The following is a 72,089-nucleotide window of genomic DNA, read 5'->3' on the forward strand; positions in this document are numbered from 1 at the left end:
CAAAACTACTGACCTGAAGGAAGAATGTGATGTGGCTCCCCAAATATCAGGGAGCTTCCTGTGAACATATGCTCACAAAGAGAAAACAAGGAGAAAGAATAGGGAGATTGCAGATGACAAGCTTGCTTAAAACATTCTACAAACGATGGGGTGATACAATGAAGAGAGGGTATATCAAGGCTGATTTCATTAACAGGCTTCAAAGAGAAGGAAACAGATCCTACAAAACAGACTGATTTGTCAGAGGTGAAATCACAAGTTGGCTGGACAGGTCTAAGAGAGATGCTTGTATGTGAGCACAAAGTGACATGTCCAAAAATGTCCATTTCTTTACTCATCATAGGTCCAAACTGGACAAATTAGCATCAACGATATAATGAATAAGTAAATTGGAGTATACAACCACACCAAGGAATGCTACATAATTGCTTTTAAAAAAGGACAGCTATATGCAACATCAATAAACCTCACAAATGTTGAATGAAAGAAGTCAGACACAAAAGAGTACATTCTGTTTAAATCTACTTATACCAACTTCAAAGAGAGGCAAAACAATTATAGCTTGGAGGTCACAAGAGTTACTTTTGGGTAATAAGGGAAGGAAAGTAATTGCAGGAGGGATCCCAGGGAGTTTCTGGTGCTGTGGATATTCTACTTCTTGGACTAGGTGGGGGTTACAAAGTATGCCCAGTTGGATATTTTTGCATTTTTCTGCATGCATATAATGCTTGGAAATGTAAGGTGCTTTTTTGTTTTTTTTTTTATTTTTAAGTGGTTGAAAGGAAGGAAATATTTAGAAGTGGCACTAAATCTGTGAGTCAAGCCCCTATCCTGGGAGTTGACACAGAATCCCCCACAAGAGAAACAAGGAAGGTGGTAGTGAGCTTTCCAAGGAGGCAGAAAGGAGCAGGGTCACTGGAGAATGCTTATTCCAGGCCGACTGAACAGGCCAAATCAGGTAACCTCAAAAGAACAATACTTTAATCTTTTACATAAGAATTACAGAGATGGAACATACCCAGGAGATCACTAAAGTTCAGAAGAAGACTTTATAGGAAAATTTTTTAGTCTTTCACATAAACTGGCTCAGTATTTATCTCAGCTGGGAGGTTGGTGAGGTGGGCCACAGCAACTGTCTTTCTTGGCTAGACTTCCTCCCCTTAAAAAAGGTTTTCTCGCTGGATCCTGTAACTTTTTCCCACCATTCAGGAAGACTTAGGCCTCAGCTCAGAAGTTATCAAATTCTTTCTCTTGGTTCTGATAGTTCTGCACAAACTCTGAAGGAATCTGAGCAATCTGAAAGTGCTGGTACCAGATCCTTTCTTGGGAGGTGAGACTGTGCTTGTCCTGAACAGTTCGGTAAACCAAGCAGCCGGCCAGCTCTGCAGGCCATTGTAAACATCTGGCCAGTTCAGAAATACAGCCTCCTAACTGATCTATTACAGTAAATGGTCTAGACAGTGGGACTAGAACTCTTCGCTTTTTTACACTTCATAAACCTGTATCTAAGTGCAGGTGAAGGCAGTCGTAAATATAAAAGCCACTAGAGCAGAATGGCCTTTGATTCTTTGTTTATCACAGGCTAATTAAAACACAAGCTGAACATAACTCAGTTCTTTAATGGAGGTTACCAGATGTGTTATTACTTGACCCTGCTGGGTATGAAGTCCGTGTATAATAACTATAATTTTTTATTTAGTACAGCAGCCCTGCTATAGTGAAGGGTGTGTCTTTCTTTTGATTACAAGGCCCACATTTTAAGGAGGGGGGAAGAGAATGGTTAACTACTGAGAACATGTTCTCTGGGCATTGAAACTATGATTAATATAAGCCTTTCCCAGGAGTGAATTCTTGGGTGCCCGGCATGCTACAGTTACATACCGTGCCAAAGACACATTTTCACTGGGAAGTATAATTACTGACTTCTAAAAGTCACCTTTCATCCCAGCAAACTCCAGCTCTCTCGAAAGCTTTAGAGAGCCATTACAAATTACAGTTAGAGTAATAGCTTCGACCATTCAGCCAGCACTTATGAAGCACTTCAGCTGCCTGCAGCAGGAAAGGTCAACCTTGCAGGGCCACCCACCCCTCCTTAGTCGAGAAGCCATGTAGATCATTTTCCAGTGGGGTGGCCCTGGTGAATGGTCCAGGAACTCTGAGCATCTGGAATTGGCCACATACTCTTGCGCACAGTGCCCAGCAAGTGCCACAAACACTCACTCGAGCATTGAAGATGCACACTTCCTCCGTGTTACTAGAGGGACTCAGAGGAGAATTCTTGCAACTGCCTGCCATAGCACAGCCATCCCCCAATTTAGGATCCTTGCAAGACTTACCCGCACCCTAGACTCAGTCCCACTGGATATCTACTTGGATGTCCCCCTTAAACACAGCATTTCCAAAATGGAACGGGATTCCATGTTCTCTGGAAAACTACTCATATGTCCCACACTCAGAAATCACGGCACCTACCACTTGTGTATGTGCCAAATCCCCAAATCTGAGCTTCATCTTTCAGCCCTCCCTCCCTCTCCACACATAGTCAACTTGTGCCCAAGATCTGCTCATTCTGCCTGTAACCTTCTGACCCACCCACACTTCTACCATTACCTACCTTTCATCTGTTCAGGCCGTCATGTGATGTCATCCTCTAAAACAACCGGGTGCAGTTTCACATCCCACCACCTCCACCACCACTATGTGCTTATGTGTGCGCATGCGCGCACGCACACACACACACACACACACACACACACACACACACACCAGGGGACACTTGATGTCTGGAGACACTTTTAGTTGTCACAGCTGGAGGCAGAGGATGGTGCTACTGACAGCTAATGGGTAGAGACCAGGCATGCTGCTAAATATCTCGCAATGCAGAGGACAGCCCCCAAAGCAGGAAATCATAAATCAAAAATGTCAGTAGCACTGACATTGAGAAACTTTGCCCTAAAACATCTCCAAAGGTGCTGTGGGAGCTCCATAAAACACAAATCTTAACATGTAACTCTGCTGCTCAAAACTCTTCAAATATCATTGCTCCTAGAACAAAATCCCCCAGGTCCTTCTCCCTCTGTTTGCCTCCAGCCTGCCTCATCTGTAAGGCTCTCACCTACCTTCCCTGAAGCCTCCATACTTCAAATGTCTACCCCTAGATTGTTAAGTTCCTTGAACTTCTGGGCTTCTGGCTGAAATCTTCTATCTGTGACCACCACGGAGTTCACCTGCACTAAGCAAACTCTTATTCAACCTTCAGATCTCAGTCTAATGCAACCTTCTAGCCTGGGTGTGGCCTGTGTTCCCCATGGCACACGTTTGTTTTTTTGTTTTTTTGTTTTTTGTTTTTTTTACTATCCTTTGCCTTGACTCTGTGCCTTGATGCTTTCCCTTGTTTATCCATTGAGCCTTATGAATGCTCCCTCTGGGAAGGACCTATCTGTCGGTTCTATCACCTGTGCCTTGCCGTAAGAAACTTACCCACTCAATATATGTCACTGAAATAATGAACATAATATCACAGTAAAGTTGGTCTCTGAGGGTATTTAGACTTGGACAATTCAAACAAATATTTGTATCTTAAGCAAATGATAATTTCCCATACTTTATCTCATTCATTAAATCTGTGTCTCAGACACTTAAAGGGCTTTAAAGTCATCTACTATAGCACCTCATCTGATACCCACACCCCCTCTACACAACTGCCCTGTGCACGTGTGTGTACACATATATATACAAACATACCCATGCATACACATATGTGAGCATACAAACACACATACATGCAAATGTGCGTGCACATATAAACATACACACAAATATGCATACACATATGCATATACAAACATAAATACATACGTAAACACAAACATACAACCTGCCTTGACTTGGACACATGTAGTAATGGCAATCTCACTTCCTTTGAGACAACCAGATCCACATTTGCCAAGTACTTTTAGAAAGTATTTCTTTACACTGAGCCTTAATGTGTCTCATCTGCTTGCCAATTCCTGTGCTGTTGGGTCCTACAGGACAAGTCAACCACCCCCCACCCCTTCTACCTGAAAGACAGACCTCTGGACTTCCTTCTATAGTCTCTTACCTAGAGTTTTTCTCTTTTGTGTCTGAACAAACTACATTTGGTCAAGTTCTGGTTCAAGATGTCTTTGGATAGCTAGTTAGGCTCCCAAATCACTGCCAAGCCTTTGGAGAGTAATGTGGCAATACCCACTAAAATTTAAAATTCACATGCCCTTTGATCCAATAATGTACCCTTCCAGTAATTTATCCTCACATGTGCTCAAAGGCACATGCACAAGGATGTTCACAGAGTAGCACTATTTTCAAAGGCATAAGATTGCAATCTTCTGGAATGTCAATCTTTGGAAGATAGGTTCATAAGCCATGGTCCAGGCACACAACAGAATGCCAGGTCTCCGCTAGAAAGAATGAGGCAATCCTCAAAATGCCAAAGTAGAATAGGCTACTGAAACCAAAGTGCAGAGCCATGCACTTTGCTCTGCTACTTACAGTAAGAAGAGAGAAAGAAGGGAGGAGAAAATGAGAAGGGAGGAAGGATGTGTGTCCTAGGGAAGAGAAAAGGCGCAACTCTGCTTTTTCTAGTTCTCCTTTTGGTCTCATTTGTAGCAAAATAACACAAGGGAAGACAAGCAAGTAACGTTGAGTGTTACCTTGACCATTGGGGAAGAATTGTCATATCAGAGAGCAGCTTGGTTCTCCTTTGAAAATTGTGACTTTCCTGGGCTCAATAAGGAGTCATTATTCTTTTTTGTTATTTAATTGTGATATAATTAGCTGAGTTAATGATAAACTCACTTGAGGAATGGAGTTTGGGCAGGTTGAATAAAGCAGATGTGAATTTATTCAAGTACTACACAGTGCTTCTCTAGGAAAAGCATGACTTCTTTGAATTATAGTGACCCCTCTATGAATTAACTTCCCAAACAGAACCAGCCCCTGACTGATGTACTAACAGCCAACTACCAATGCACAGCAAACCCAAACATACTCCATTGACTGCTCACAAATCTCCTAGATGGTTCAAAAAAGCCACTCTGCTAATCCAGTTTCTTTTTGTAAGGTATTTTAAAGATTTTTTTTAATTTATTTATTCACAAGAAACACACAGAGAGAGAAGTATAGACATAGGCAGAGGGAGAATCAGACCTCCCGCAGGGAGCCTGATGTGGGACTCAATCCCAGGAACCCAGGATCACAACATGAGCCAAAGGCAGATGCTCAACGGCTAAGCCACCCAGATGCCCCTCTTTTTGTAATGTTCTTTAGAATTAAGAGCATATACTTCATAGTATTATTTATGTCCATATAACATTGACTAGAGAAGTAAGTTTCCTGACTTAGCCCATTAGTTGGAGAATTTGGGAGGACAAAAATTGTGATGTGGCTAAAAGGACTTTGGCCAAGGTAAGTAAGTGTTGAGATGACATTCCACGAGATGGCATTTTCTTCTGCATAAGAATTGTTTTAGAAGAGGGGTGCCTGGGTGGCTCAGTTGGTGAAGCAGCCAACTCTTGGCTTTGGGTCAGGTCTGATTTCAGTGTCATGAGATCTAGCCTCGTGTAGGGCTCTGCACTCAGCATGGAGTCTGCTTGAGTTTCTCTCTCCCTCTTCCCCTGTCCCTCCTCTCTCTCTCTCTCTCTCTCTCTCTCTCTCTCTCTCATAAATAAATAAATCTCTCCAAAAAAGAATTGTTTTAGTAGAGCCCTGTTCTTTCTCATTTTGTGTATTACTACCACATACCAAAAAAAAAAAAATTACCACCTTTTGTTGATGGGGTGATTTGATTCAGTCTACAGTCTAACACATCCTTGTTCTATCTTCTCTAGACTTCAGTTTCCTGGTGCACATGTAACTAATACTCCCACTTAAGTAGCTTGGAGTATAAACGAAGGGATTCTTTGAATATTCAAATTAAATGATCCCCAGATCAAACCTCACATAGCTCAAGAGAATACTGTCTTTCTCCTCTCCTCAGAATCCTCCCTTCTGTGATAAATCTCAGCAATCCAGAAGTGTTCTCCAGGTTTACAAGGTCATTCCTAGCTACATTCCTGCCCAAAAAAGAGCTCTGACTATCAACGAGTCCTATTCTCTTTGTCCAGTTCTAGTCCATCCTAAAGGCTCTGTGATGACCTGCCATGTGCTGCCTGCAAACTCTCTAGATGCCTGCCCCCTATGACATGGACAGATCATGTGGGAGACAGCTGCCAAAATATCATCCCTCACTGGCAAGGAGTGGAATCTGAAGAGGATCTCTCTCTTCCCCAGGGGTAGGCTTGGTTCTAACATTCCCTACCTTCGCACAGTTCTAGAATTAGACTACTCTGTTGGTACACACACACACACACACACACACACACACAAACACACAGAGCAGTTTCCCTTGTGGCATGTCCTCAATGCTGGATAAATGAGCCCTAAGGAGATTTTTGGTCTCAGCCGCTTTCTACCTCTATCTTTGTGTCGTTGCCCTGAGCCACATCCCTCCGGATTAGGACTCCATACCCCACTCTCTTACATGTAAAACTAAGGGACTCAATATTGAACTCCCAATGAAGCCTACAATCTTCAACTCCATGGTCCCTGATTCTCTGATGGAGGGCTGGTCACATTGTGTCTTCTTCTGGAACAAGAAGAAACAAAGCATATCTGTATGTAACTCACCACAGCTTACATGATAGAATTCAGTTATTCAAAATCACTTTTGGGAAGTTAAAAAGGGATCTCCTTCGTCAGGCAATAGGAGTTTCTAAAACCTAAACTTGAGTTAAACTGTTCTTGGAGGAAAATTATTCATTCCTGCACCAAAGCTCTCAGACCCAGTTGTTTCTTCATATGAACCCCTCTCTCTGTGCTGGGACAGTGGGAATGGAGAGAAAATAAAGGCGTGGCTCTTGACTTTCTCAAGCTCACGTTCCGACAATGAAAACAAACTTCTCTCAGAAATAACACCCTTATTACAGGAATGTGGGCCAACCCCCAACACGTCTTCTGACTCCAACAGGAAATCAGACCAATGTTTAAATGCCTGTCTAATGATGTCTCATCTCCCATACCCAGCACACAAAGTTTCTCATGTCAGTGAAGGAACACATGATGTCTATAGCACAGAAGCACCAGCACAGCCTTGTCACTTCACATTTGTCATGAAAACACCTTCATCAGTGGAATCAGCCACTTGTTCACCAGCATGAATGCAGTGACAATAAAATACAGACACCAGAATCTTCTATTTTCATTCCCTCACATTAATGTGAGGGACCCGGAATTGAGAGATCACATGTTTCATCTACAGAATGTCTCATAATGATAAAAATTAGCTTTGCTTTTGAGCTTAAGCTTCAAGTTGAGCTGGAACCCAGCCCACTCCCAGGTGCTTCAGCTGGTGTGGATGTTAAGAATGAATTTTTCCCAGGTATAATTAACACTTCTTTAATATTTCTTCAGAGTCTGTTTGGGTCATCCAATGAACCTAGCACCTGGAAAGAAATGATTGAGCTCACAGGCTTTGAAAACCAGCCAGCCACATCATCTTATGCATTTATTTGTCTCTTTGAGGGGAAAAAAAACCTGCCAGCAGTCTGAGAGTTAAACAGTATTCCTGTCATGTTTGCCCTGAACTTGCCCAGTTAAATTGCAACAGCATGGGTCTCCATAATTATCTAATTGTTAGTGTTGTGCCTTTACGTAATTTATGATGTAGCACTAAAGTCTGACCCTGGGTTTGAAATGAAGTGCAGTACTGCTGACATCCAAGCTCAAATTAGTAGGTAAGCACCCAATTAACGATTATGCTTCTGAGCTTTCATTTCCATCTGACCACACTGCTACGCTAATCAGTTTTCTGAGCCTTTCACCTTCCCCATAACTAACAAGCATTTCTTCTGCTTTTTATGTCTATGGATGCCCTGCATCCTCATAAAAAAGCTCTCCATGACTGCTGTCTTTAAGTCTTCTGCCAAAAAAATGGCTGCCCACAAGTAGACTGGCCAGCTCCGATGCCTTTTGTTGGCAAAACCAAACATGAGGTTGATGGGTTCCCACTGCCCTCCTCTGAAAAAAAGTGATCTCTGCAGAATGCCTAGGTCCCATAGATGGCTTTAATTGCCTATTAGAATCTGTCAATTAAAGGATGGAGCCACTTGGATGTCTACATCATGGAGTCAGCCAATACTCTGAAGAAATGGACCTCCCCTCAAATTCCACCATCTGACTACTGAGGAAAGACAAAAGCAAAAATAGGAAGAAAATCAGGCAACGCTCCTTTTCTCTCCCTTCTCATGCCTCCTGCACTCAACTCCCTGCACACCCTGGACCACTCTTCCCATTCCTTCCACCCACCTTTACTCCCCCTAAATAGCAGCACTGAGCATAAAATATTAGCATATTTTTAGAGGCTCAAGATATCATTACTTTGGCCTCAGTACCTGTACAAAGTAAGTTTATTGTGAATGTGCAAATGAGCATCTTCATGGGGAAGTGACTTGCTAACTACCAGATGTGAGTGCAATTGCTATACTAGATCCATATCTTCTATCTTCCCAACCACTGTTATTTCTAGGCCTTATATCACTTGGCATTTTGATTCCCAGTTATCTGAGCCACTCCTTGTCCCACCTCCTACAGTCAGAGAAGAGGAACACATTCACTTACAACTCCTGACAAACAACAAAATCAGAACTAAATTTGGAATCTCCATTATTGCTTTCCTAATACATATCCTAATTCTATACTTAGACTGGCCTTCTACTCCAGATTCATCTTTTGTACATGACATAAACATCTTCCTATCTACGTAATGTTTGTTCTAAGCATAAAGTCATCAAGAACCTTATCTAGTGGCTTCAGACTTAAGGTACCAACCAGAAGCCTGTTCTTTCTTATTTCTAGTCAAACTTATTCAGTACTCCAACATAAAAATCTCATTATAAAGAGGAGACAGAGGGATGAACGTGCAGAGCACAGAGGATATTGGGGACAGTGAAACTATTCTATATGATAATATAATGGTAGATGCATGTCCAAGCCCATAGAATGAGCACCACCAAGAGTGAACCCTAATGACAACTATGGATTTGGGGTGATTATGACATGTTCAGGTAGGTTCATCAGTTGTAACAAATGTTATCACTCTGGTGAAGGATGGTAATAGTGCCAGAAGCTACATGAGGAGGAGGTCAAGGATGTATGAGAAATCCTTATAGCTTCCCATCAATTTCACTGTGAATCTTTAACTGTTCTTTAAAAAGTCTTAATTTAAAAATCTCATGATGGGGTACCTGGGTGGCTCAGTCAGGTAAGTATCTGTCTTCTGCTCAGGTCATGACCTCAGGGTCCTGGGATTGAGCCCCATCTCAGGGCTGCTGTGGAGAGTCTGCCTCCCCCTCTCCCTTAGCCTCTCCCCCTGCTTGTGTTCTCTCTCTCTCTCATAAATAAATAAAATCTCAAAAAATAAATAAATAAAAATCTCATGATGAAAAAAAGATAAAAATAGGGTTTTTCTGATGAGAATGGTTGAATCCCCACCACCACCACCACTGGGGTACCATCAGAGGACATGCTGGCACACATAGTTTGAAAACCACCATCCTAAAATAAACTATAGAAGAATGTAAAAGTAAAGGGACCCAATACATTTTATTTGACTAGCATTTCCTTTCTTTTTCTGTTGCCTAAAGTGGCTTAACATTCATTGGGTACAAAGGTGGGTTTTTTTTTGGTTATGTCTTGTGTTGTTTTTGAGGGAGAGAGAGCATATGCAAGAGGAAGAGGGAGAGAGAGAGAGAGAATCTTAAGCAGGCTCCATGCCCAACCAGGAGCCCGATGCTTGGCTCAATCTCAAGACCCTGAGATAACAACCTGAGCTGAAATCAAGAGTCAGACCCTTAACCAACTGAGCTGCCCAGGCTCCCCAAGTACAAAGCTTATTTTTATTAATCTTTTGAGATTAAAAAAAAAGAAGAAAGAAGGCATCCTTGTTCCCATTTTATGGGTCCCCCAGGACACAGAGCTGTCTAAACTGGAAAGGTGGAAGAAAAATTTGATCCCCTGCCTCAGCCAGTTCTCTTCCCACTGCAATACGGTGTCTCCCCACAAAAGTTCATATCACATAGATGTGTGTTGTGATCACACACAGACACTCAAGAAGTACTTTTGGTGCTAGTGGTGAGGATGATGATGGTAAAAGCAAAGGAAATTGAGTTGAATGTTGACTGAAAAGAATACCTTATTAACACAATATTTAAGAAGCATATTATATAACTAACTTTTTGTAGAGTAAGTCTTGATTTTGTGGACGCTTCATCCAACCTCAACTACTCACTATATAAATTCATAAGAAGCAGGTACCATCAAGCCCAACTAGATAAGAGCGATGAAATGAGAGTAACCTATCTTCCGCTTTGATCAGAATTATTTACAGCATGCACTTATTTAAAAGCATAAAATAAATAAACCAAGTTCCTTCCTAAATTAGTGCTAAGTGGATGTAGGTAACACACAATCCTGGAAACATTGCATAGCAGTGGCCCTCATCCCTGGATATTAGGGCAATTTTACTAGAATCTTTCCATTTTGGCAGCCTTCATCACTGTACAGAGGATAAAGATAGCCCATCACAGTTTAACATTGATTGTCCTAGAGCCTGTAGCTAAAGGAAAACTAGCACTTATAAGGACAGAGACCCCAATTACTAAGTAATAATACTTTGTAATATTGCCCCCAGAAGTCAATCTAAATATCTGCATATCACCTGTAGAGTCAGGGTATCAGTGGGGATTTGATCCAAGAAGCAAAACTACTGAGGCATTTAGAATAAGGGATGTGTTGCCAAATGAGACCTGGAGGATGGAGAAGAATCTATGCAAGCTGTTGCCTCTCCATCTGGTGGTGTGCCTGAAGTCACCATTATTAAGTCAGCTAGGTGGGCAGCCTTGTGGAAAAGTTGTATACAAAGTGGGGGAGAACAATTAAGGACTGGACCACACACACATAAACTATAACCCACAAATATAATCTGGATGCCCCACAGCTGTCTCTCACCACCTCTAACCTAAAAGTCATGGTGGCATGAAGAAAAAGCTGACATCCTCTACCACAGAGCTGCACATAGGAGGAAACTTATGGGAGACAGAGGAGCTGTAGATCCAGGTGCCCATGCCAGCAAAGTGAGATAGCACATCAGTGACGATATAAATTGGCTGCCGCAGTGCTTAGAGCTCCATCTACCTCAACCCTTGGAGCATAAAATTTGCTTCTGCTTTACTTCCCATCTTCCAAATCTCACACATACTTCTCCTGTGACCAACCCCAACAAGGAACCAACCAAGGGTGGGAATTCTAGGAACTGTAGTTCCAGCTCAGCTAATTTTACACAGTACATAACCAGCACGGAGAGCAAACAACAATCCGATGACGAAAACACACTTCACTGGTATGCTAGCCAACTGACACCTGGCAGGCTCCTTCATTTCTTTCCATCCAAGCACCTCATGATTTCCAGAAGCTGCTTATCCAAAAGCCCAGCATTCTTTGCTCCTGCCTCCCATTGACCCATTTTGGTTAACCTGCCAGTATATAAAATCTAAATGAGTCTTTTTTTTTAAAGATTTATTTATTTATTTATTCATGAGAAACACAGAGAGAGAGAGAGAGAGGCAGAGACACAGGTAGAGGGAGAAGCAGGCTCCATGCAAGGAGCCCGACGTGGGACTTGATCCCCGGTCTCCAGGATCACATCCTGGGCTGCAAGCGGTGCTAAACCGCCGCGCCACCGGGGCTGCCCCTAAATGAGTCTTTTATTTCTATGGTCACAAATGATAGGTTCCATGAATAACCTCTGGTGATCATGGCATCTCTTTGCTCCTCTCCCCCAGCACACTATTTACCAAGGAAAAGATGTCTTAATAAAGAGGGTAATTTAATCTGAACTGCTCCTTAATTCCTAGGCATCTCTTAACTGCCTAGCTGTCAAAAGAAAGTGTGTTTTTTCAGCTGCATGGTCTATCGGGCTCTCATTAATCTACCATGTTTTAATATCCATTAGAGAGCATTAATCTAAAAGGATGGATTGGGGGCAGAGATCCCATTCCTCTTGTCTTTTCTAAATTTCTGTCATCAGAGGAAGGTTTTTTTTTTTCTCTATAAAGCTCCAAAGACAATCAAATAAACTAAAGAGTGTTTGTCAATCTGTTTACATTGACAGATTGCTATTTGTGCCACCGTAGCTGGATTTAGAGTTTCTTCTCAGGTTCTTCCTGCAAAGTGCCCAGCACAAGTTCAAGCTCATCTCATATTAGGTCATGAATCCCATCCTTCACACTGACCACCAACATGCTCCTTGTTTGAGATAACTTGTCCTTCTTCATTTGTTCTTTCTGGTTCCTATATTTTGTTCAGCACCACAGCTCTGGCCCCCAAATATACGGTGCAATCTAGCTCTTGGAAGCAGAGTGTCTAAATCCGAAATCATCCTGGAGTTGTTGAAAGTCAGGGTAATTACAATAATTTTTTTCAAGTGATTCCAAGAGGGCAAAGATTCAAAGGGATTCCCTAGTGTGTCTAATAATTTTTACAGCAAAATTATTTTGCATTTCACCTATATCTTTCCCAGGACAATCTGAAGCCTTGCCATCTCTGCAAAAATTGTATTCTTGAGCCATTCCTTTATGTTAAGTTTTACCTTCAGAGCAGAAAACACATTCGGAAAATATGGCCTCTGCAATGATTTGGATGAGGAAGTCTTCCATCCAATATGCATAAATTCACTGAGCCAAAGAAATGTAATGCCATTGATTGGAGATTTCATCTAAGAATTCAAGACATGTTTTTTTTTTGTTTGTTTGTTTTTGTTTTTTACTATGACTAGAGTTCCCCATACTCAAATTCCCATCACAGAAGGTTTCATTTGGTCTTAAAGAGACGCAAGCACAGGGGCTTCTGAACCTCCCATCTAATCACTTATCTGATGCGAATTGCAAATATATAAATTACCTCAATTCACTTTCTAGATCACCATAGGATGTACCTCTGGATGATGCTAGTGATGTGAATTGCAAATATATAAATTACCTCAATTCACTTTCTAGATCACCGTAGGATGTACCTCTGGATGATGCTAGCATGCAGATGTGCTAGTTCCTCATTCTGAACCTCAAGAACCAGCAAGACAATGTTGGTGACCCAATCAAAATGGGAAATCATGGCAAGCTAAAAAGCACAGTCTCACTGGCATCAGGAATGCTATCCACCTCTGGCTGATGGTACCAAATGAAGTAACAGAAGTCAGAGCCTAAATTTACAGGGTTTCTAATTTTTCAAGAGAAGCCAGAAATCCACAGTTTTATATAAAATCTTCCAAATCTAAAGATAAGCTTAAAATATGTTAAACCCTGTGTTAAGTCAGTACTAAAGGTGGAAACCAGCCCAAAGACTCCTAATTTTATAATCTCATTCCCAATGCCTTTATAGTAAGGCTGGGCCCCTAGAAATGACTAGTCACCTCTGGTATTTTTAATCCACATTCATTTCTTTTTTTTTTCTTTCTTTCTTTTTTTTTTAAGAGAGAGAACTCAAGTGTGAGGCGGTGGGGAGGGATAGAGGAAGAGGGAGAGAGAATCCCAAGCAGGCCCCATACCCAGTATGGAGTCTGATGAGGGGCTCAATCCCATGACCCTAAGACCATAATCCAAGCTGAAATCAAGTGTTGGAAGCTCAACCGACAGAGCCACCCAGGCACCCCTTAATCCACATTCATTTCTATTTGAATGTGGTCACTAGAGAGAGGGAAAAGCAGGTGGAAACTAGAGCCACACTGAGTGATATGCATTTATATACAGAATTACTCCTCAAGAAGTGCCAAAGGAAGTTCTTCAGGACAGAGTGGAATGATGCTAGGATGGAAACTTAGATCTACAGAGAAGAATGAAGAATGAAAAGCACTGGAATGGTGAATGAGGGCAAAAACAAAAGACTATCTTTTTTTCCTCTGAGTATCTTTAAAAGGCAGGTTACTATTTTTAAAAAATTATATATATAATGCATATATATGTTATATATATACATATATACAGATACACATATACATACATACATATACATACAAATTTCAGAATATTTCAGAGTTTATAATACAGTTAATCCTTGAACAATGCCAATATTAGGGGTACCAAGCTCCGATGCAGTCAAAAATCCAAGTGCAACTTTTGACTCCCTGAAAACTTAATAGCCTAATGTTGACAAGAAGCCTTACTGATAACATCAACAGTCAATTAACACATATTTTGTCTGTTATATATATTATATACTGTATTCTTATAATAAAGTAAGCTGGAGAAAAGAAAACGTTATTAAGAAAATCCTAAAGAAGAGAAAATACATTTACGGTAGTGTATTTATTGAAAAACAATCCACATATAAGTGGATCCAGGCAGTTCAAACCCATGTTGTTCAAGGGTCAACAGTATACATATGTATATAAACATGAAGTAACAATACCCCAAAGGATGAAGGAGAAGAATAACTAAAATCATTGTCTCAAGGGTCTTATATTTTACATGAAATGATGCAATAATAATACTAAATAGACAGTGATAAGCTAGTAACTGAGATATATATTATACTTCCTAGAGCAACAATTATTTTTTTAAAGTTTCCTAAGAGAATAGATAAGATCCAGTAGAGGAATTGAAGTGAAATAATAAAAATAAATGTAATAACCTAAAGAAGGCAAAAAAGAAAGAACAGAGGAACAAAAGACAGATGTACAAGTAGAAAGAAAACAAACAGCAAAATCCCAGACTAAACCCAACTATACCAAAACATCCATTAAATGTAAATAGACAAGTAATTCCTATTAAAATGTAGAGATTGTCAGCCTGGGTTTAAAAAAAAAAAAACAAGACACATAAATGTCATCTTATCTAAGAGGGAGACTTCAAATGCAAAGATACAGATCAATCAGTTAAATTAAAGGGTGGGGAAAGACAGCCCATGCAAACTCAATAAAACAAAGTGAGTATGGCTATATCTATATCAGATAAAATAAACTTCATAGACATTCTTTAGTAATAAATGAGCCCATTCATAAAGAAGATATAACAATTCTTAATAAGTATGCACCTAAAAACAGAGTTTCAAAAACATGAGGCAAAATCGACAGAATTTTTTTAAAAAAGGTAGAAACTGATCCACATTCCTAGTTAGAGACTGTAACTGTAAGGGTATAGATCATCTGAATATAATAGGCATAGCATCTCTGCCACATTCACAAAAGACATTCCACACATTTAACAAATGAGGCATGGGTTCTGAGCCATCAGAACAGGCACTAGCAATAGGGCTGGAGGAAGGACTTAGAATCCCCTGCCTTACTAGGCATTATTGCTTTAGTCACCAGACCAAAGGAGAGGGACCAGGTAGGCCAGGTGTAGGAGGCTTGGGATAATGCATATTCACAAACAAGCATGGAAAGTATCACAATATTTTAACAATCAATATGGCTCCAAAGGTAAGCAGCAGATTAGTGGACTTCTTTTGTAAGAGGAATGCCACCACTAGCTTCTTCCAGAAGGTATTTTATTAGACTGAAGTTTTCTTGAAAACAAGATCTGGGATTGATTAATCCATGTAGCTCTCACCAATCTTCATACAGAGATCTTCTCATAATAGAAACATCATAAAAATTAACTCAATGAAAGAAATAATAAATAATTCCCTTCTTTCTTCTTGGAGCATGAGTTACCCTTTGGCAACACTCCTCCCTACTTTCAAAAAGATGACACTGTTGCACTTGAATTCTTTCATCACAATGGTTAAAGCCAAAGCTTAGCAAAACATATTGGGATGCTGGCACCTTCTGTTGAACAAGTTGTATATAAAATGCTGCTGAAAAGCAGCATATGTTTTTGATAACTGTAAAACATATTATATTTGTGAACCAGGAAGGAATTTAAATGCTGAATATTAATGCACTTGAAGTCTTATTTAAATTAAAAGTTGATCTTTGATGTGATTTGATTCTTTCCAAAACATGACAGTCCCTTTCAGGGTCTCTTCTGTGTAGGCTGTATAGATGGGAAGTTAGCTTTGTGCTTAATGCCACTGTAGCCCTGTCTCAGGTCTAGACATAAGGATTAAGGTACCACACTTTGTTTTAAAAATGAGGTGGGTTAAAAGAGAAGGGAGGCCAAGCAGTAAGGTGATGTTGTGCATGTGTTCCTGAACAGCCACTGACTCACTGTGAGCCCCAGAGACTCAGCCCATAGCTCAGTACACACGTTCACTTAGCATATGGGACTTGTCTTCAAGAGAAGCAAGGAGGTGCCACACCTCCAAGGTGGCCACAGGACTGGGAAGGGAGAGGGTCTGTATCAGCTTGTCTCCTTCCCATCTCCTATTTTCCATGGGTCAATGCTCAGCCTCTGTGGAGCTGGCCACTCTGGGATCCAGACCTCATAACCTGCAGGTGGTGTTCATCCAAAGCTGAGACCGGAAGGGTGATTCATATGGGTGAAAGCCTGGGAGAGCAAGAGGGAAGTGGTCAAAGCAATCTGGGAACATGCCCAGGCTTTAGCTCCATTACACCTAGAGCTACTCCCCATGCTGGGCTAGTCCCATGGACCAGTGGAGACACAGCCCTACCAATAGTGCAGTGATGCAGCTCTGCAACCCTGCCAAGATATTGTAGCTTCTCAGTCTGCAGGTTAGGAAGGCAAGGGTCATAGGCCAGGACAGAATGTGAACGGGGGAAGAAGGAGCAGTTACTTAAGAAAAATGACTGGATACTAGAAAGAGCTGAAACCTTATCATCAACTCAACCTTGGTTCAGATCCCATCTCCATGCTTACTGCTTGTGCAACTTTGTGCAAGTCACTTAACTCTCTGAGCTAACTTTTCCCACCTCAAATAAGGATAAAAACAATAGTCTAAAGAGATGTTACGCCAGTAACATCTGGCACAGCACAGGGCTCTAGTCACTCATCAAACGTGAGTTCCTGCATGCATCAGAGATCGCATATCAATATCCAGTAGGGCCTCACATTGCTTAATAAATAATATTTGTTAGCAGGTCATTGCCTGATAAGCTAAGAGCAGGAAAGCCAAGTCACCATAGTCAAAAGAACACAGCACTGCCTATAAATAGCACGGAGACGCCGGTATGAGCATGCACAGATATTCACAAATGCTCTAGGTACACGGTAGTCTCTGTGACTTTCCCCTACAACACATCAGCCACTAAAGAGCTCAGAAAGTCAGCTCCAGGACAAGGTGCCTTCCTTTTTTTCTGTTTTGCAAGGACAAATCTGACAGAAATGTAGAACCCGCGTAGGCATTTACGCAGCCCATGCAGCAGGGAAAGCCTTCAGCCCTGCCATGAAGGATAGACTTGACGACAACATCCACTATACAGATGAGCCCTCAAATTAGTGCAGGAGCCTCGAGGCCTCAGGCTCGGAGGAGAGAGGCGTCCACCGCTCTGCCTCTGCCACCGGCCACGCCGCCAGGGGCATCCATCACAGTAAGTACCAGAGGAACAACACCTCTGATACCTCTTCATTGGGCCGCCGGCAAATGAGGTACTAGATTAGGCCTGACACCGGGCAGAGCGCGAGCCGAGGTTTGCCGGGTGTAATTAATTGGAACTTCGCCAGCTTGACAAATTGGGATGATGAATCTATCGTGTATGAATAGGGAAAAAAAATGCATAATCAGTCAAAGATTTAGTTAAGACAGCTTTACTCTGACTCCCTGCCATAGCTAAATCCATTAAGGTAAGGAGACATCACTTTAAAGAAGGCAATGTCCTTCATCTGTTCAATTTATAACTTTTTGTTCTTGAATTTATGAGAGAAGTCAACTCAGATTTGCTTGACTTTAAGAGAAGACGAGGTTTCTCTTGTGAGTTTAAAAAATAATTTGTCTCCTGTGTCTTTTAGTGCAGTGGAAATACAGATAAATAGACTTGGGGGTGGGGGGTTGTTCTCAATTCTATAAGGCATTTTATTAGTACTTGAGCCAAACAGGCCACTTTGCCTCTGTGGAGTTGGCTTTATGCTAAATATAAAACGAGAAACTTTTTTCATCGGGTTCCTCCCACACACCCCTGTTTTCTGGATCCCTGTTTACAGACTGTGATAGATTCAGCAGTAGGTGGGTGAGGACTGCTTTCTGTTCTAATTGGCAGGAGAAATCATTTTTTAGTTTCTTCTACATTCAGGTTGGGTCTACTTAAGAAAAGTACCAATTAGGTGATTATCTAGCTAATTTGACAAATGTTTTAAAAAAATCAAACTAGAAATCAGCCTTCCCATTAAAAAAAAACAAACAAGCAAAAACAAAAACAAAACAAAAAACAACTTTAAATTGTTGACCAGATTAACCAGATGGTTATGCCCTAGGCAAAAAAGACACTGCTTCCAAGAAGAAAGAGAGGAAGGTTCACACATCTCTAATTCCTCAATGCATGACTTTGCAGGTATTAATTAGCTCATGGCCCTCAAATCTATGGGATTTTTAGAAATGTTATCTGTGTGTCAATACTACTGCTTACCCTTTCTGCTAAATAACGAAGTGATTCTGCTGGTTTGTTTGTTCTTATCCTTTGGAAAATGGAAGCTCTCTCTGGCTTTCATGACCAAAGTCTTGCAAGCATTAATGACAGTGGAGAGAGACAAACAGAAAAGAAAGACAGAGTCTAGATTTCAACCTGGACATGATTCATTTTCACCCAATGCAGAGCAAAATGCTAAGACAGCAGTATAATTAAAATGCCAAGACCTCACAGGCAACCCCATAGACAGTTGAACACAAACATTGTATGTGCCCACTGAGACAGGCCCTCTGTGTGCCTCCGGATGCTAGTCACCTGTATACACGGGCAGAGGCGGGGTGGGGCAGAGAGGAGCTTCTGGAAGCAAGTGGACTGCAGCCCATTCATGCATGAAAAAGCATCTCGTTGTTGTTTAGTAAGGCATGAAGGAAAGGGATTGAGGGAAAGAACCCGCCAGGCTACACTGTGATCACACCTGGGCTGCAAGGGCAAGTTACCAGAGAGCTGCTGTCGCTTTTTCCACCCCTCTGCACCAGTGCAAATGTCCTGTAAAAAAGATATGTGTGAAACTCACTAAATACCACTTTGGAAATGGAGTCTCCTGTAATTTGGATCACACCTTAGCTTCAAGTGGCAAAATGCCTTTCCTCGCTACCCATAAAAACTTTTAATGTTCAATGAAACTTAAGAATTAGAAAGTGAGAAAAAAGTTGAAAGGTACTCGGTTTTCCTTTTGTGGGTCTTTTTTACAGTCTTTTTCAAAGGATGTAGAGACAGACGCAGGCAGACACACTGATTTACAGGAGTGCAGGAGAGGAGAGGCCCCTCAGGAGACCACTCAAGTTACAATTAACAAAGGGTATGATGTTTTGCTGGAGGCACTAGAATTTACACTGATGAAGATAATCGCTAAGCGGATTGGGGCTGCAGTTAGCCAAAACTTTGCTTCTCCTCCTTTTCGAAATCTGTCTTTCTTTTAAGTTAACAGTATTGCTGAAGGGTGGCAATCTTCTCTATTCAATTTTTGTCTAAGCCAGTCCTACCTTCCTAGCTATCAGAGGACAGGAAAAGTTACTCTAGAATAGTACTTTTTATTTTTAATTAATGGGTCATCACCCATTATCTCATTTAATCCTTCCCATCTCCATGAAGCAAAAAGTGATTTTTTTAAATGGGGTTCAGGGACATTAAGAGGTACACCCAAACCATAGCCGTAGGTGTGTAGCTGGGATCCAAAACCAAGGCTCTCAGATTCCAAATGCCAAGGCCTTTCTAATATCCTGTAACACACTGTCTCCCCTTAATAATTAATCTCACTATCTTTATAGTTTTTAAATTTAGTAATTAAAAAAAGCCGTCTGGGGTATTATACTGTATGTTGACAAATTTAATTTAAATAAAATATTTTTTAAAAATAACTGTCTGTGTGCCAGGCACTGTGCCCAGCATTTACCTTAGTTAATCCTCACAACATCTCAAGCAAGTATGATGCCCCGCTCTGCACCCCCCTACCCTCTACCGATGAAGACATTAGTGCTGATAGAGGGAAAACACCATGACAGAGTTCAGACTGTGCCTACCAGGGCCCAAGTCTAGCTTCTTAACCACCAGGTTCAGGTCACAGGTCACAATCCATTTCCACATCATGTCTGCTCTCATCTTGATGGGCCATGTGGAAGCAGTTAAGTAAGATGTACAGCAGGAAGCAAAGATAGAGAAATTGCTCTTTCTTGCCTCAGTCTCATAGGGCTGTAATTGGATTCTAAGGGCTTTGTATATCTTACAATCAATTTTCTTTCTATATGAACCTCTTTGAGCAAGTTTCTAGGGCTTGCAAGCATTTTGCCCTGATTGAGATCTTCAACAAACAGTAATAATGATGATGATTCCAACAAGGACAGTGACAATGGCCTTACCTTTCATGACATCATACACTCTTGAAGAAGATTAGCCCTGCCCCCAAGTACAGCTACTTATAATTCACTGACCTCATAATGAGAGCCCTACAGCAATAGGATAAATGGACATTGTAGGGCCTTGTCCCTCTAGACCCTTGGACCAGCAATGTCAGCACCACCTGGAAACTTGTAAGAAGAGAAGAAATTCAGGCCACACCTCAGATTTAGTCAAAATCTGGTGAATGGCCAGGTGAATTATATGGACATGAAATTAAGGAAGCACTACCCTGGTAATAATGCCTGCCTAGTGAAAAAAGTGCCCATTGGCCACCCTCCTGGTCACTAGAACGAGTTCAGGTGATGTGGTTGGCTGAGCACATCTTCCATTTCTCCCTCCTGGCTCCCCACACACACCCCCAAATTTGAACACTAATTTAAGAGGACAATTTCCCTGCTGAAAGTGGACCATTCTTCGGTCAAGGAGAAAAGACTCAGCCTTTCAAGCATTGGCCATTTGATCCTGGACCAGTTTGCATGGCCCCATTAGTTTACAGGATGTAATATCCAATTCTCAGATTATAAACCCTCAAAGGGTTCTGTCCAGCTCCTGACACACCAAATAAACAAGTCTATTAAATTTCTGCTACAGATTTTTTCAGCTTCCACCATCCGAAAAGCTAGTGGAGGCAATTTGCAAAGCACAAGGAAAACTAAATTGCAACCATGCAGCTTTCATCTTCCAGCAACCTGATGTTCAGTAAAAGGGGAATAACCACCCATCCCAGGGTTTTAATGAGACAATAAAGAGTTGAAATTATGGATTTCATAGAGTCAGAATGAGAATATGTATGCTATATACATATTACTCATTTGTTCATTTGTTCATTCCCTCTTTCATTTACTTTTTCCAATTACCCTCTTCTGACAGGACAAAAAGAGACAGGAGGTTTCATGCTACAAGTCTGGATAAGGAGACGAGACAGGAATTGCCAAAGGCACAACATAATGGATCCACGCTGACTTTCAGGAACAAATGACAAGGTTTCTTTTCAAGCTCTTTAATTGATTTGAAGGTGGATGAGAAAGTGTGATGTGTGAATTAAAGCAAAGAGGGCAGATATTACAGTCAGTCCAAGTGTCTCACACACTGGCTGTGCCTTAGTATCGTGTGAGTTTTTTTTGAGCTACACATCTATCAAACCTGAATTCCACTACCTGTAAGATGGGGGCAGCACCCTCCTTGTGGGATGGTCCTAAGGATCAAGGAAAATGTCATTTCAAATCATTATTTCTCCATAAAGAAGACATCTCAGGATGCCTGGGTGGCTCAGTGGTTGAGTGTCTGCCTTTGGCTCAGGGCATGACCCCAGAGTCCCATATTGGTCTCCCCACAGGGAGCCTGCTTCTCCCTCTGCTTCTCTGCCTCTCTGTCTTGTGTCTCTCATGAATAAATAAATAAAATCTTTAATAAAAAAAAAAGGACTTCTCATGACTGTTAGTACCTACCAAGGGCCTCCTGAAGATGGAGCACCCCAGGCCTGGCACCCCCAGGTTGTGATGATATTTAGGCCTCAGGGCCATAAAGATTAAATGAGTTAAAGATTGTGACTGCCTTAGCATGGTGCCTGAATACTATCTGCATACTCGGTGTTCAATACTGTTATCTTTGTGGTGACACAGACAAGTTCACATCCCAGTGACACTCTAGATCTGTGACCTTGGGCAAGTTTATGGATGGATAAACTGCCTTACCTCAGAAAAGATTTGATGCACCTGGCCAAAGTACTCAGTCTCCTTAACCACTCCATGAAATTGTTTCAAATACTATATGAGAAGACCCATTGACAAAAAAGTTGCCAAGATTTTTCCTTTTATTCCCCCAATCCATTCTCTGTTCTGCTCTGTGCCCCTAGAGATTAACCCTGATGAACCACACTCCCCGCTCTTTTGGTGGCTGACTTCCCTTTGAGTTTGGCCAATGCCAGAAAAGGAGGATGGTGAGAGAGAGAGAGACAGAGAGACAGAGATATAGGAGTACTTCTTCTTCATGCCCTCCCTGAATCAGTGCAGCATCTCTGGACACTATTAGCATCCTCCATGGCTGTGGCTTTGTCAAGTGATCTTTCTTCCAGGGCACCATTTTTGACCAGGTTATATAACATTATTTCCTTCATTTTCCACTTTGCCCTCTAGTGGCAGCAGCTCCCCGCTGTTGCCAAACTCGGTGTATCAACATTTCTGGTCTGGTCCCCTTAATGCTGTCCATTCCTTTGAAGGTAGCCCTCTCTTGAAAGTTTCTTCATGGAAACACCTCACTGAATTTTTTCCTTCCCATGACCTTCTATCTATCAAAATACTGAACCCCAAAATGATGCTCAGTTTTAAGACTACCTGTCCAGACAGCTGCCCATTCTGCTCTGCAGCCCCTTTGGAAGAAACCAAGATAGAAACCTAATCTATTTTCACTCAGCATAATACCCTCCAGTTCCATCCACGTTGAAGTAAATGGTGGGTATTTGTCATTTCTAATGGCTGAGTAGTATGTTCTCATTCATTTGGGGAATATAAATAATAGTGAAAGGGAATAGAAGGGAAGGGAGAATAAATGGGTAGGAAATATCAGAAAGAGAGACAGAACATAAAGACTCCTAACTCTGAGAAATGAACTAGGGGTGGTAGAAGGGGAGGAGGGCAGGGGGTGGGGGTGAATGGGTGGCGGGCACTGAGGGGGGCACTTGACGGGATGAGCACTGGGTGTTATTCTGTATGTTGGCAAATTGAACACCAATAAAAAATTTATAAAGAAAAGAAAGAAAGAAGAAGAAAAAAGAAAGAAAGAAAGAAAGAAAGAAAGAAAGAAAGAAAGAAAGAAAGAAAGAAAGAAAGAAAAGAAACCTAATCTAAAGAGAATGAAATCATAAGCTAGATGGAGCCCAACAACAAATGTTCTCTGGAGAATCTGTGCTAAGAGAAACAGAGATTATATTTGTAAATGGTGGTGGAGGTCCCAGCCTGACAGAACAGAGAATGAGAATTTGGGGCAGGAAAAAGAATTTACCGTTGCTCAATATTAGTAGACCAATGGCCATGGCACTACTTGGAATGGGGAACTCCCCTAGTTGGTTCCCAAGACAGAGATGTGGCTAACACAGAAGGAAGAGGGACTGGAATGGAGGCATGCCACCAGGATGAATGTTATTATCAGTGACATGGTAATAAAATGAAGTAACAGTGCACAGAATTCCATAGAGCTAAAGAGTAGCCTTAGTGTTGGAATAATCTAGCCATCTGACTTTGGGCAAGCCATGGTATCTTTGATTCTTCATTTACAAGATGAAAGGGTTATTCTACAGGTGAATCTCAAGATACTGTGTATCTCCAGAGTTATCTATTTTAGGAGTTAGATTTTTCCCTCATCAGCCCTAGCTACTGTGATCTGCCACATTTCTTCCTTTCATTTGCTTCCTGTTTTTAGGTCTACCCAGAAAACTCTTCTTCTGAAAGGCAGCTTGGACTTTAAAGCTGTTGACCTAATGCTGTGGCTGATGAAAGTATTTCCATGAAGGGATGCAGCCAGAATCAGATTTGCTTTTAAGACTTTGACCTCTCAATGGTCACGCTTGAGCTTTCTATCTCCGTCTTATTTATCTATGTTGAGAATGAGTTTAATGTTTTGAAATGTTGGTGTTGGGGGAATGTTGATAGAATTCTTTTACAGAGAGACAATGGCCCACATGTAAGAAATATTTGCTTTATCACTAGTTCGGTTATTAACTAGATTTGGGAAAATGGAGCCTTTTGGGGTGGGAGGTCCTTTTTTTGTCTCTACTGTTTGTTTTAAAATAGTCTTAAAAGCTCCAGTGAAAATAAAGCACAGAAATGTGAAATATGTCTTTGGATTTTCATTTGCATATATTTAATTCCTGAAGAGTAGAGGGGATACTGGGATTGTTGCATACGCCCACAGTTGAAACAGAAGATTTTAGTTCTCTCTTGGAGTCATGACATTAATATTGTTACCTTTAAAAATAAGTATTTTGACATCAGATATCTGCCACGTATGTTAGAGTTCCAATTTAAATTTGCAACTTAGATGACTATTTGGTTATCATGAGAATATATATTCTTATAAAGAAACCATAAAATATTATTGCTCCTCCAGTTTGCAAAATTAACTGGAGAGGAAAAAAAGTAGTTAGTGCAACCATAAGGCTCTACTGCAAGTGAGAGGTAAAAATATAATTGAGGCTCAATTTTAAAACTGAACAATATCATAAATAAATCAAATTTTAAAGACGATTATTTCCCCCACTCCTACTTAAATCTGAAATGTGGTAGCTTATGTGTAAAGTTTTTTTTTGTTCAAATTCTTTTGTTTTCATTATAAATTCTAAGTGCTGTTAAAAATTATATGGCAATGCAAATTATATATTAAGAAGTATAACAAGGGACTTTGGCTCAGAAATCAGACTTCTGGGAGCATAATTTAAAGAAATAACTGGAGAAACAAAATCTATGGGGATGAACATATTCATTTTCACATTATTATATGGAAAATTGGAGACAATTTATAAGTCTAACAATAAGAGATTTAATAAGTAAAACACGGAACGTAAAACTCAATGGAATGGCCTAGAGCCATTGACATGTAACAACATGGAAAACCATTGGTATACGAATAAAAAGAATTTTAAAAAACCAGAATACAAAATTATATGTTCATTATCACTGTAACCATGTAAAACTGTGATTAGATCTTTTAAGGGAAGATGTAAAAAAGAAAACTATTGTATTTGATTGATGAGATTACAAGTAATATATTTTAAAAGGAAATCCTTATTATTGTTAAAAAATTGCTCTTTAAAACTTGAAATAGAAGATTGAATCTAGAAGACAAGATTCTCTGACAGGGCTCCATGAAGGGAAAGAAGTGAGTATTTATTTCTATATTAGGGATTCCTGGTTGCCAGAAACAAAACTTCACTCAACCCAGCTTAAGCCAAAAAAAAAATTTATTGCAAAGAAATGATATGAATTCAGAAAGAGAATCATAGCTGGACTGCAGAAGAAGGCTGGGACAGAACTAAAAGCAAAGGCACTGGCCCATCACATAGCCTCATAAGCCCCACTCCTTATGAACAAAATTTTGAAATTTTAAATACCAGATTCAATCATTCACTTGCATAACCCTGAGAGTCAGTGCTCCACTGACTCACCTTAATTCAGCCCATGTGTTCTGTATTTAAAATTGTGCCATTTTGTTCATCATGGACTTCTTGCATTATTTTTTATTTATAAAAAATACTATAATAAAGTATTCTTTGTCTTAACCAATAGGGGGGGTTGTTTGTTTTAACCACTCCCATTTTGTGCCCTCTGAGAGTGCCTCACACACCTCATGCTAATTCCTGCCCTGCCCACACAGTGTTTGCAATTCCTCCATCCAAGCCCATCCTTGCATCAGGGTGCTGTTTCCCAACAGGCTCTGTTGAGATCATAGCCCATTATGTGATAGTATCAGATGAACCAATTAATTGGTGTTTTCATGCCAGACTGGTTGTGTCCATCAGATAAGCTGAGAGCAAGCAACAAGGCATAAAACTTTTTGTTTAGGGAAAGGATGGAGATAGGAAAAGCCTATCAGGGAAGCTCTAGGCCTTGCAGGGAAAGAATGAGCCAGAGCAAATGTACATTTTTATAGCCTTTCAGGGCATAACTCAAACCCTGTTCTTGCCTTCCTTTCTACCACCTCCCTGTTAGGGTGACAGTGAGCTGTCAGGGATGGCATACCCATGACAGAGATGGATTTCTACTGTAAGAAGCAGTCTACCACGGAGACCCTTGATGGTACATCGCAGCCTTGGCTTCCTTCTGACCTCACCACCCCTGGGCACCCAGCTCTGTGTTCCTGGAGCCCAGAAAAGCCTCATCTCCCAACTACAGCTCTAGCCCACAAGCCCTGCATAAGTCCCAGATGCCCTCACACATACTGATTGTTAAGGCACATCAGGAGGAGAGATGATGGATGATGCTTGCTTGGTTTTATTCAAAGTGTGCTTCCCATTAAAGAGAAATGTCATTTGTGCCTCAAGCCATCTGAAGCCCATTTGTTTTCATATTTATGGGAGTATGTGTGCCATGCTCTCCCCTTTTCTCTCTTTGCTTTCAAGTCTGCTCCTCACACGTCTCCCTCCTGCCCCCACTCACCTCCCTCTCCTCACCCTCTTCTCAATATTTCTTGCTAAAATATGGCAGGGAAGACAAGAGAGCTGTCATCTTTGGAATGCTCTTGTCACAGTGGACGTTTGAAGAATCCCTGCAACATGAGAAACCCAATTCTTTCCTGCATGGCCAACCCTTCCACCCTGACCCCATGAAGAGTCATTCGCCTTTTCTCCGTGCACATTTCTGAGACTTCCCCTTGGGTTATCAGGTTAATCACATCTCCTTCTTCCACAAGGAAGGAATTGAGGCTGCTCCATTTCACTACCACTGATGGGAGATGGGAACAGCAAGTCACTGTTAGGTCAGTCTTTCTAAGCACCTGGGTTTAATTACCACGCACACGGAGAGTTCTGGGAATGTCCAGTCTCAGTGGCATTTTCAGATTGTCTCCTTTACTTGGTGATTTGATTACCATATCTATCAAATACATGTATTAAACCAGTCATCACCACGCTGGATGTTCTTGGCTATTCTTTAAACGACTAAACTATTCACCTTCCAATTTTCATTCTTTATTTCATCTGCAAATCATCTGCCTTTGAAGAAAGCAACCAAGTAGTTCAAACTTTCTGATTCATCTGTTATTAGCAGACCTCCAAGAGAATAATTTTACAAATCTTCCCTCCCCCTGGCTTTATGAATGCACATGCACATGCGCACAGTCATGACTCAACACTGCCAATTTTACTAGGTAAAGCCAGAACCTGACAAAGAACTAGAGGAACCAAGTGAAAGATTTCAACTACCAGAAGGTTTCCAACCTTAGTTTCTCTCCTTTGAATGGAGCAAAATCTGACACATTCAAGTGTTAAAAGAAAACAAGTTAACCACTGTATCTAGCAACTTTTTCCAGGTTCAAGCCAACTAATTCATGCTTACATTTACAGTAATTTCTTTACTGATATAAAACCTATAAATATGTTTATCTTTGAACAAACTCTAGAGGTGTGACATTTTGGCTCAGCAATGCATCAGGCCCATTCTTAAGGAATAATACCTGGAGTGGAAACAAATGCCCCTCCTCTTCTGACTCCTCTCGGTGTCATTCCCATCTACCTTTATGCAACTTCCAAAGCCAGAGACAGATAATCTCGGCACTTACTCCACCTTGCACTATACCAGAGACACGATTTCTCTAGAGCACAATGTGTGTTTTATGCAATGCATCAACCTGGCTTCTACCACCTCCAAATATCTCAAATCGAGGTCAGAACCAACCATGAACATTTTACCTTCATGTTGTGGTCGTGCCTTCAGACCGAACTCCATGAAACCAGAAATAAGAAATGCATAACTCAATAGTGGAATCACTTGAGAGTGGGGTCAGACAGACCCAAGCTTGAAAGCTGGCCCATGCCACTTAATAGCCGTGATCTTGGGCAATTCACCCACACGTTCTTTTTTCTTTAAGATTTTATTTATTTAAAAAAAAGATTTTATTTATTTTATTTGACAGAGAGATTGAGCAACACAAGCAGGGGAAGTGGCAAGCAGAGGGAGAAGGAGAAGCAGACTTCCGCTGAGCAGGGAGCCCAGTGCAGGGCTTGATCCCAGGACCCTGAGCCGAAGGCAGATGCTTCACTGGCTGAGCCACTCAAGTGCCCCTCACCCACACTTTCTAAGCCTGTTTTCATGTCCTTAAACTTGGGTTGACACTATACAATTTAGTGGCCTCTAGTGAATATAAATCTCAAAGCACTGCTCCAGGAACATTTTAAGGGATCAGTAAATGTTAATTTGCACCATGGCTACACTTCTCCCTTCCTTTTTGAATCCTCCATTATGAGCAAGGATGACCAAGTATGTGCCATACTGCCATGGTCTTGCTCTTGCTGTAGAAGAAACTGCTTAACATTACTAGGGCCAAAGGCAAACGTGAGTGTTTGCTGCTACACTGGGGTCCTAAGAGCTAAACATGTTCTTTGAATTTGGAGGAGGGGATGCTGTCTAACTTCCTTCTTTTGGGTGGAAGAGGACCCAAAAGCGTCATGTAGGACTGGCACACACAAAAAAAAAAACAGAGATTTCAGTGGTATCCCATCCCTGGGGAAGACCAGCCAACTTAAGGTAACCTGCTGTGTAGTCCTTTCTACATGATTTAACATCTGACAGTTTGCAGTGTCTAGCCAGCCATCGCACTGTGTTTTATGACTGGCCATTGAAAATAATTAGTTGGTGACCCAGAAAACTGATATATAAAATCCTTTTAATCACCAATATGGCTTTCAATTATACAGCATAAACTTATTAACCTTTTTACTGCTGAGACTTGATTTATGGAATTTATCTACATGACCATTATGAGCAGAGATAAAAAGTATATTATCTGAGGTGTTGGCATTAACAATAAAGAACTGCTTTTTCCTATCGTGGAGTCTCAAGTGGCAATGGCAGCCTCCCACTAAGTCTCTAGGGGTTCATCTGTTTCCTGCAACCATTCAGTAATGGTTGACTGAGGACCTACTCTATGTCCACTTGGCTTTGTAACTTGACAGGGTCAACTCCAAACACCTAGTATGGCCCCGACCCTAAATGGGGTTCATTTGACCCCAACTCAGTTTTTTTCCAGCTTCCTCTCTTAAAGATTCACCATCCTTCAATGAGCTGGGCTTTCCACTGTTCTATTTTCTGGCCATATGTGTCTTTTATCTTAAGTGTATCTACCCATGCCTGCCAACAGCCACCCACATACAGCCACAGCTCCCCTCCACACACACTTTCCACCACACACTCTCTCATATAGCTCCCTTGCACACAAACCCCCCAAAAGACCCACACACAACCCCATATATGTATACACAACCGCTACACACACATAGCTGTCTCACATACCCAACAATACTACATCCACACAACCCACCATACATATATTGATTCTCCCCCAACACCCATAATCCCCCATATGAACCACAATCCCTATACACATACACACAACCCCATAGCACACATATAACCTTCTGACAAATCATGAAAATATACAACAATATACACACACAAAACCTTCCCGCACTCACACAATACTCCCCACAACACACACACACATACACATAATCCTATGCATGCACACCAAAACCCTGCCTTCCACAACACTTACACACAAACTCCTTCTCTGCCCGAAGAACTCCTTCTCATTCAGGGTCCCACAAATGTTCTCCAGTTTCCAGGGAAGAGTGTGTCACTGCCTCCTTTTTTTTTTTAATTTTTATTTATTTATGACAGTCACACAGATAGAGAGAGAGAGGCAGAGACACAAGCAGAGGGAGAAGCAGGCTCCATGCACCGGGAGCCCGAGGTGGGATTCGATCCCGGGTCTCCAGGATCGTGCCCTGGGCCAAAGGCGGGTGCTAAACTGCTGCGCCACCCAGGGATCCCCTCCTTTTAGCTATTTCACCTAAGATCAGAGTACATGTCACCCTAAGAGAGTAGTACATACATGTTTCATTAATCATCTATGCCTAGTACCTAGCAGAGTGCACTGCATTGCAATGAACCAAGGGTGAAAGTGGGGCAACATGGTTCTGCCCAAGAGTCTTTGCCTCTTTAAGATGAACATGTATGCATGTGTACGCACTTGAAGCAACTTCAAAACAACAACTAGAAAACATCTTAAAGAAAATTATATAAGAGATGGAAAGAGAGGGATCCCAAGAGTTACCAAAACACAATTTTTCTACTTCAGTATTATGTGTGGTGATGGCCCAGAGCAGAGAAATGGCCCAAGAAACAAGCTGGCCAGAAGAGCACCTGAGTGGTGTTCTGGGGATATAACAATACCACTAGCTCACGTAGGGTCTACTGTGTGGATGACAAGCCAGGAGGTCACAGGGTGAGCAAGCACCCACAGGTGATAAAAAGACTCCAGAGTTCCCAGCGTGCTCTGAACTCACGCCCACCATGGTTAGTGCCATGCACTCATACCCATGCTCCGTGTTGAGTACCCATAGGCACATCCAGTGTAAGTGTAAGTCACCAAGAAAACAGGGGCCTGCAAAGATATTTAAGAACAGCATTCCAGAATAGTATCAGAGTAGTCATCACAAGAAAAGTCAGAATTGTGTTAGCCTTCCTTACATATTTTACAGTTTAGTATTGATTTCATTCAGAATTCCTGTGAGAAGGGAAAGTGAAGGTGAAATCACAATCTTTCAGAGCTTAAGGACATGAAGATCTTAATATTGCTCTGATTAAAGTATGTATTATACAACATCAAGTTTATTTATTACTATTTTTTCTCCCTAGTCTGATTTTGTAAATACTCGAATGATAAGAACATTGCCACATTTTCCCCCATGTCCCTATATCTAGCCCAGGGCTAGCATAAATGAATAAATTAGTCATTTATTAGTCATAAATAAATTACTCATAAAATGAATAAATAAATAAGCAACTAATTGGTATTCATTATTAGTCATTCCATTCTCCATTTCTTCCACTGGACTTCAGCAGAATCCCAGTTAAACTGAGTCAAATTTTTGGATTCATCATGTTATATTATAATCATCAATTTATGTGTCTCTCCTCTATAGGATTATGTATTCCACCAGGAAAATAAATTGTATAAAAATAGGAATCTAAAAATTGTGGAGGTTTACCTATATACCAGGCACTACACTAAGTATATATGTTTTCTCATTATTTCTTATACAAACCCTATGAAATAGATACTATTATCAGTCCTGCTTTCCAGAGGAGGAAACTGAGCCATAAAAGATTTCAGTGACTTCCAAGAATACACAATAAGTAACTGGTTGATCCTGGATTTGAATGAAGTAACTGGGTTCCAGAGCTTCACTTTTTTTTTTAATTTTTAGTTATTTATGATAGTCACACAGAGAGAGAGAGAGGTAGAGACACAGGCAGAGGGAGAAGCAGGCTCCATGCACCGGGAGCCCGACGTGGGATTCGATCCCGGGTCTCCAGGATCGTGCCCTGGGCTAAAGGCAGGTGCTAAACCGCTGCGCCACCCAGGGATCCCCAGAGCTTCACTTTTAATGAATGGCTACCTGGTTAGACTACACTCAAATAAAAAGGATTTCAACATTAATTCATTCTAGAACTATATGTTGCATATCTTCCCCATGTCAGGAAATGGGTTAGGTACTTAGTATAAGATGATGAGCACTATGGGTATGCTCCTTGCCCTTGGAGAGCTTGCAGCCCAGAGTCAGCTCCATGCTGAAGCAAAGGTCACAAAGGTTGATAATCATAAGCAGTGCTAACTGTGGTAAAGGCAGGGTACAGGTGTGACAAGGGTGACAACAAGGGTGGTTGATGTGACAATGAGCAAGTGACAGTTGACCTCCAGGATGCAAAATTTGTAGATGTTAATAAGACATTTTGGGCACAGAATCAGAAAAGATTGGGAGAGGGGGGTGCCTGGGTGTCACAGTCAGTTAAGCATCCAACTCCTGGTTTGGGCTCAGGTCATAATCTCAGGGTGGTGAGATCAAAGCTCCACATAGGGCCTGTGCTCAGTGCAGAGTCTATTGGAGATTCTTTTCCCCTGTGTCTCCTACTCATGCCCCCCCCAATAAATAAATAAATAAATAAATAAATAAATAAATAAATAATTTTTTTAAAAAGATATTTAGTTTTATGTATTGACTGGCTCATTTCCTAACCCACCTTACTCAAAAAAAGAGAGTTAAGGTGGTTTTCAGAATTGTGTCAAATGCCCAGTTACATGCCTCAGAAGTAGAGGGGAAAAAATGAATGATGGGAACATAAAATGTGGTTAATCCAAAATGCATGCCTTAGTGTCCCATACCCTTGACCTAAGTACACCAGTAGTTTGAGAGCCACCATGGCAAAAGAAAATTTACCAGTGACTCAGTTCCCAAGGCTCACAAATTAAAGCAGACCAATTACTCTGGGTGAGCTCCATATCCAGATAAAGCAGATTTGGAAGTGTCAGTTAGCAGGATCTTTGGGAAGCAACTGGTCCAGAAATTTTCTAGGCTTATCCCAAGATAGCTGGTAGAGTCTCAAGGGCTCTGGGCCCCAGGATGGGGAGGCCCAAGAAGTTCCAACCTAGAATAGGGAAGGAGTAGTGCTCACTTCAATCAGAGATGTTTCACTTTCATCTGTTGACACAGATTTCTGCATACTATTTCTTTGGAAAAAAGGCTTGTAATGCCAAAATCTAAATACATTTGAAAGTCTAGGGAAGCCTGGGTGGTTCAGTCGGTTAAGCATCTGCCTTCAACTCAGTTCATGATCCTGAGTCCAGGGATCAAGCCTCACACTGGGGGGTCCCTGCTCAGTGGGGAGTGTGCTTTTCCCTCTGCCCCTCCCCTTCTGCTTGTGCTCTCTCTCACTGTCTCTTGTACACACTCTCTCCCTCAAATAAATAAATAAAATCTTTAAAAAGTTAATTAATTAATTTGAAAGTCTTGAATTCAACCCAATCCCTTCATTTTTCAGATGAGAGAAGTCACAATGCTTCCCCAAGACCATTGGCTGGGTAGGGTCAGAGCCGGGATGGGACAGCTGAGTCAGCATGAACAGCATGAGGATTCTGAACCATACAGAGCTTTTAGCCTCAGCCATAACAACCACATGCTCTAACCCTGAGATGAACTAGCCACTATTTTATGTCTGCTCAAGCTGCTTCTATGCAAACAAATGCAATACTACAATTTGGTGTACTGGTTATTCACTTCATGTTATCACTGTGTTTCTAGTTATCAGAATATCTATTCCCCCAAAACATAAGCTCCCAACCATCCCTGAGAGTAAGGGGGGGAGAAAAACTATATCTTAATCATAGAGATAGTTTTCAAGTTATCGTAGTTATGTATAGCTACTTATGACAAAAAAAAAAAAAACACAGGAATTTCTTACGGGTCCAGGAATCTCATGGTTTGCTCCATCTACTTACAGGGGTTCTATTCCACAAACCATCTGGTATGGTGGCTAACAGCACAGATTTTGAGGCCTGAAGAGAGGTAGATACGAATTCAATCTCCACTCTGCTCCTTTCTAGCTGTATGATCTCACAGAAAGTCCTTATCTTCTCCTGCCCACTTGACTAAAATACAAATGTTAATCAGACCTACAGGATAGTTGTGGGGTTCCAATGAGATAAGGAATGTAAAACATTTACCTTTACAGGCTGTCTAGCACATAGTGAGCACTCAATAAATTTTTGCTATCATTGTTACTCTACCAGTCGCTCCCCTAATGAGCTCCCCCTCAGCCATTAATAATGACACTAACAGAGATGATTCAAATGATTTTAAAAGATATTTTCCAAATGAGCAATTAAAAAAAATCAATGGTACCACATACCCCAGTCCGTGTCTTACTTTGCTCACAAATCACCATTTGTTCAGTAGAGGAAATTATGAACTGTCTGGAAATAATACAGTAAAGACAGTCAATGACAATTAGAGCATAAAAAGTCTAATATAGACTCAGCAAAGAATCTGGGATTCTACTAAAATCCATTTATTACAAAAAATTCTGGAACCACTTTACCATAAGTGGACATCATTTAGTGCTCAATTATAATGAAATTCCAATGGAAGTATATATTAAATGCAGAGCATCTACATTAATATCAAGAGAATTTGGTAAGATTGATGTTATTGCAATGAATACCAGATGAATAGTAAGTACCTCACTTAAACCTTCCAGGTTCTTGGGCTCAGGCACTGCTCCTTGCTCCCATCATCTGCATTTCACTGGATTTTTATAGAGGTGGGAATTAGGCACAAAGTCTATTTTTATTTACTTGTAGTCTAGCTTTGAGCTAGAAAGTTCTAATACTGATGAATCAAGATCCATTGCATAATGATATTAAAAGCACAGACATTCCTCCACCACCAAGAAAAGCAATTCATTTTTCAAAGGGCTATAGATCTACGTAACGGGAAAATTTGTAAAAGGAGGTAATTTCAAGCTAAGCACTAGGAAGACATTTTAATAGCTCCAACATGGATTGAACTTAGTGGAGCAAAGAAATCTCTGTTGAAGAATTAAGACCTGCCCTGTTGAAACTCGAGGCTGTTAATGACTGAGGAGCGGGCAATGCAGGGTAAAGGTTTCTGTTAACATCCTATTTCAACACAGATTACTTGGGCTGGGAATGAACCTCTCTTGGGGTCCTTTTTTATGCCAATCAAGAGAATAAAGCTCTTCGTATGTGGGTATAGATGCAAATATGAGGTCAAATTCCCATTATAAAATTTGGGGTCCTAAAAATTAGGTGGAAGCCATAGATTTCATGCCATTTGCCATGCTTTATTCCTGGGCAAAGAGGCAAGGGTGCCTCACCCTGAGTTCTGGGGGGGAAGGGCATGGACCACTTGCCTTACTATCAAATGATCCTGATTCAGGCCCCAGCTCAACCACTTACTGACTGCAAAAATTCTCAGACCTTCAACTTCATCTTTGGCAAAATAGCAATAACCACCTTATCAGGTTGCTGTGTGGCTCAATGAGATGCAGCATAGGAAAAGTTCCTAGGACAAGAATCGGACAAGAATCTTCCAGCCAAGCTGCCTGAGCCTTGCTACTTTTCTGAGGTGGGCTACAGGTCCCTGCTCTATCATGGCCCCAACAGAGACACAGAAATTGTTCCAGACCCAACCATCACCAGGAGCTAGAATCCTTCCCTCTAATCAAATAGAGTCAGATTCATCCCATGTCATTGGTATGTGGACACTTCTAGTTCCCACTAGGGTTCTGACCCAGCCTGTTCCTAGCTGGCCAGCCCTCCACCGTGGGCTTTTACCACATGGACAGGGAGTCCGGAACCAAGTCCTCCACTGGACTAGGATGGGCAAGTGGCAAAATCTTAGGAAACCCTAAAGAAAGTCTATGCATGATGTAATGCACCTATCTACCCTCTAGGAGAAAAAAAAAAAGTGGGTAGATTTATTTAGTCCGCTGCAAGCTGACAGGTGAAAGCCAGCTGTAGTTGTCATCCAGAAGGTGGTGGTTTCATTTGTATAGTGCCTCCATTTTTAAATAGGGGAAGTTCACATCTAAAGGGGCGCCTGGCAGGGGTGGGGGCTGTGAGTCATCTGCCTTCAGCTCAGGTAATGATCCCAGGGTCCTAGAATCAAGCCCCAAATCAGGCTTCCTGCTCAGCAAGGGGTCTGCTTCTCTCTCTCTCTGTCCCTCCCCTCTGCTCATGCATTCTCTCTCTCTCTCTCTCTCTCTCTCCCTCTCTCTCTCTCTCTCTCTCTCTCATATAAATAAATAAAGTCCTACAAAAAACGTTCTGGTTTCTACATATCACAGTCGGCTGGAGCTCAGTTGAGGCTGCTGCCTTTAAATGGGTCCCACCACCCATGACTTCCTCTGCCACCTCCAGAATATCCATGAGGCCTCAGAGGTTGGCCCAATAATCCCACTGTGCATCAGTTTGGTTCCTGCCATTATTAATATAAGCTTGGTTACTTGGCAAATATTAATCCCTACATAATCCCCCTGGCACAATGAAGCAAAATGAAGCCACATGCACAGAAATGTGACAAGGGAAAACCAACAGTGCTAAAAAATGAAATATGTGTTAAGTCCCCAAAGAAGTTCATTACCTGAAGGACACATTATCCCCTTCTCTTCCCATGAGTCAGCACAGTCAGTAGTCATTCCTAATTGGTTTAAAGCTTAGTATGAAATATTAGGATGCCACGGTATGCGATGACACAGCTGTATTCCTGAGGGGACAGCTGAGACTAATCTGTGTGCAGCAGAGACAGGTGGAGACAAAGGGAGCAGGTGGAAATGGGTTGTAAATATACTATAACTTAAAAAATAATGGGGTGTGTTTTCCCTACAGGTTTCTGGTGCTTCATCACTAATTAAATATTGAAACTACAAAAGGAGAAATAAAGTTTTGTGGCTTTTTGGATTTGGGGCATAAATGTAAATATTTTCCACCATTACATTAACTGCAATTTCATTTGAAAAACACACGTCTGATCTGGGAGCATTGAGTTGTAGGCATGAGAGCTGAGAAGAGGATAGATTTAAGGAAAATGTTAACAGCTAATGGTGTTATCCACTTTTTTTCCTTAGGCCAGAAAGGGGTCTGGGATTGTGTGTTCCAGGGCAGTATTTTCCAATTTTATGAATTCATGAGTCTTTTAAACAAAATAGTAGATTCCCTGTGATAAGGTTTGAAGTTAAAATCACATCCCACAGAGCAGACAGGTTGTTGCCAAATGCAGAGAATCAATAGGCAAATCACTTGGAATCCTTGGGTGATTCACACCAGAGAGCAGTAATTGAATCATTTATGGTCTCCATCCTCCAAGCTTGCAATGGTGAGGCACTTGGAACTTGGAGGCATGATTCTAGATCTTGGCTTTAGTGTAGGATAAGCCACGATTCCATGAAGAGAAGCAAGATGCTCTGGAACTGCAAGAGTCACAGTCACTTAGAGCTGGTTGGCCAACTTTCCATCATGAGTGGCCAGGCCCAGTTTCTCCACTTACCTCCTCAATGTAGCTCACCAGGTGGTGGCAGACCCTATGGATAACTATTAGGAATTCATTCTTCCGGTTTGTTCACCCAGAAATCTGGCCCTCTACAACTCCCCTCACGATTCTATGGTGTTTCTAGAGTAACACAGGCAAGTGTCTTCCTCCTTTCCCTCCATGTGACACTCAGTGGCTGGACTTGTAATCAAAAGACTCAGTGTCCTGGCCCTGTTCTCCCACTCGCAGCCAAAGAGCACCCACTTCCTCATCTGTAAATGCTTTCCATGACTCTCTCCTGATGACACCCAAGTAGGGTAATCTGTGTTTTCCATCAAACAGGAGACAATGCAAGTCATCGGGCTGACCCTGTGTCTTATAGTCAGGTGTCTTTGAAGGGGAATGCAGAACTTCCGTGTATGATCTGGTGGAAACCACTTGGGAACTTAAAATAAGCCAACTCCTATAAGCAGAGTGGAATGGTGGTTGCCAGGCGTTATTAAGGGAGGTATGAATAAAAAGGTACAAAGATTGAGTATGTCCTAGAGATCTACTGTACCATGTAGAGCCTGTAGTTAGCAATACTATATTTTGTACTTAAAAATGTGCTAGAGTAGATCTTACATTGAGTGTTCTCATCACAGAATATAATAGCAATAATAATAATTAATAAAGAGGGCAGGATACCTGTAGATGTGATGGATATGTCCACGGCACAGATTGTAGCAACAGTTTCACGGATGCCTATTTACCTCCAAAGTCATCAAATTGTATACATTAAATATGCACAGTCTTTTGTATGTCAATTGTGCCTCATAAAGTGGGTTTTTAAAAATTAAGGATGTAATAATTTGCATGAAGAGTTTCTGTTGTAAATAAAGGAGGTAACACATAAAACCCCCGGCATGCATTAGTGCTCGACAAAGTTGCATATTTTCCCTTTGTCGCTTGGTATTATTAGAGATGTGAACTGAGTCCAGCTGTGTGAGTGGTCTGCAAATGAGACCATGAGAGTCACAACAGCCTCTAACACCTGTGGCTGTCACTCATACTCTGTGACCTGCATACCCCCCTCCCAGCTCCACTCCAACCACTGTCTCCCCTCTCCAGACTCAACTCACAAGGAGGGGCCAATAGCAAAGGACAGCATAGGGCAGAGGCATCCAGGATGGATCTAATCCCACCTTCCATCTCTTCGGGGAAGACAGCACAGATCTGATGGTGGAAGATCCTTGTAGGAATAGTGAAGGGGTTGCAAAGGCAGCCATTTGGAGTCTTCAGAGGGAAGTAGCATTTGTGCTACCAAGACTCTCAGACTATTTTCTGCATAGAAAGACCCTTGTCCTTGGAAGCAAAAGATACCAGGGCAGAGCCTCAAGAGAAAAGAATTTGTGTGGTTGGGACTTATGTCCCATTGATGTCCCTTAAAGAAGAAACTAAAAGAGAACCTTAGGATTTCTTTTTGTGCTTTCTAGTCTGGGGCTGGAGAAAAGGCAGGGAGTATGGGCAGCAGCCCCATTCAGGATAAACATGAATACACGAATGAGTGGTGGCCCTTCATGGAACAAAATAAACAGCCTACTCGAGAGGACATCCCTAGAGTGGAGAGGAACAAGGATCTCTGTCATTGCACAGAATTACTGATTAATTGTGCTGATACTAGTCCCACTCAGGACAAGCTATCATCATGACATGCCCAGGTGACAAAAGCTTATTAATAGTGATGACTGTAATTGCCAAGAAGAAAGCTCAGGCCCTTCCATTTGAGTCCCGTTGGGCTGGGAAGTAATAGCGAGTGGGCAACATTACAGGGGTTTATCATAATGGGCGTGCAGTCTATCAGATTTGGATCCCATTTCAAGTGAAGAAGGCCAAATGCAATGATCAAGTGTATAGAAGGACATTAAAAGTCAGGGCACCTGGGTGGCTCAGTGGTTGAGCATCTGCCTTTGGCTCAGGTAGTGATCCCAGGGTCCTGGGATCAAGTCCTGCATGGGGCTCCCTGAGAGGAGCCTGCTTCTCCCTCTGCTTATGTTTCTGTCTTTCTCTCTGTATCTCTCATGAATAAATAAAATATTTTTAAAAATAATAACATCAAAAGTCAAGATTAAAAAGCAAAGATCAGGGGTGCCTGGGTGTTTCAGTTGGTTAAGCATCTGACTTCAGCCCAGGTCATGATCTTGGGGTTCTGAGATCAAGCCCTGAGTCAGGCCCTCACTCAGCAGGGAGTCTGCTTGTCCCTCTCCTTCCCATTCTGCCCCTCTCCCTGCATCTGCTCTCTCTGTCTCTCTCTCAAATAAATAAATAAAATCTTTAATTTAAAAAAAAAATAAAAGATCAGGAGGCAGCCAACAGAAAGTGTGGTGTTATTCCACTTTTCAGAGAGGTAAAGTAATATGTCTAAGGTTACACAGCTATAAATGAAGGAACCAGGACTTGACTTAACACGTGCCTGGCTCCGGAGCTGATGTTCCTTCTTCCATCACCACAGCTTCCCAAAACAGACACGAGTACCAGGAGATGGTGCCCAACTCCAATCATCCCCTGTCTGAGACCAATCCCTTATATAATTAACCCACCCCTAACAATGGGATCCCACTATCTCACCTTCCTTTTAAGTCACCAGCTAGGCATTGTTTAATGTTGGGAAAGAACAACCAAACATGGTAGACAGCACAGTACAGATACATTGATTAAAACATTCCATCTGCATGCCAGACGCACCACCTGCATTAAACAGACAGGGATGGTCCATAGCTCAACGACAGGGCTGGCACCAGGCAAAAAATAATAATAATAAAGTCCCACTCCTTCTAAAACCGTCTCTTAAGTTGTTCATTCATGCTAGTCATTCACCTCATAGTAAGCACATTCTCCCATAATATATATTATGAACATACAGATTATTAAGAACAGAGCTCATCCTTCCCACATCTCTCCGTTGATCCTTCCTGGGTCAGATGGCATGTGCCTGCAGAGTACATGATTCCAACAACACAGGGATGTGGGCACTGGTGTCCCTCTTTGTAGAACATGCCCACTGAATATCAGAGAGGGTGATCCACTTGTCCACGACCCTTAGCACTGTGTGGCAAAGGCAGATTTCAGCCTCAGTAGGAACCTCTCACCCAGATCCTCCTCACTCCACCACACCATCCTCCCACTCTTTCCCTCCCTCCACCACATTCTTTCCCCATGCTTTTCTATTCTTCTATCATCTTCGTTCATTAGAGATACTTCATAATCCATAACTCCTCCAGGAAAATGCCAGGTTGTATAAAAATATAGTTCTAGGGCATGTGGGTGGCTCAGAGGTTGAGTGTCTGCCTTTGGCTCAGGTCATGATCCTGGGGTCCTGGGATCCAGTCCCATACCAGGCTCCCCACAGGGAGCCTGCTTCTCCCTCTACCTATTTCTCTGCCTCTCTCTCTCTGTGTGTCTCTCATGAATAGATAAATAAAATCTTTTTTAAAAAATCTATTTCTAAAATCCTAACAGGAATACAAATTCAAACTATTCCCATATGAGTCAAAATTTTCCATATGAGTTAAAAATCACGTCATTACCTAATGCTGATTTTAAGTTTCCAGGAACTGGTGCAACCAAACAGCCATTGAGGCCATAAGTAAATCTTTTCAAACCCTCCTCAGTCCCTGGCCCAGGGTAACTATTCCATTCCATGGTCTGATGGCTCTGAGGTGGGAATGTTGCTCTAAATATTCAAAATGAATTCAGTAAACGAGTACCCCCATTATTTCTACTTAATCCAATGTTCCATGTGGTCAGGCTAGAAAAGGCAGAGTCCTCTTTATGGGTCTCCTTGTATCTTTCAAAGTTTGCTAACTTATCAAATGTTCCATTAGTTACTTCACCAAGTTAAACTTTTAGTATGTCCTAAGACTTAACAGGTCCTACAAATGATACTTTGACTCCTAACATTCTTTAATTACCTGCAGATTAATGTCTACTGAAATGAACATTTCTTATCTAGTTTTTAGGTAATACATATTTTTCCATGCTTCTATTACTTAATATTTTGGAATATAAAAGCATATGTATAACATACAAACACACACATATATACATGTGTGTGTTTTATAAAGTGTAATAAACAAATACCTGCAAACCTATCTTCATGTTAAAGGGAGAAAAAAAAAAAAACCTCACCAAAAATACCATTACTATACAAAGCAGGAAACACTATCCACTGGAAAAAGGGCAGTATCTTCAATAAATGGTGCTGGGAAAATTGGACAGCCACATGCAGAAGAATGAAACGAGACCATTCTCTTACACCATACACAAAGATAAACTCAAAATGGATGAAAGATCTAAATGTGAGACAAGATTCCATCAAAATCCTAGAGGAGAACACAGGCAACACCCTTTTTGAACTTGGCCACAGCAACTTCTTGCAAGATACATCTATGAAGGCAAAAGAAACAAAAGCAAAAATGAACTATTGATAAAAAGCTGCACAGCAAATGAAATAGTCAAGATAAAAAGCTGCACAGCAAATGAAATAGTCAACAAAACTAAAAGACAACCTACAGAATGGGAGAAGATATTTGCAAATGACATATCAGATAAAGGGCTAGTATCCAAGATCTATAAAAACTGAGCACTGGGTGTTATTCTGTATGTTGGCAAATTGAACACCAATAAAAAAATAAATTTATTATAAAAAAGAAAAAAGAACTGATCAAACTCAACAGCAAAGAAACAAACAATCCAATCATGAAATGGGTAAAAGACATGAACAGAAATCTCACAGAGGAAGACATAGACATGGCCAACGTGCACATGAGAAAATGCTCTCCATCACTTGCCATCAGGGAAATACAAATCAAAACCACAATGAGATACCACCTCACACCAGTGAGAATGGGAAAAATTAACAAGGCAGGAAACAACAAATGTTGGAGAGGATGCGGAGAAAAGGGAACCCTCTTACACTGTTGGTGGGAATGTGAACTGGTGCAGCCACTCTGGAAAACTGTGTGGAGGTTCCTCAAAGAATTAAAAATAGACCTGCCCTACGACCCAGCAATTGCACTGTTAGGGATTTACCCCAAAGATTCAGATGCAATGAAACGCCGGGACACCTGCACCCCGATGTTTCTAGCAGCCATGTCCACAATAGCCAAACTGTGGAAGGAGCCTCGGTGCCCATCGAAAGATGAATGGATAAAGAAGATGTGGTCTATGTATACAATTGAATATTACTCAGCCATTAGAAATAATGAATACCCACCATTTGCTTCAACGTGGATAGAACTGGAGGGTATTATGCTGAGTGAAGTAAGTCAATCGGAGAAGGACAAACATTATATGGTCTCATTCATTCATATTCAGGGAATATAAGAAATAGTGAAAGGGGAAAGGAGAGAAAATGAGTGGCAAATATCAGAGGGTGACAAAACATGAGAGACTCTTAACTCTGGAAAACAAACAAGGGGTAGTGGAAGGGGAGGTAGGAGGGGGAACAGAGTGACTGGGTGATGGGCACTGAGGGGGACATTTGATGGGATGAGCACTGGATGTTATACTATATGTTGGCAAATTGAACTCCAATAAAAAAATATACAAAAAAAATACCGTTACTACTCCTGCACTAGGGATAGTAACAACCCCAGAGGTAACCACCAGTGCTTTTAATTCTGTGTTTATGATTCTCTTGCTTTTGTTATTTAACAAAACATTATTGAGGTTTTCTTGCTTTTGAGCTTTATAGAAATATAACCAAAATATATATTTGTATATTTGTAACTTGCTTTCTTACTTAATACTATGTTTATAAGCTTCACTGATGTGGATTCATTAGCTGATGTTTCTTTATTCCATTCATGACTACACTACAGTTCATTGATTCATTCTCCTGCCAATGGGTATATAAGTTGTTTACAACTTTTTGCTACTAAGAATAAGCAGGTTACAATCATTCTTGCACATGTCCTTATTTCTAGGTATAACTTAAGGGTGGAATTTCTAGGCCCTGGTATATATGAAGGTTCAGACTTCATAATAATAGCATTTTCTTTTATGATTCAGTTATAACAGATTTTCCTGAAGCCAGTTTAGTAAAAAGATCATGGTTCTTCATGCTCTCCAAATTTATTTATATTTTAATTTTATTAATTTATATTATGTTTTTAATTTTTCCCATCTAGTTGGTATGAAATGGTGTCTCATAGGGCTTTTTAATTTCCCTGGCTGGTAATGAAATTGCGTATGCTTTCAAGTGATGACACTCTTTGTGTTTCCTCTTCTGTGAAGTGCCTGATACCACCTCTTATAAAAGGCATGTGGAGTTCACTTCTGCTGAGCAAGACCTCTTTTGGAGAATCACCATCTCCCACTCCTGTGGTCTAACTAGCTAGTCAGCCACAGGAACCTGCTCTCTCATCTCTGCCACCCAGGTGCTCCCTCTTATTCAACTGTAACAGGGAAGAGGATTCTGACACCTGCTACAACATAGAAGACATTAGTCTAAGTGAGGAAAGATAGTTACAAAAGGATAAATACCATATGATTCCACTTATAAGAGGTGGCTAGAGTAATCAAATTCATAGAGACAGAGAGTGGAATGGTGGCTGCCAGGCTCGGGGTGGCAGGGGATAGAGAGTTAGGAAGTTAGTGTTTAATGAGTACAGACCCTCCAATGGAGATGATGAAAAATAATTCTGGAGATGAATGGTGATAATGGTTGCAATACAGTGTGAATATACTTAATGCCACAGAACTGTATAGTTAGAAATGGTGAAAATGGTAAATTTTATGTTGCACTTTACTACAATTTTAAGAAAGAACAAATTTGTAGTAAACTTCGTAATAACCCCTTCCCCAAAATGTCCATGTCCTAATTCCTGGAACTTGTGAACATGTTACTTTTGCCAAGGTAAATGAGACTTTGCAGATGTGATCATGGTAAAATGTAGAGACTGTCCTAAGTTATGTTGGCAGACCTCATGTAACCATAAGGGTCCTTACTGAAAGGAGGCAGGAGAACCAAAGTCAGCAGTAGAAGATACAACAAAGATACAAGGTTTTATCGATGCAAAGAAGGGCCCATGAGCCAAGGAATACAGGACTAGTGGCCTCTAGAATCTGAAAAAAGCAAGGAACAGATTCTACCTGAAGCTTTCAGAAGGAACACAGTTCCCCCACACACCTTGATTTTAGACTTATGGCTTCCAAAACTGTAAGAGAATAAATGTGTGTTTTAAGCCACTAGGTTCATGGTAATTTATTACAGCAAATTACTAATACAAAAATTAAATAGTCCCTGCCCTCAAACACTCATCACTTGGTTTTAGTTATCTCTCATTAACAGAAACTAAACTATCAAAGCTCTGATTTTATCAAGAGCCAAGCAGAACTTACAGAAAAAGCTATTGGTATTCAGTTCTGCCATCCCTCTCAATTTCCAGGATTATATCTTGATCAAAGAGATCTGCTTTCCTCCCCTCTTAGATCTTCCCCATCCGTTGCTGACCTAAAACACACAATTATATGTTCAAAGACCACTACAGGATGTGCTGAAAGGACTGGCCTCTACCTCTGGGTGCCACATCCTGGCAAATGGTCTGCACCAGATCATCCAGCCAGCCAGACAACTGGGGTAGAATATGGCAATACTGACATGTAGTGACCCTGGCACCACCTTGTGCAGATATTACCAGCAATCCTATTTTCCAGATGAGAGAAATTGAGGCCCAAGTGTACACAAACAGCAGTTGGCAGAGGTGCCATTTGGATTTAATAAATCAGACTCAAATTCCACCTCCCCATACTCATATTTATCCACAGAGAGTGACTCCAAAGAAAGTACATCTGCCCTACCCAGCTCTTGGCCGTTTATTATGTCTACTTGTCTATAGCTCTACATCCTGACCATCACATACTTGGATACACTAGGGGATGAAGTCCCATGCCAAAATCCTGTTATGTTACCACTTGGAATTCTCCACAGAGAGCCAGAGGTGTACTCAGTCACTGTCTGAGCATCACATGTGAAGATGAGAATGAGGGGGAATAGGGTTATTCAAGAGACTGTCTTGTGGGAAAGATGTGCTTTCATCTCAGCCAACCAGAAGGTCTATGAGGTACCTGAAGAAAGAAGAAAGCAACCATGGAGATGAGACAAAGTCTTTGGGAAGTTGAAGGTGGATGAATTGGCAGCTTTGCATTACTACTTTTGACTTAAGTATTTATTGAGTCAGTTCACTCATCTCCATCTCTACCCTCATTATCCTAACCCAGATTACAGGCACCTTATACAAGACATTGTAAGACAGTAAAAGCCTGTGAATTGTTCTTCTCATATCCTCTCTAACCACCTCTGGCCCTCAAAATCCATTCTCCTTACTGAAAACCATAGTAATCTTCTTAGTCCTTGGAAGATGTCATTCTGTTGTCTTCTGCCTCCCATTGTTCCTGTTGACAAGTCAGGTATAACCTTATTGCGTCTTTGAAGGTAATGTATATTATTTTTCTTTTAGTGTTTGGGTTTTAGCAGTCTAATTATTATATTTATTTATAATACAATATTATGACATTGTATTTTATACTCCTTGATATCACAGAGCTTCAGAAACCTGTAGATTAATACCATCCATCAGTTTTAGAAAATATTCAGCCATTATCTCTTTAAATATTGCTTCTACTCTACTCACTATCATTTCCTTCTGGAATGCCATTTATAGGTTAGATCCATTGACTAAACCCTATGTGTCCACATAATGCTCTTTTCTGTATTTTCTTTTTTTTTTTTAAATTTTTTATTTATTTATGATAGGCACACAGTGAGAGAGAAGCAGAGACACAGGCAGAGGAAGAAGCAGGCTCCATGCACCGGGAGCCCGACGTGGGATTCGATCCCGGATCTCCAGGATCGCGCCCTGGGCCAAAGGCAGGCGCCAAACCGCTGCGCCACCCAGGGATCCCTTTTCTGTATTTTCTATTCTTTTCCTCTCTGTGTGCTGTAGCATGGAGATTTTCCATTGACCTGCCCTCCAGTTCACTAACTCCACTTATTATCACATCTAGATTACTGTTACTGGTATCATTTATTCAGTTCTACAATTAACCCTTTGATTGGATTTTACAGATTCATACCTCTGATATACTCTATTTTTAGTTTCTCTGTGTTCCTCAACATACATACCCAGTTACTTAAAGGTCTTGTAAAATAACTCCTATAGCTGGAGTATCTGTGGGCCTATTTCCTCAAGCTGTTTTTCTCTTGGTTTTCAGTCATTTGGTTCTGAGTTTTGGCATGTCTAGCAACTATTGATTTAATGGCTATTGTTTATAAAGCTTTTAGAGACTCCAGATGATATCATTTTCCTCCAGAGACCATTTGCCTCCTTTCCCTCCTTTAGGCAGACATAGCAACAGCTGATCACCTTAGTCTAATGAGAGACTAGCATGTCTATTTAACCAGGACTATCCAACCAGCCTTTATCAAGGCTGGGTAACAGTCAAGACAAAGTTCAATCTACTTCTTGTTTACCCTCATGGAAGGCACAGCCCTCCAAGATTTTAACCTGAAAGTCTGTGTGTTCACTGGACTCTCTCTCCACAATGAGCTTGAACTTTCATCTCTGTCTCTTGAAACTATGAAGACTGCTGAAAATTAAAACTCTGCCATATTTTTCTCAGAGGACTTCTACCTAGGATTTTGGTCTCACACTCCATGCAGCCTCAGAATTCAACTGAAGGGAGAACCAGCTGCATGCTTGAGGCTTCTCAAGGCTTCCCCAGAAGCTCTGCTAGTTTCTCTATTCCCCAGCAGCAGCCTTCTACTAGTGAAAATTCTGGATTTTTCAGCTTCTTGCCCATCCATACACCTGCAAATGAACCTAATCTAAAAGAGGCTAGAGAAGTTAGCTTACTTTTACGGAGTCCTAGCCATTCTCATCCTCTTTTCCTCAGCAGCTCTCTGCCTCCTTCAAGCCCAGGGTTTGTGTATTTTCTATTTTTTACCTGTTCTCTAGGGAACACAATCTGCCACCAGCTATTCTAGCCCAACAAGAAGTGGTGGCCTTTCAAACTCATAGATTTACAAATCTCGAGTATTCCTCTGCTTCCAACTTCCAAATGTCTCCCACTGCTCCCAGAGTAAAATTCAAATTACTAGCCTACTTTACTCAGCACGGCTGCCTGGTACCTCCCCAGCCTAATCTTGCATCCTCTACACTCCCCATGCCCAATGCACTACAGCCAAGCTGGCTAGATTTCCATCCCTCACTCCAAGCCTTGGCATACATGCTATTCTCTCCTTTGGATATATTGCTTGAAAAGTCTTCTTAAAAGAGTCTGGCTTGACAGTAATATTGCTCAACTACAATCCCTGATTTGAAGGGTGAGGGTGGGGATAAGTAGCAGATCCCTTTATTTCCTACTGCTCCTCAGGCAACCATTAGCCATACAACCTCGGAAAATGTATTACTCTCTCTCTCTGAGCCTCCATACCCACATCTGTAAAATGGGAAAAAACATTCAAAGATTTTTGTGAAGACTACTTAAAAACTGCATTTTTAAATACCTGTCTTTGCATGATTGTGGCCTTCCCTCTTTGTTCCAGTGCAAATCAACCAAGGAGGAATAATTCCATTGGTAAGATTAGGTTTAGTTTCTATGGCAATGTTCCACTTCTCTTTTCTCAGAAGTTTGGCCTCAGCCATCAGGTGTATTTTGAGACATTGTAATGACACATAAACATTCTCATCTTAACAAGAACATGCCCCCACTTAAGGCCAAAAAGATGCTCCCTTTACAAGCTATTATTTCTTGGGGAGATGAGAAAACAAATCCTCAGAAGCAAGTATATCTCATATTTTTAAAATATCCTAATCCTTGACTAACTGCAATATGCCTCTAATTGCTTTTCTCATGTTTTATGTCCACCATGTGGTTCTATTGTTCAAACATCACTTCAAATGAAATTGTGCCAGCAAAAAGACATAGCGTCTTTGGATCCTTTTAGTCCAGCTGTGAACTTTAGATTTAATCCTTTAGGGCACTCTTGTCTGGTAAGGTTTAATTTATATTAAATTTTCTAAAAGGGAAGGCAGAATGGTCAAAGCGAGATAGCAAGACAGACAAGAGTCTTTCATAAATTAATAAGCATCACCAACCGTCTTTCTTGACCCTTTAAACTCTATGAAATTAATATAAGTAGACAACTAAGACTGGCTTGGCACCCCCCAGAGCCTCGCAAGTTCACTTAAGCAATCCAAGTTTCCTTAAAGTTTTATAAGCCAGCTTTTAGAGCAAGTCCTTTGTACTTATTACTGGTGACAGTGAGCATTACGGCAGCCAATGAACCTTACTGACTTACGACCCCAATATGGTCGAGCACTGTTATCAAGGGAAATATCAGAATCAATGCTTGTATATTACATTGAGGTCTTGACTTCTGAAAAAGCCCCCTATAGACCCTTCAGAATATGTCAGTGAAATAAACAGCTAATACTCCAAGACAATCTACTGACAATGGCTGGAAACTGCTATTTACATAACTACTTTTAAACCATCTTAACCCTTCTAGAGCATAGGTTTCCAAAAGAAAGGGGAAAAACTTCACTGCTCCCAATTCTTTTACAATGGAATTGCATTTATGCCCACTTTTTCAAGCAAGAACATGTGTGGTTTTGCTGTAGGGCGCAGGGTCATCTTCCTCCTCGATTAATGGGTTTGCATTATGAAACAGCTACTGGCAGAAGGCGCATGGTTACAACACCTTTTCTTCCACGGCACCCCCATGTGAGCTTTCTTTTACAGCCAACATTCGCTGGAGAAAGGCTGGGCTCACAATCACCTTTTACTGACTGAAATTAATCATGTCACTGCTTCAATATTAACCTCTCCTACATATATAATCACAAACTCTGTGCATGGAATTTTTATGTAACTTTTAAAAAATTCCATTTCAGCCCTCCTTAGGCTTTTTATGACTTAGATGCTCTACCAGGCATAGAAGAATAATCTATAATTATTGTGATTATCAGAGCATAAGTTTTTAGGGCTTTTTTTTTTTTCTGCAATAGATGAATCTTACTGGAATACCAAAAAAGAGCACACCCTTTCCTTTCCAGGTGACAAGAGGGTGCCTTGAAGATTTCTGCAGTCCTTCTAATGCGGGGATTCTCTCTTCTATTCTTTATCTTTTTTTGTTTTGTTTCTCCTCAATCACTGTGCACTGAGCAATCAAATGTTCCCATCTGGTAGAATGCCAGTTTCTGAGGTTTGGCACTCTGCAGGAACGCCACTTGTAACCTCAGCCCCTGGCATTGTATTCAATCTGAGCCAACCTGCCCAGAATTCAATCCAAAAGTCAAAACTGCCATGGGGTGCTTAGCAGGAGATCAAAAGGTCCTGCTTTCCCTGCCTCCTCCATAAGTCCAATCATCTTAATTTTGGCAAAAAGTGATTCATATCAGTTTAACATTTTATTGAGGAACAGGCATTTAATGCTCCTCAAAGGAACCTGTTTGGACCAATTCAACAGCTGACTTGCCTTAGGCATCTTCTAAAGAGATTATGCTCTTTGGATGCCAATGATCACACCTGGAAGTGGGGTGTGGACTGACCCCAGGGGTAGGAGAGAAATCTGCCAACAGGATTGTGACAGAGGTTACAGCAGAAGCAGCTGATCCCTTCTAGGCAGACCCAAGGGTCAAAGCAGGAAGATTTCAATGGTCAAGCCACAAAAAGTCAGAACTGCAAGGCCACTGGGTAAGAAATTAGGCAAAACTGGTAGAAAGCAGAGAAAGACTAAGAGCAAAACAGAGGATCCTATGTAGTCACCAAAGGCAACAAGCACTCCAGAGTCCAGAAATTATTCTCGGCCACACCTGAGTTCAAGGCAGCAGATTAGATGAGAGTAGACAGTTAGCTCAGATGAGCCAGAAGTACCCTCACCATGTTACATATTTACTAAGAATATCCTTTTTGTTGTTAAAGGTATCTCCCAGGAAATGAAGGCTTCTAGCACATTATCACCAAGGCAGCTCTACCTCTACAAAGAAGGCCCAATGTCACTAAGTAAGGTCGGGGTCATTCTAAACCACAACACCCATTAATGAGCCTTTGAATCCCCAAGACAGTGACTATAGATACTATGATTTAGGATGATATGGAAACTTTTGTAAAATAGGATCTAGCAGGGTGGTGCAGGCATTGGTACCTTTTAAGTCTTCCAGGTGATTCTAATCTATACCCAAGGCTAAGAACCACTGGCCTAATAGAACCCTGATTTAAAGGAAAGATAAGGAGATTTCAGGTCAAAGCCATTAGAATCCCATGAAGCATACCAACACTGGTGCCACCAGAGCCATGCCAGGCACAAGTCCAAAACCTTCTGACCCAACTGACATCCAGCCTAGCTGAGTTCATCAGAAAAAAAACAAAACATAACAAAACAAAACAAAAACCTGCATCTGTAAAATCAAATCAACTCTGAACACCCACAAGTGATGTGCTCTTCAGCACACCTGTCCTGAGAATGGGACTAAAATAACTTGGACCACATTATCCTCTCTGTAATTGTTTAAATGCCCTCAGAGGGGTTTAACAACCCTCCCCCTCTCCCTACCCCTGCATCCAAGCCCAAATCAAAGAGGATCAAGCTGCTTTACATGGAAGCAAGATCTTCCCCCACCCTTACCTCAGCCCTCCATTCAGCTGCCTAAATTCCTTTCTTTCTCCTGATGATCGGTCCATGTATACTCCCCCTTCTCTCTGACAGACAGGCTCCTACATATCCTTCCATAACAACCACAAAGGACAGTCAGGACCCTGACAATAGAACTTTTATAGAGAATTCGCCCTGGGCCCAGCTCCGCATCAAGCATTTGGTTTGCAAATACCATCTCATTTAAAGCCCACAATGACCCTATGATGCTGTTATGCTCATTTACAGACATGGCCATGGCCAAGATCACAAAGCCAGGAGGTAGTGGAGTAAGGTCCTAGATCCATGCAGCCCCTTCTCCAGGCTCATTCCTAACCCTGATGCTAAAGGCCCCTTTGAATATTTGGCTCAAATATTACTGTCTTTATAAAGCCCATTCTTGGGGCACCTGGGTGGCTCAGTGGTTGAGCATCTGCCTTTGGCTTAGGTCGTAATCCCAGGAGAGAGCCTGCTTCTCCCTCTGTGTCTCTGCCTCTCTCTCTCTCTCTCTCTCTCTCTGTGTGTGTGTGTGTGTCTGTGTGTGTGTCTCATGAATAAATAAATAAAATCTATCTTTAAAAACAAAATAAAATAAAGCCCATTCCCCTTCCAACAGCTCCTCCCCATAGTGGGAAGGGTGAAAATTCTTCATCCTGTAGTATTTCCCGCCTCCTCTATATAACATCTCAAGTAGCACTGTAACAGTTTTTATAACATATGTATTCACCACAAGATTGTGAACCACACATGGTGAGCACTCAATTTTATTCATCTTTATTTATTCCAAAGCCAGCACAGGGTCCAATGTATAATAGGGCCTCTGTATCTGCTCAATGAATGAATGAACAAACAGCCAAAAAATTAGTTCTCAAAGAAGAGTTCTTTGACTCTTCTAACCTAAGCAGTCTATTTATCACAGAAACCCAGTGCTTACTCCCACACTCTTTTCCCTTTCACTCCACCCCATTTTGACAAAATAAAGAAATTTTTTCTGCATAATTCCCCACCCACACTTGTACTTTTTTCCTCCTTTGAAATGACAGAGGAGGCCTGTAAAGCCTCCGGGATCTAGAATGACATCAATCAACTCTCACAGCTGGAGTCTGGGCCCTTTTCTTGGGGAGAATGTATGCAGTGGACAGGATGTGCTTCATCCTCACCAGGACAGAAGAAGGGGCAACAAAAGGAAGAGCCAACACCGCACCACCAGGCTTTAGTGCTGCTCTTGGGTATAGAGGAGCAGACTTATTGTTCTCCCCAAGAACTGCTTGTCGGCTTCCATTCCCTTTCTAAATTCAAGGAGGAGTATAGAAAGCTCTGTGAACTTAGTTCATAACAGCAGGTACCTAACTCGAATGCTGCTCAAGTCTGGACACTTGAGTGAAAGTTCTCTAGTGGTTTCTTTGTCCTTCCTTCCTAAAGCCCAAAATACTTGAGTCAAAATGCAAAGAAAAGGACACTGTGAGTGTGAACATCACATTCTAAATTGCTGAATTGCTTTAAGTGCCCCTTCAAATACCAAACAATTCAGAAATCATGAGAGTTCATTGGGGAAAGTTTGGGCAAACTATCATATTCAAGCATTGAAATCATCATTACTATTTGAGAGCTAGCTCATTCTAGACAAAATCCTGTGTCTAGAAACAATGGAGCCACCAGCCTCTTTTAGCAGATGCAGTCACCTTGTGTGGATCAGTTACTGAGTGCTGGGCCCTCGGCCTTCCTCTGTACAGTCCACTGGCCTCTGGCTGGCTATTAGCCATAGGCACATTCCAAAGATGGGTGAAGAAGCCACAGACCTGTCAGAAGTCATATGCACCTGGCCAAGAGCAGTGCTGTTGGGGTCAAGTGGATCTGGATGTGAACCCCAGTTGTTCCTTTATTGGCTAAGTTTCAATTTCTGGGCATGGACCTCTCATACATGCTTTGCAGGAAGGGGATCCACTGGAACTAAGAATATCTATTTAATTATATGATGAAGTGTATTTTAATTACCTTATTGAATAAAAACCATTAAATCCAAAACTGATCCTGAAAAAATTTATACCCACTGGCTTTATCCAATGCATCTTGAAAATTCTGGTAGTCTAACGAACATTTCTGTTATTTTTTACAAGAATCCTGTCACTGTCCTATACAACTTCCTCATCTGAATTTAGAACATCCTAACATCTTCAAGTCCCGTTTCTAACACCTTCAACAGAAATGTGTATAAAACAGGAGAGACCTAGGAGTGTGTGTGTTACCATAGTCTGATTATTTCAATTTGTCCTCTTAATTCACACCGTAGGGGTTTTCACATCCTAGCATAAGGCAACGCATCACAGTGAGATTGGATGGGGTGAGAGGTGTGTCCTTCTACCAGAAAGTGGAGAGGGCTATTGTGAACATGGGCTCCTTTTCAAGCACAGCCATTTTAGGAACGTGCATATCTGAAAGCTGACAGTTTAGAAACAGATACCCTTAAAATTGTCCATATATGTGACCTCCCTGGAAAATCTTTAGCTTCACTTACCCATTTAAAGATTTCCACCTGCCACCATGTCCTTTTACAGTTCTTGTACTTGCCATTAACTCTTCCTCAAATAGGTTTTCCCCCCTCTCTACTTAGCAAATTCATACTCATCCTGAGGACACAGTTCAAATATCCCTGAGGGACGGTCACTATTAGTTGCTCTCCTTTCAATGTTCAAAGCAACTTTCTACCTACCTCCACTCTGGCATGTACCTCATGATAAGGTAGCTGCTTGTCTGTGTGTCTTTTCCAGTAGAAATAAATCCCCAAGGGTGGGGCTCCTGCTGCACAGTGTCTCAGTAGATGACCAATGAGATAAAAGGTTGTAAGCCTGATTCAGACAAGACTGCAGGATTGTTGGCTAAGGCAATGGTAATCTGGACAAGGTGATGGAGGCAATGAGAAATAGAAATCTGCTCACAGGTCCTAGGGGATATGAGGAAAGGGTACACGTTAATGATGATGCCCAGACCTCTGGCCTAACAACTGGGTTGATAGTGGTCTATTTCTTGCTGCAGAGACTACAGTGGGGAGGGTTTCGCACACAAAATCAAGAGTTCAAAAACACCCATGGATTCTCAGTTAATAGGTTGAGTAGGCCATTGGCTATAGAATGGGTGAGGAGAGGTTGATAGGAACAGGTCAAGGTTTGAAATATGAATTGCAGGTTCAAAGCCAAATAGGAGGTGTTAAAAGCCAGAGTGCTGGATAGTATCACCAAAGAAAAAAATGAGAAAATATGCAGCTGAGAGATGTGAGGCCCTAAAGCTGGAAAACTCTAACCTGATGAAAGAAAGAAGTTATCAGCAAGAATGATGTGCAGATTTACATTTCTGATATGCAAAGTAGTCAATAAATAAAATATATCAAATTTTCCTAGGTGAGGATATCAATTTTTTAATGTTTTCTCTCTTTCTTTCATTATTATCTTATTTAACATTTTTTTAAATTACAAGAATCAGTGGTTTTCCCAATGTATTTCACAGAGAATACTTTCTTTCCAGTAAGCATCATTTTTCTCATTTATTGTCATATTTTAGCTACCAAAACATCCTTCTTCAACCAAATGTGCCAAATTCATAGACAGGAAAAGCAGTCATGTGATTTTCTAACACCACCTGTCAACATTCATTAGCAAACCACTATTCTGCCTATAACTGCATTCACTCTCCCATTCCCAAAAAGCAACAGAAAATAGCCTTCTGTGGAATTTTACTTATACTACCCCCTTTATAGTTTGTTGTTATGATCTGTTTGTGCACTTCCCTTTGAACAGAGAAAGCTTGTCAAAAGAATATTAATCAATTTTCCCTTTGCTATGGAGATTTGAAAGGCTCTGTGATTAATGAATGGTATTTGCTTACCAGTAATGTCTATTACTGTCAATGAAAGATCCTAACTTTGCTTCCTCATATGAGAAAAACTCATGGAATCTGGAAAAGTCTTGGAACCTGGCTGCAAAAAAACACCTCATCTTTGAGTTGGTAAAGTAAAACTTATTTTATCAATCCCCCAACAGTTAATTCATATTGAGAATAATCCATTCTTGCCCTCCCTTTTCAGATGCAGGTTGTAAAGACTGAATTACAATTATTGGTTTGAGTTCCTATCACATGCCTCTCCTCACCCATTAAACAGTTAACATTATCTGAGGACTTATGGGTACTTCTGCTGGAATGAGCTGATCTCTTTCTTCTCCAGAATGGCTAACACTAAGTGAAAGGACAGAATCAGTAGTCAAGAGTTATGTGTGAAGACATAGGGTCAAAAGTTGAAAAGTAGTCATTGTCCATTAGATGGAAAGTGATTTAATAAAATTGATATATATTTGGATATTGTGTAGCCATTAAAATCATTTATATCCTCTGCTACCCAGATTATGGTCTCTAAATACCACTGACCATTTATTTATTTTTTTAAACTTTTCTGAAAGTCAAATTTTATTTTTTTTGTATATATTTTTTTATTTTTTTGTATTGGAGTTCAATTTGCCAACATCTAGCATGACACCCAGTGCTCATCCTGTCAAGTGCCCCCTTCAGTGCCCATCACCCAGTCACCCCAACCCTGCCCACCTCCCTTTCCACTACCCCTTGTTCGTTTCCCAGAGTTAGGTGTCTCTCATGTTCTGTCACCCTCACTGATATTTCCCACTCATTTTCTCTCCTTTACCCTTTATTCCCTTTCACTATTTTTTATATTCCCCAAATGAATGAGACCATATAATGTCTGTCCTTCTCCAATTGACTTACTTCACTCAGCATAATACCCTCCAGTTCCATCCACATTGAAGCAAATGGTGAGTATTTGTCATTTCTAATAGCTGAGTAATGTTCCACTGTATACATATACCACCACTGACCATTTAAAAAATAATAATAAACCAGGGCTTCTAACTCCAGAGCAAGAAACAGACAAAATAAATCTGGAACATTTTATACCAGAAAGTAAACAGCACTAAAACACCAATAGAATCGTGTCTAAAAGACACAGAGGCTGGCTTAAATGATCCTCCACTGGCCAAAGAAGGTACCATTTGATCATTAGAATAAGAACTGCAATGACTGAAGCCTAGCATGCATTTATATCAGTCCATGGTAACAATTATTTTTAAAACTACACTGACCATATTTAGAGTATGCTAACTCATTGTTTTTAAAGTTGGGAAATAAAAAGGAAGAATTGAATATTTCTCCAGCCTTTCCATGGTCTTCAAGGTAACCCGAAATTACACCCAAAGTTGACAAAGGGATATATCTTTTTTGCAGAAATATTCAAGATGCTAAAAAAAATTTTTTTAAGATGAAATCAGAACAGAATCATTTTTCAACCCTTAATGAACTAATGGACGTAAGTAATAATCATCAACAGGCTGCTAAAATTACAAAAAGAGAGACACCCAGACATTCTATACCCACTAATGGAAATATACAGCACCTCTGATAAAATTCTTTTGAAAAAAAATTGAATCTGAAACTAGATCAAGCCCCTAGAACAATCAGTTTATAGAAAAAATGGGCACAATGCAAGACATTAAGTTATACCACATGAATGTAATCAACCAAATCCAGACTTAAAATTCTGTAGCAATGTTACGCAAAGTGTGATCCATTGACAATGTAGTCCACAAACTCTTTATCACTGACCCATGATAAGTACAGAAATTGGGAGTAAGCATTTAGAAATGTTTATAGTAATTTAACATTGTAATTTAACATCTAATCCCCTGGTCTGTGGACTTATCTCATTGAATAGAGTAGAGATCTATTCAGGTCACCCAAACTCATATCTAATTCATGTGATGAATTACATGTACTATGAGCTATTTGTTAGTCCAGAGCAATAGGACCATGCTACAGTTAAATCCTAGTCTAAGTGTAATTGGTCAACTGTGAACCAAAAGTGTATAAAATCTGGAATCTATCAGAAGAAATAGATAAAAAGATAATTTAGGGTCAGAAAACAGATCAGTTGCTTGCCAAAGAATGGAGGTTAAGGTGAGGAGAGAAAAAAATAACTAACCAAAAGTATAAGGACATTTTTGGAGGAAATTTTTGGATTAATATAGTCATTACGTTGACTATGTGGATTATTTCACAAATATACACATATCAAACTCTCAAATTGTGTTCTTTAACTATGTGCAGCTTATTTTAAATAAATTATGCCTCATTTTTTAAAAAGAAAAAACAAAAAGTTTAGGGATATCTTGCTTCTCCTTAGGATTTAGAAAACTGCCAAAAATATCGCTCCCACTTTAACATGAAAAAAGCTGAATAATCTAAAAAGCATAACTGTTATTGAACCCACCATAAAACTGTGATAACTAGGCAACCAAGTGAACTATTTACCATGAGTGACTAGTCCTTCTGAGAAAGTATGAGACATATGAACTGTTCATATTTGACAGAGCCCAGTAGGAAGGGGTGGGCACCATACAGGCCTAAAAGAAGAAATTGTATAGATTTTAATGAATTCTTAAAGGTCAAGTGTGAACTAGCATGTCACTGTGGAGTAGTTGGGAGCTTCAGACATAAAGGAAGTTTGCAGTTTCTGATAAATTATTTTCTGTAAGTTTTATTTTTGTAATTGTGCATATATAGCATCATTGAATCAATCTGTTGAAGAACTCAGTTGCTGGAAACACACAAAATGTTTGAATTGCTCTTAAAATATAGAAAACATTTTATACTCTTTCTGTTATAAATTAAAAATAAAAAAATAAAAAGTAAAAAAAAGAAAAAGAAAGAAAATTTCCCCATTAAAACAAATCTTTCTCATAAGAGAAAGACTGGGAGAAAAACAGGAAACTGAAAGCCCTCTTGGTTCAGGCATCAGGAGTTAATCAAGGAGAGCAAAAGGATAAGCACAAAACCTTACCTTCATTCCCAAACTTTACTCTCCTATGAATTAAAAGTCTTAAGCCAATGGGAAAAGGGCAGTAATCCCTTTGACCACAAGGGCATAGACAAAGATCCATGGTTTCTGGGAGGGAAACAGAAGCAAAATATGTCTGCCTTTGGGGAAGGGATAGAAAATTATTTTCCAGAGCAAAGTCAAAGGTCCCTTGCTGCTGGAGGAAGGGTAGAATCAAAACCCTCTACGTCAGGGGTTCAGAATCTTATACTGATACAAAGCAGAAGACCTTTGTTTTTTGTTTTTTTTGTTTTTAAACCACTGAGGAAGGATTAATATACTTTCCCACTCAAGACCAACTATAAATACAAGAGTTATTGTGCTGGCACATGTCTACCTATCAGTTCCCCTGGTTAAAATGGCCATATTTGCAGTATTGGCCAGTTTCCTTGATGTAAACATTCTCGCCATCACCTCTTTCAAATTATCACATGACAGCACTGAATATGGAGTGGGAAAGAGTACAACTGGTTCTCATGAGACTGTATGAGATAGTTCTAATATATTGCTGAATGCAAAAACTTTCAGAGACCTCCTTCTACCCTCCCACCATGCTTCAGGTGTGCAGAAATAACACCGATAATTCAGAAGCAGGAGTGCTGAGAAAAAAAACCCATAATGCTAAATACAAAATAAGAGCAACCTACCACAAAAATTTGAAGACTTAGATGCTCTAAAGGTAACAATAGCAACAGCACAACTCAAATGCAGATCGAATCCTAACTATATTGGCTCAACCCCTTATACTAACAGCCTGACAAAATGGTGTAACAATTTCCAGGCATAAATACTATTACCTCAAAATCTACTATTCTCATATACATAATATCTAACATTCAGTCAAAAATTACATGACCTACAAGTAAATAAGAAGAATCAACACATTGTTAAGAGCAAAGCAATCAACAGACCAAATGTTAGAACTACTGAATGTGAATTTTAAAACAACTGTGATTAATATATTAATAGATCCACTAGAAAATTAGATGACATATATAAGCAGGAGGTTTCCACAGGAAGATACAAACTATGAGAAAGTCAAGAGGAAATGCTAGAAATAACACTTAATATCAGAGATAAAGAATTCCTTTAGAAGACTTATCAATAGAGTAGACACAGCTGCAGAAAGACTTAGTGGTCTTGAAAATAGTACAATGGAAATTATACAAATTATGACAAAAGAGAAAAAAAGACTAAAAAACCTCAGAACACCCAAGAGGTGTGGGCATTTTTTTTAAAGATTGATTTATTTACTTTAGAGAGAGAGAGTACAGGCAGGAGGAGGGGCAATGGGAGAGGGAGAGGAATCCTCAAGCACACTCCCTACTGAGCAGGGGTGACTCAATCACAGGACCCTGAGACCATGACCTGAGCGTAAAACAAGAGTCAAACACTCAACTAACTGAGGCACCCAGGTGCACCACTGTGGAGTATTATAAGAAAGGTATCTGCCTGACTGACTCAGTCAATTAAGTGTCTGACTTCAGCTCAGGTCATGATCTCATGGTCCTGGTCCCCACTCAGCAGGAAAGTCTGCTTCTTCTTTTGCCCCTACTCCTGCTTGTGCTCCCTCACTCTCTCAAACGAATAAAATCCTTAGGGATGCCTGTGTGGCTCAGCAGGTGAGCGTCTGCTTATGGTTCGGGGTGTGGTCTCAGGTATGGGGAGTCCCTCATTGGGTTCCCTGTGGGGAGCCTGCTTCTCCCTCTTCCTATGTCTCTGCCTCTCTCTGTGTGTCTCTCATGATTAAATAAATAAAATCTTTAAAAAAAATATTTGAAAAAAAAGAGATCTATCACATTAGAATTCCAAAGAGAAAAGATAGAACATATCAGAAGAAATATTACAAGTGATAATAGCTAAATGTTTTCCAATGATAACATATGAGATCAAATGACAGATCAAAGAAGCTTGGAGAACCACACACAGGATTAAAATAAAATCACCCCCCACAAACCCACACACAGAGAGCCTCAGACATACCATAGTCAGATTTTTAAAAACCAAAAATAGGAGAAGATCTTTAAGGCAGCCAGAGAACTGAGGGGAAAAAAAGAAACACTGTGTACAGAGGGGAATACAGGAAATAGACATATGAATTATAGCAGACTTCTCATCAGAATCATACAAATCAGAAAACATGGTGGATATCTCTAAAGTACTGATAATAAACTATCATCTGAGAAGTCTGTATCACTTGAAAATGTCTTTTTAAATGAAGACAAAATGCTTTTTTACATAAGGAAAACCTGAGGTCATTCATTTCCAGCAGATAAGCACTACACAAACTGTTAAAGTTTATTCAGGTGAAAGAAAGATGGTATTATTTAGAAACTTGGATTTACACAAAGAAATGAATGGCACTGGAAATGATAAAAATGAAAGTATAAAAAATAGTTTTCCTTAATTTTAATCTAAAAGATAATTGACTGGCTAAAGCAAAAACAGTAACAATATGTTGTTGGACATATATGTAAAAAAAACCCTGCCTGACAACAATAGCACAAAGTATGGAAGGGAGGAACTGAAAATATACTGCTGAAAGGTTCTAATACTATACATGAAGTGGTATAATATTGTTTGGGGTAGGTTATGATAAATTAAAAATGTATATTAAAAGCTGTTAGGAAACTACTAAAAATATAAAAAAGAGTCATAACTAAAAAGCCAACAGTGGAGATAAAATGGATGCATAGAAAGCATTTAATTATTTCAAAAGAAAACAAGAAAAGAGGAAAAAATGTAAATAAAGATTGGGCAAACAGAACACAAGAAAAATTATAGATTTAAAGTTAACCATATCAATAATTACATTAAATGTAAATGGTTAACTATCTCAAAAAACAGAGATTATCAGATTGAATAAAAAATTATGTAAATATAACTGTAATTTTAAGGATAAAGTAGAAACCAGAGATATGTTAATTGAATGGAAGAAGAGATTTTAAAACGATTTCAGCCAGCTCAGGATATTCATTTTTAATTCATTCAAAGTGAAGCAAATGAAGCTGTATTTTCAAAATTTGTCCTTAATCCATTGTCAGTACCTAATTCTGCTTTCTCTGATATAGGTGCTATTGTTATTACAACAAAACATGGGACGCCTGAGTGGCTCAGTGGTTGAGCATATGCCTTTGGCCCAGGGCATGATCCTGGGGTCCCAGGATCAAGTCCCACATCGGGGTCCCTGCATGGAGCCTGCTTCTCCCTCTGCCTATGTCTCTGTCTCTCGCTGTGTGTGTGTCTCATGAATAAATAAATAAAATCTTAAAAAAAAAAACAGTGAAAAGTCCACATGTACATTATCATCTGTAGGTGAGGTTGTCATCAATCCAACCTAGAGTAACTATATTTACAAGCAAGAAGAAAGTTCTTTATCACATAAAACTTTAAATAGTGATATTTATGGCATTTGTACAAAATCAAAGTGTTTATATAAGTGCTTAATGTGGGAAATTATGACTTTACTCATTAGTTTCATTTAGTGACAATTGTTTATGGATGAAATTTATGAATATAATTGAAATGTTATTAATCACATATAACTTCCTCTTTTTTGAAAGTTTTATTTATTTATTTGTGAAAGAGAGAGCACAAGCAGGAGGAGGATAAGAGGAACAAGCCGACTTTCTGCTGAGTGGGGAGCATGTCACGGGGCTTGATCCTAGGACCCTGAGATCACGACCTAAGCCAAAGTCTGACACTTAACAGACTGAGTCCCTCAGGCACCCCTAATCACACATAATTTCAATGAACAATGCATATGCTTTGAATAATTCTTTTCTTGTTGCCTAGGTTATATTTGTTGTGATTATATTCATTTGAAATGTAATTTTATGTCTATTGAATCTGAAAAATTAGGGGTGGTATTTTCCGCATCTTTTTATTTTTCAAGTAATTAATTCTTTTCTTAAAAAAAGATTATATCTATTCTTTTGAGAGAGAAAGACAGATATAGTGACAGAGAGCAGGAGTGGGGAGGAGAGGGAGAAGCAGGCTCCTCACTCTGCAGGGAGCCTTACAAGGTGCTCAATCCCAGGACCCCAGGATCATGACCTGAGCCAAAGGCTGATGCTTAACCAATTGAGCCCCCTAAGTAATTAATTCTTACGTATTATCCAACTATTGGCTGTGATTTATTAAAATTTAAAACAACAACAAAACCCTCATCCTTTACAGCACATAGTTTGAGATACACTGTCCTATATAACAAATAACCCAGTTTCTTCAACAAATAAAGAGCAAAAACTGGGAGATGGGCATTAAGGAGGGTATGTGATGTGATGAGCACTGATGAGTTGTATAACAACTATATATTGGCAAATTTAATTTAAATTTTAAAAAAAGAAAAAAGGAAAACAAAAAGACTAGGAGGGAAAGTCTATAAATTAAGAGAGACTTAAAACAAGGATCAACAGATTGCAAGCTATGGTGCTTATTTGGAACTTGATTTAAACAAAAAAAAAATAGCTAAAAAATCCTGAGACAATTGAGGAAATGAGAAAAATGACTATTTTATTATTTTAAACATTTTCTGTTAATCCGTTAAGTGTGATAGTGGATTATAAATACATTTTTGAATGTAACCCTTATATTTTAGAGATATATTCCAAAGTACTTACAGATGAAATAACATGTCTATAATTTGCTTCAAAATAATCACTAGGAAGGAGAGAGGGAGTTACAAGTAGAAGTGAAGCAAAACTGGCCCTAAGTAATCATTGCAGATCCTGGATGATAAATACAGGAAGTCTTGTTATCCTGTTCTGCCTTTTGTGTGTATGTTTCCAATTTTCTAAATAAAAAGTTTAAAGAAATGAGATCTATACCAGATGACCAGGAGAGATTCCATGTTGTGTCACAGTGTGTGATAAGAAAAGAGAGAAATGTCCTGAAAATACCCACCGGGTATTTTCACCCACCGGGCCTTCTGGAATTGCACCCACCTGAGACACTCAGGTAGTGACAGGGAGCATCAGGACACTAGCAGGAGCATTCTGCAGTAGGGCCTGGGATCTAAGAAGGGAACATCAGACTCTCAGAGAGGAGCTGTGAGATGAGCAGCTGAGTGATTGGTAGGAGGTCCAACCCCTGCCCTAGCAGGATCAGAGGCTGATTGCCTTGCCACCAGTAAAGCGTGAAGGGACCTTGGACTATAGCCCTGCCTGCCACCTCAGCAGGCATCATTTGGAAGACGCCATGCCCCACCCACCCTTGGCACAAAATTTATTTTTAATAAAAAATTTTTAAAACTAAGCCATTAATCTCTTTTCATTATAGAAAAAGGAAAAACCCTTTGCTATTGGTAGTGAAGTAGAATGATGAAGAGTAAGGCTTTGGGGCTAGAGAGGCCTGGAATTGGGTCTGCCCAATTTTGTGACCTTTTAACCTCTGAGAACCTTTTTCCCTTATTTGTGAATTGCACGTAAATAAGAGTACTGTTGTGACAATAAAGAAACACGGTGCATGTAAAGTCTTTGGCATATACTAAACGTTCAGAAGAAAATGTCCAGTAGCTGATAATGCTGTTATCATTAGCAATGACAGAAGCATGAGCTCATTAAAAGCAGAACCAGTGTTAACTGGATAGAAGGAGAGCCATAGTTAAAAAAAATATATAAACATCACGCATTCAGTTGAAAATACAGTTTTGTGTCCAATGCATTTGGGTAAAACAATACAGTCTGGGATTGTTAGAAAATGGGCTTTATATCCCACAGACTTTTGGGGAAGTCCAGCCATTCCACTAACCATTGTGGCCCCGGAAAATCTCAGCAAGTCTGCAGGAAACAGGCTTAGTGACACACAAAACCAACGTGAACTTCTCTTCCCCCTGCATCTCTTTGGCTCAAATCTGACTTAGCATGGATATGAGGTGACCCTTACCCTCACCCACTCTCATCACAGGAAGACAAGACTCTTCCTCCCTGAAGTTTATCAGAAGAGAACCAAATGAGAAAAAGGAATGAAGTCAGCTGGTGAGTTGAAAACACACACAGATAAATGACAATTCTTTTTTTTTTTCTTTTGATTTTTAGTTTTCTTTTTTTGATAAATGACAACTCTTAATTTTCTTATGACAAGCAAAATCTTGTGTTCCGATGTTTGGTGAAATTTCAATATGTGCCTCTTAAAATTATGTGTTCACCCAAATGTTTCCAAATCCAAGGAAAATGTAAAAAAAAAAAAAGCAATCACTTCAATGCTTTGATTTCTTTATCCTAGAGACTGAATTATTTCCCAAAACTTCCACTTTGAAATGAGTAACTGGGATGTGCCATCAATGAGCTGGGTAAGAGGGACTTAAGCTTAATCATCTGCAAAGATTGCCATAATTATACATGAAAAAAGCTAGAGACATCATCTTGATAATAGAATGATCTCTGCATTTTTACATGACTCGTTTATAATTATTATCATGCTAGAATATTATACTTTATCAATAATAGTATTATCATAACCAGAAATGGGAAGGAAAGGGTAAATATACATACACAAAGGCTGTAAACAGCTTTACTGCCTGATTCTTTCGGCCGCCTCCACAACATTAATGACTTTTTTAGACGTCATGCTTTTCTCCAGAAAATGTTCTTGCATTTGACAAATGCTAACACTTGTTTGCTAACAAGGGCAGATAATAAAATGAAACAATAAGCAGCCAATTAATTTAACAGAAAAACCCAGAAATATTAGTTCTTAGAATGTGTTGGGAGTTGCAGAATTTCTAGATGTACCTCTAGCTGACTTTCTCCTAACACAATCATTTCTAGTTGGCTGGAATTATGTATGTTAATATTAAATGGCATGCAGCCTGAAGTAGTTGGAAATCTTTAGACAGGGAGCTCACTTATGCAGGGAGCCACTGTACCTGCAAACTCTGGTAGGCTATTCCTCCTCCCTCGCCATCTGGCCCCCTTGTGGCCACAGGGAGGGAGTTTAAGAGAAGGAGAAGGAGAAAATGAAAGCAGAAAGCTGGTCCCTCCCCTCCTTACCTTCCCTCTTTTCCCCTCCCTTCCACAACCCCCCACCCCCGCACCCCACACACCCCCCGCACCACTGAAAATGGGTGGAGAAAGAGCCCAAAATCAATGAAGGATAATGCAGGACTCCCCCTGGGGAGGGACATCCCTGTGTGGTGTCCTGACTCTTGGTGCAATGGAGTCTCAGGGCGGGAGGGGGGGGGGCGTGTACACCCAGCCCTGCCACATATCACCACATCTTTGTTTTCGGTCCACTTTGATGGAGTCTTCTGCCCTCAACTTCATGCCAATGTCTCATAAAGTTTAATTTACAATTTACAACCTAAGAAAATGAAAATCAATCACTACATCTGAAACTTTGACTAAACTATTCTAGTCTACTTAACATAATGAGCAACATATTTTCATGAGAAAAGCCAGACAATGTATTAAAATGACCTTAAAGATTTAAAGGGCATTAAAAATATAAAGGCTGCACTGGATTTTTTTTTTCTTTTAACTTCCCAAATGGAATTTGTTTTTCCCTGGAAAGGGAAAAAAAAATTGTATGTTTTATAGCATGCAGGATCTCAAAATATATGAAAACTTTAAAGATCTACCAACAGTCTGGCCTGTATCTGATAAGTGAAAATAAACCAAGGAGAGCTTGTTCCACCATCTTTAGCCTCAGGCTGGTCATGAACCCTCTCAAGGTCCAGATTTCTAAAACAAATAGAGGATCTTTGTGCCAGATAGAGAATAGCACTCCAGCTTTGGAGTGACATACTGCTGTGGTGACAAATATCTGCTCCAAAAGTCACTCGCTGTGTAACTCTGAACAAGATCATAACCTCTCTGAGCCATTACTTCCTCATCTCTAAAGTGGGGGAAATAGGAGTGCTTGGGCGGCTCAATTGGTTAAGTGACCGACTCTTGATCTCAGCTCAGGTCTTGATCTCAGGGTCATGAATTCAAGCCCCATGTTGGGCTTCATGGTGAGCCCACTTAAAAAAAAAGGAGGGGGTAATATCCCTACACCATGGTCCAGTGGAGAAGATTAAACAAAACACCATAATGTAAAGCATCCAGTGCAATTCCTGGCATCCTACAGAAACTCCATATAATGGTATAAAGAGGAGTGGTCAGGGTAGACATTGTCCCAATCTTAATTCCAATGTCCACTATAGGTAAAAACCTATAGGCTAAAATCTTAGCTAGATTCCTGTTCACTATAGGCTAAAATCTTAGCTAGATTCCTGTTCACTATAGGCTAAAATCTTAGCTAGATTCCTGTTCAACTATGTGGGAGGTATCATTGCTCTGTCTTACTAGATTGTTGTGACAACTAATGAGAGCACTTTATAATCCAGAGATTATTCTACTTTAGCTCTCAGCATTCATTAAATCCCAGAAAGCAAAGAAACAGCCCAGAGAAGGAAAGGATAGCCCAGTCCATGAAAACACAGTTCCCAAAATGACATATCTTAAAAATACAAATTGGGAGTAGTAGACAATTACTGTTCCTACTAATTACTATAGTGGATCTATTTCCTCCATTTGTGGCTATACTATCATTTTGGAAATGGAGAATCAATTCATAGGCAAATACGTTTATACAGGGCCAGATACTTTTTTTAATTATCAAATATATTGTATTTTTTTAAAAGTCACTTTTCATCAGTCCTCCAAAGAATAAATCTGGAAGCCAATTCAAAGCTAACTGTTCTTAGGGATCCAGCATCTCTTCTCTTGATTAGACAGCTGATAGAGAAATTAGGTCTGCTCAGGAAGAAATGGTCATTTAGCCCTGGACCTGATCTTAACACAAAGCATGTTCTTCCTTTTTATCAGTCCTGGCCACATTTTACCTATTTACAGCAACATTCAAATTTGTCTACACAACAGGAACTCAGTGGTTTCCACTCTTTTTTTTTTTTTTTTTTTTTGCTCTGGTGAAAATTCACTTTCAAATCTATGTATTTTTTTCCCCTTCTTATGAAGTTGGGAAAAAACAGCTCTTCTTCCCTTAGTAAACGGAGGAAAAATCTCTTTGATGTCCAAAGTTTCATTTGTGATTCAGAAACCTCCTTGGCCCCAAGAGTAATTTTCAATTCAAAGAGAAACTTGCTTGATAGGGTTTTGCCTGCTTTTGTGTGTGTGTTGGGAAGAGGGAGAAACTTTTTTAATAATGATCAAACACAGATATAAAACACTATAATTAGCTAATTCAACACCATGCCATCCAAGTGATGCTAGCTTTGAATTTTCAACCTTCATAAGGCCATGTCTTCACGGTTTTACAAAATTACCCATTCTCACTCAAATATGCTGCCTTTGGTAACTATTGCTGCGTAATCAGTGAAATTAGTCGTGCCATTACTGTGGTTATTAACAGTAAAGCATGCTAATTGGCATGTGCAATCCAGAAATGTGTAGCCCACTTTATACAGGCACCAAAGGAGGAAAGAGCCACTTCCTGAGACAACCAGTACAAAGTGTGGGAAGGCAGTGGAGGGAAGTGACTGGAGCCAGGACCTCTCCACAGCACATGTGCCTTTGTTTTACCTGCCAAGGGGAGCGGTGTACTTCCAGGGAGGAGCAGGGGCTGGCTCTGTACAAAAGCTTTCCCAGAGCAAGTCCCCCAGGCAAAGGATGGGGGTCAGGAGCAGGCATTTGCAGAAAGTGCACAGTGGACAAAAGCAAGATCCTGAGGGTTCTGGAATATATCAGCACATCAATTCTGAGGACAATCGATAACCGCAGGTAAAGAGACTAAGGATTCCCCCACACTGGGCTCTGAAAGCACCAAGAAAGCAGAGTTGATGGGATGCCTATGTGGCTCAGTGGTTGAGCATCTGCCTTTGGCTCAGGTCGTGATCCCAGAATTCTAGGATCAAGTCCGCATCAGGGTCCCTGGGGGAATGCCTGCTTCTGCCTCTGTCTCTGCCTCTCTCTGTGCTGTGTGTCTCTCATGAATAAATAAATAAATAAATAAATAAAATATTTTTAAAAAGAAAAAAAAGAAAGTAGAGTTGATTCAAATTCACAGTTGCAGCAGAGCAGACAACCAAAAGAGATTCCACAGACACATCTAACAGGCTGATGAAAGCTGGAGTTCCCCCAGGGGACCGAGACAGACCTAAAGCCCCAGAGGGGACTAGAACTCAGGAGGGACTTGTGGTTGGTAACAGAACCAGCCCATACAGCATCAGTACTTGGGGGTCCAGTAGGTGCCACATTTGTGGACAGGGACTCCGCTAATTTTTTTGGAGTACATAATCAGAAAGCCCCCAAAATATATCACGTGTTGACAGAAATAAGCATCTGGACAACCTAGTCAGTATTCTGATGTCCCCAAAGCAGAGCACTTTTCAGAAGGGGTTCCAAATTAAGGACTTTGGGGAGATTGCCTAAGTTTTGCAGGCATTCCCATTAAAAGCTCCCTTCACACTGTCATTGATGGTGGCAGTTGTGTCATTTGGGCCACCTGTACTCTCAGCTAAGAGTCAGACAGGATTTATGGGAAATGATCTTTCTTATACACTCCCTAGGAAAACGTCTGTGTGGGGGACCTAAGCCCTTCTAGTGTGGAGACCCACACACACTGTGGAGGGGTGGCCAGGGGCAGCACACACCAGTACATAGCCCCAGCCCCACTCCATGATGGGTGCCAATGGTCCCTGCTCCCATCTGCACCCTGACAGATGACACAAAGACAAGGACACAGGCTGAGGTTGGTACAGTTTAGGAGGATACAAGGGAGGTTTCATCATGGACCCAGCATGTGCCCATGAATGGACCTCAATCAACCCAGGAGACTTTGATGTGCCACCAGGCTCAAAACCCTCATCAACCTGGAATGAGCCAGAGGAGACACAAAGCAAAACAGAGCAGAGCTGTGAGGGAGGATAAATATAACAGGAGACAGAATCCAAATCCCCAAATGGGCATCCATGTGGACTGTCAAAATTACACACAATGAAGTCTGAATGGTAAATATCGAGATCTTCACTAGAATGTGAAAAGCTGGGCCACAGTCAAGGTAGGGAGGGAAGGAATGGGGTTTCCAGGAAGACATGTGAAAAGACTCAGGATTTCCTGATATGAGTGAGCTAAAATCTAATCATGCATCTGCTGCCTACGGGGGCCTCCCACTGGCTTTCGCAGAAGGCAGAAGCCTTTTGTGGGTTCCAAGGCCCTTCCAAGACCAGGCTGGCTCCAGTGTGTGGCCTCATGCTAATCTTCTCCCACCTTGCTCTCAGATCCAGTTATATTTATCCTTTCCTTCAGCATGCCTCACTCTTCTGCACCTCAGGGCATTTGCACATACTATCCTGGTGAGGAACATTCACCAGGTCTCTCTTCCTCCTCGCACTTCACCAGGTCCCAGTTTGACCAGTCTTCCTCAAGGGTCTTCCACCTCCCACAGAACCAGATCCAAACCCATGCCCTATAATCCCATCACTGCCCAGCTCTCTTCTTCCCTAACACCCATGACTGGGATTCCTCCATCCATGTGGATCCTCCTCATCACACTGAGAAGCCCATGTGGGCAGGGGCCATGTTTGTCTAGCTCATCCCAGCACATCACAGGACTCAACCAATAGTGAACAGAAACTGATGATGATAGTGTGATACAACTGCTGAAGAAACCAAGATGGGTCTTGAGAGGCATTAGAAAAGGTGTATGTTCTATGACAAAGGAGGTCCCAGATCACACACAAGACTTCACAAGGTTCATGTTGGATGCCAGACAAAAATGGTTAAGGTGGGGAAGGAACTCAAAACCAGACCCTCCAAAGAACATTAAAATGCACTGAACACATTGAAGTTGGAGACAAGACAGGGAAATGATGGCTACTGGATGCAAATATCTGAAGGGACTTCTACGACACTGGGAGTTGTTTCCTTGCAGAGAGAAGTACAGGTGCGAGGTACTAGAAAAACACTTGGGGCTCCCTGCTGCTGAAAGTGTTCAATCTGAGTCTTCCAGTCACTTGGCAAAGTTCCCAGGCTATGAGACATTTCCTCTCTCTTCCAACCTGGGGGGTGTAGTGTGTGCATCATCATTCCACTGCTCCGGGAATTCCATTCCGGACCTCAGGACTTTATCAGCTGGCCGAGAAGGCCACAGCAAGTGCTGCCTGCCATGCTCTCTGAGCTGGCGCATCTGGGTGGCAGTGACTGGGGGCTTATGGTCATGAAGCTAAAATAGGAACTGACCACTCAAAACTGTTCTCATGCTTAGATGGGAACATTTCCTAAAACGGCCCATTCGTACCTGGTTTCCAGAACTTCCTTTTCAGGAAGAAAAGGATCAACTGGAACCAAATCCTTAACCAAAACACGTATCCACATTTGATGGGTCATTTGGGTAAACTGTTTCATCACCTTTCGGCCTGTGAAGCTGTGGACTCACAGTGACATCATCAGAAGGAGGCAGAAACCCAAGAATGCGCTCGTTTTCAAATCACGGGAACGGTCCCTGTGGTTTCCCTACTTCTGCCCAGAAGACTGGGAGCACTAGAAATCTTTTTTTTTTTTTTTTAAGATTTTATTTATTTATTCATGAGAGTCAGAGAGAGGCAGAGACACAGGCAGAGGGAAAAGCGGGCTCCCTCTGGAGAAGCTGATGCAGGACTGGATCCCAGGACCCTGGGGTCATGACCTGAGCCAAAGGCAGATGCTCAACCACTGAGCTCCCCAGATGTCCCTCATATTTTAATTCTAGAACCACATTCCCAAAGATTCAGCATTTTCTGCTCCTCCATTCTGACCCTGGAGATTGTCGGTCGCCTTCTCTGTTTTGTCCTAGGGCCGACGTGCCAGGCCACCCTTCCGGAAAGCCCGCGCACCCCACCCAGGATATGTTCCCACTCTCTCCCCCCTCTCCCCGAAGTGTGAAGAGGGTACACGCGACTCTAAGATCCATTTCTCCCTTTCCCGCCTCCAAGTACCTTCACCCCCGTCTGCAACAGCCCCTAATGTACACCTCCATTCGATTTTTCCTTACCCAGCTTGAAACCCTCATTCTAATTACCGTTTCAGTTTTCTTATATTTCTCCCTTGAGATGTCTCAATTAGTGTACTTTTTCATGCCGCCTGTCACCTCGGAGCTGCAAGGTGGTTCTAACGCCAACGGAAACCAGGCAGAAAATAAATGAGGAGCCGTTCTGGGCGGCCGGGCCGAAGGTGGGGTTACTTTACACACTAGCGCACCTTTAATTGATGATAAATGGACAGGAAAGTAGCCTTATTAATACAGCAGCCCTGATTCGGTTGGCATGCGGTGTCCTTTCATTACTCAAAGGTACAGGAGAGGCAGACCACGCTCGGTCCTGGGCAAGGAAGTTCCATTCGGAGAAGGAGAGAGCATGAGGCTAATTAACATAGTTCTGGTCAAAGTCGGAAATTAACTCACCTCTTTAGGACCACAGCTAAAAATGCCATTTGTCTTCTCTGTAATTACACTTATAGGTAATTATACCCTATTGCAGCATACAGCAAGCTAAATGGAGGTAGGGCTTTCTCTCCCTATCACATAACTCTTGTTATTCCAGCCCTGTCAAAAGACTAAACAAAAATAAAGGTGCCTGCCACAGTATATTTCTTCCATTAATGAGTGCTTTGTTGTCTTAAGGCTTCTCTAGAAAGCAGTGATTGTGCGCAGTTTATCCCTTCACTCCTCCTGGGAATCCAGGGGACTTATCCAAACCCTTTGGAATTTAGAAACACACAGAAGGTAAGTTGCACTTTAAAGCCTTTCCCACTCACTAATATCTGCTTTGGTCTATCAATGCAAGCGTGAAGGACAAGGACCAGGCAGCCACCTTCCCTTTTCTCCTTGGCTATGCAGTATTGAGGTCTTGCTGCATCAGGTACACGGCATCTGTACCTGAAACCAGCGTACAACGCCTTCCTGTCACCTTAGCTCCCTTCTATTACTGTTGTCTTTCTATGGATCTTCCAGGGGCCAGAGAAATTAAGAACGTGCACACAGAGGAGTGGCATCTAGCCCCATTCTAGCTGGTGATGTACACCTGTCCATCCCATCTAAGACCCCAGTATGGGGCTTGCCCTCATGGGACCCCGCCCTTGGCTGGCCACTTCCCACTCCCCACACCCCGTGCAGCAGAGCCCGAGAACTCCATGCATCCCTCAAGGATGTGGTGGGATCCTCAACCAGTCCCAGAAGTTAGTCCCTCAAGACTCTACAAGGTATAGTTTCTGGAGGCAAGTCCTCTGAAGACTCCAGGATGGGCAAAGGTTAACTGGGGGGCTCCCACCTGCGTCTCTTTCACTATTTTACCCTCTTGCCTCTTTGGTTTCATGTGATCAGGTTGTCTTCCTCCCACTCACCTGCAGCCAATCCTACCCAG

General features: G+C 40.9%; 1 long non-coding RNA gene across 1 annotated transcript; it reads left to right on the plus strand.

Annotated features, from left to right (window-relative positions):
* The first annotated feature begins 17,240 nt into the window (after positions 1-17,240).
* Positions 17,241-24,335, plus strand: LOC129510335 (uncharacterized). Its single transcript, XR_008664572.1, has 3 exons — positions 17,241-17,557; positions 21,416-21,528; positions 23,963-24,335. It is a non-coding gene; the product is annotated as an uncharacterized LOC129510335 (long non-coding RNA).
* Positions 24,336-72,089: the final 47,754 nt, after the last annotated feature.

Source organism: Nyctereutes procyonoides, unplaced genomic scaffold, assembly GCF_905146905.1.
Source record: "Nyctereutes procyonoides isolate TBG_1078 unplaced genomic scaffold, NYPRO_anot_genome, whole genome shotgun sequence".
In the NCBI taxonomy this organism is placed as follows: domain Eukaryota; kingdom Metazoa; phylum Chordata; class Mammalia; order Carnivora; family Canidae; genus Nyctereutes; species Nyctereutes procyonoides.